The 72089-nt window shown below is 45.2% G+C and overlaps 1 long non-coding RNA gene across 1 annotated transcript; it reads left to right on the top strand.

The window, feature by feature from the left end:
* Positions 1-27663: 27663 nt before the first annotated feature.
* LOC132406469 (uncharacterized) lies at positions 27664-37948 on the top strand. Its single transcript, XR_009516170.1, has 3 exons — positions 27664-28733; positions 29700-32666; positions 32752-37948. It is a non-coding gene; the product is annotated as an uncharacterized LOC132406469 (long non-coding RNA).
* Positions 37949-72089: the final 34141 nt, after the last annotated feature.

The raw sequence follows: 72089 nt of genomic DNA, 5'->3' as shown, positions 1-72089 counted from the left end.
ATCTAAAACACTCTTAGATGTCTACAGGTGTACTATGGAGAGCATTCTAACAGGCTACATTGCCGATTGGTATGGGGTGGGGAGAGGGCTACTGAATACACCTATTAAAGCCACCTCCCTTGTGCGTGCTTTTATTTAATTGATATGTAGTTGTGCAGAGGCTACAAATTTCTTAATGAATACAAACTTGAAGGTCAGCGGATATCACCAACCGCACCAGCAGTTATGAGATGACAGAATTCAGAGGAAGGGAGAAAGACAGCAAGAGGAACGAGTTTAGCAGTACGGAGAAGGCTGTCACGGATGCTAACGTGTGAGTAATAGTATGCAGTATACAGTGAGTGACGTATAACTAACAAAGTTAAAGAGAAAATAATGTGGTGATGTGAATGTTGACAAAATTGATAGTGGCAATGAGGACTGGAAATCATATAACAAGAGGGTTGAACTATTTTGTAACATGAACAACGTGGATGAGAAAAAGAAAGCGTCCACACTTCTTAGCTTAATGGGACATACAGGCTCTTACACAACTTAGTAACTCTTGAAAAGCCAGCAAGCAAGATGCTCAATGAAATTGTTGCAATTTTACAAAATCACTTGAACCCTAAACTGCTAGTAAGAGCTGAGAAATAAAGGAACCAAGTCAAAGGATGAAAGCATCTCTGAATACATTACAGAGCTGCACAAACTTTCCTAATACTGTGACTTTAGAGATGCACTTCCTGATGCATTAAGGGACAGGCTTGCATGTGGCACGCATAGTCAAAGCACTCAAAAGAGGCTACCGTCAGAAAGAGACCTAACCTTAGAACGGGCATTGAGCATTATAATATCATTAGAGACTGTAGAAAAGGCTGTGTCGGAACTACAGAAAATGAGTTTAGAATGCAAAACACACAGAAGGTCCCTGAGTGGTGCAAAAAGCCAAAAATGGTATCGATGTGGCAAATCCTCCCATGATGCAAATTACTGTTGGTTCAAAGAAAAAGTTTGCAGAATGTGTGGCAGACAAAGTCACATAGAGAAATCTTGCAAAGCAGACAAAAAGCACAGCTAAAGAGAAAAACCAAACAGTGAAGAGTTTCAAACACAACACCAAGCAAATGCATAAATGACTAAATGTGAAATCAGACAACACAGAGTCTGACAAAGGTGAGCTGCCATGCATAACATTACTGAAGCAGATCGCAAAATCATATGGATTGCAATAGATGCGCCTGCTGTAAAGTTGAAAATGGAGCTGGTTCATAGAACCATAGAATGTTACAGCACAGTACAGGCCCCTCAGCCCTCTATGTTGTGCCGACCCATATAATCCTTAAAAAAAAGTACTAAGACCACACTACCCCATAACCCTCTATTTTTCTTTCATCCATGTGCCTGTCCAAGAGGCTCTTAAATACCCCTAATGTTTTAGCCTCCACCACCATCCCTGGCAAGTCATTCCAGGCACTCACAACCCTCTGTGTAAAAAACTTACCCCTGATTTCTCCCCTAAACTTCCCTCCCTTAATTTTGTACATATGCCCTCTGGTGTTTGCTATTGATGCCCTAGGAAACAGGTACTGACTATCCACCCTATCTATGCCATAATCTTGTAGACCTCTATCAAGTCCCCTCTCATTCCTCTATGCTCCAAAGAGAAAAGTCCCAACTCTGCTAACCTTGCTTCATATGACTTGTTCTCCAAACCAGGCAACATCCTGGTAAATCTCTCTATAGCTTCCACATCCTTCCTATAATGAGGTGACCAGAATTGAACACAATACTCTAAGTGCGGTCTCACCAGAGATTTGTAGAGTTGCAACATGACCTCTCTACTCTTGAACTCAATCCCCCTATTAATGAAGCCTAGCATCCCATAGGCCAGGGGTCGGCAACCCGCGGCTCCGGAGCCGCATGAGCCTCTTTCATCTCTGTGCTGCGGCTCCCTGTGGCTTTGGAAAATAAATGATATTTAATTAAAATGTATTTTACGTTAGTTTGTTAGGTTTTGAAATGTAATTCTAAATTTGAAGATTATGGTGATCTTGTACAATTTAAATAAAACGTTGTGGCAACCCATTTCCTGGCACATCCGAACCGGCTCACAATTAGCCACCGTTCCGGCTAAGGGAGATAACCTATGGGGGGTTGTGAGTATGTGTCTTTTGGAGCATCTGCACCCACGGGAGGGGGAGCAGGTTGAGAGAGGCTTAAAAGCAAGGCTGTGTAGTTCAAATAAAGTTATCTTTGACTGCAGTTTACCGACTCCGTGTCATTATTTTAGCGTGTTTTTTATTGCTATCAATATACGTCACCACTGCCAATGCCTGACACCCGCCAGTGCGCGATTTCTTTTAATTTTTTGATTCAAGGTAGGCTAACGATGGAGTAACCTTCAACCCAACGTCTTTTTTTTGGAGTTCAAAATGTTTTTGTTGCATGCAGAAATGTAATTTCGTTTTCTCTGCAGGAGTTCATCGATTTCATAAATGCAGCACATTATAGTTTGTTTATACATAGCATAAAGGCAAAACAAAACGTTGTATGCAGTGTTATTTCATTTTACATGTCAAACGGATTTTGTGGCTCCCAGTGTTTTCTTTTCTGTGGGAAACGGGTCCATATGGCTCTTTCAGTGGTAAAGGTTGCCGACCCCTGTCATAGGCTTTCTTAACTACCCTATCAACCAGTGCAGCAACCTTGAGGGATGTATGGATTTGAACCCCAAGCTCCCTTTGTTCATCCACACTCTTAAGTAACTGACCATTAATCCTGTACACAGTCTTCTGGTTTGTCGTTCCAAAATGCATCACCTCACACTTGTCCGGATTGAACTCCATCTGCCATTTTTCTGCCCAACTCTGCAGCCTGTCTATATCCTCTTGTAACCTTCAACAACCTGCAGCTCCATCCACAACTCCTCCAATCTTCGTGTCATCTGCAAACTTACTCACCCATCCTTCCGCCTCTACATCCAGGTCATTTATAAAAATCACAAATAGCAGGGGTCCCAGAACAGATCCCTGCAGCACTCCACTAGTCACCAACCTCCAGGCAGAATACTTTCCTTCCACAACTACCCTCTGCTTTCTTCCTTTAACCAATTTTTTATCCAAACAGCCAAGGTTCCACTTATCCCATGCCTCACGACTTTCTGGATGAGTCTCTCATGAGGGACCTTGTCAAAGTCCCTCAAAGAGTACAGAGTCAGCTTCTGTCTATAATTTCAGAGGCTGACTACAACAGACTGTTTAGTAAGCTACCATTAGAAAAGACCTCAGTGATGCTAAAGACCTACACAGACAGCAAAGTGTCTCCCAAAGACAAACTGAAAGTAAATGTGATGTACAGAGGCCAAACACAGCAGCTGGAGCTTTATGTATTGACCAGTGGAGGGCCAGCACTGATCAGGCATGAATGGTCGAGAAAAATCCAACTTCACTGGCACTCAATCAAAGTTCTCAGTGCGTCATCTACAGACAACAGCAGACCAAACAGTAGCACTAACCAAAGACTGGCACAGCTGCTTAATGCTGATGAGAAGGTGTTTGAGAAGGGTACTGGTAAACTCAAAGGCATGAAGGCCAGAATGAATTGAATGAAATAGCAACACCAAGATTCCATAAAGCGTATCCAGTGCCTTACGCACTATGTCCTAAAGTGGATGCTAAACTTCAGAGTTTGGAGGCATCTAGCTTTCTCTCCAAGGCTGAGGATTGGACCGTGCCCATTGTCCCAGTGACTTAGAAAGTTAAGAGTGGAGCCATTTGCATATGCGGGACTTCAAAGTGAGCATCAACCTGCTACTGCATACTGTGCAGTATCCCCTGCTACAGATAGAAAACATACTTGCATCTTCAGCAGGCAGGGAGAGGTTTTCAAAGATTGAGTTGTCACAAGTTTATCTGAAAATGGAGACTGAGGAGTCAAGCGGAATTTTCTTACAATCAATGCTCATAAGGGACTATTCCAGTATGATCATCTCGTCCTTGGCATTGCATCAGCTCCGGCACTCTGTCAAAGTGCAAAGTGCTCCAAGACATCTCAGGAACACAATGTTACCTTGATGACATCATTGAGACTAGCAAGAATGAAGAAGAGCACCTCCAGAGCCTTGGTAAAGTGCTTACCAGGCTGAGTGAGTATGGTCTGCGCCCAAAGGGAGAGAAATTTGAGTTTTTCAAGAATGAGATCTCACATTGTGGACATGTCATTGACGAGCAGGGCTTACATAAGTCACAAGAGAGGATTGAAGCAGTGCTATAGGCACCCAAACCGGAAAATGTGTCACAAATCAGGCCATACTTGGGCCTTGTAAAGTACCAGCTCTGGTTGCTCTCTAATCTTGCTACAGTGCTGCATCCACGGAATGCAGTTACAGACAAGAGCAAAGTGGGAATGGTCAGAAAGATGTGAAAAAGCATTCAAGGAAACAAAGAGACTAATAACGTCCAATGAATTGCTCGCCCATTATGACCCATGTCTGCCCATTAGTCTGGCATGTGAACCCTTATGGCATTTGTACTGTTTTGTCACACATTGTGAATGATGGATCTGAACACCCGATTGATTTTGCTTCAAGATCACTGATGAGTGCAGAACGCAACTATGTACAGATCGACCGAGAGGCCCTTAGTCTAGTATGGGGAATAAAGAAGTTCCGCCACTACCTCTATGGACAAAGATTTACGCTAGTGACAGACCACCAGCCCCTTGGGTCCATTTTCAGTCTTGGGAGAGGAATCCCAGTGATGGTTGCTACCCTGTTGCTACTTCGGGCACTTTTCCTAGGAGCCCACTCTTATAACATAGAGTCCGAGGGTACCAAACGACACAGCAATGCTGATGGCTTGTCACGTCTTCCACTGCTGGCAACTGAAGAAGAGAAGTCTTCATACTGTGACCCAGCAGAAGTGATCCACACCGCACTGGTGGATCAGTTACTGGTAACAAATTCTGAAATACAAAGAGAAACAAGGAATGACCCAATGTTGTCAAAAGTCTATGACATCACCATGCAACATTGGCCAGCTCATAGTAACCCTACGTTTCCAGAGTTCTCAGTGAGATGAGACCAACTGTCGGTCTGTCAAAGAATGCTGATGTGTGGATCTCGTGTTGTGGTTCCCTCCAAGCTCCACACCAAAGTGTTAGAAAATCTGCATGAAGGACACCTGGGTACAACCAAGATGAAGAGGCTCGCCTGGAGCTATGTGTGGAGGCTTGAAGACTTGACCTAATGCTGTTTGGGATGCCACAAGGTTTAAAATGCTCTCCCACAGGCACTGTTATGCCTGTGAGAGTGGCCATCTACACCATGGCAAAGAGTGCATATTGATTTTTGCTGGGCTGTTCATGGCCTCTGTGTTTCTGATTGCCGTGGATGCTCATTTGAAGTGGCCGGATGTCATACCAATGAAGCCAAACACCTCAGAAAAGACTGTTTCTGCTCTGAGGGCTACCTTCTGAGAACTGGCTTACCAGAACAAATTGTGAATACGTGTCAGAAGAGTTCAGAGTATTCACAAAGAAAAATGGCATCAGACATTTCAGGTCAGCTCCTCGCCACCCAGCAATGAATAGGTTAGCTGAAAGGTTTATCCTGTTGCAAAGATGTGGCTAAGGATGAACCCAAGTGTAGGACACAGGCGCGGAGACAGAGTCGGGAGGCACTAGCACCGTAGCGAGCGTGGAATAGGTGTCCAGGAGAATCTTTACTTGGAGACCAGGTTCACGTAGAGAATCCAGGAAATGATATGGAACTTAGAACTGACAGTCCTAAAGAACCATGAAATGAGGTTACTCATATAAGTTGACCAACGAACTGGCAGCTCCCTGTTGTGATTCCAGGGTTTTTATCCTGCATTTACTGATAGATGGCAGGTGTGTGTAATTAGTGGAACTGGAAATGATAGGAAATTAGACGAGGGGATTAAAGCCCAATTACTGAGGTAATAGCAAGGTGGGGCATTGCCCGATGGGATCATGACATATCCAAACATTCAAGAAGTCCATTAACACTGTGGACAAGGAGAACATTTCTCTATAACACAAGGTGAACAACTTCCTTTTTGTGTAGTGAAAGTCTGTCCATACGACGACAAATCAAACGCCTGCAATGCTGTTCATGAGCAGGAATTTGAGGTCCCGCATAGAATTCCTGAAACCAGACCTACCGAGGGAAGTGCAGAATGAACAGTTCAACCTGTTGCCAAGTGAATCAGCAAGGAGTTTGAAGGCTGAGCAGGAAGTCCTAGCATGTCGTTATCAAGAAGACAAGAGGACACCTGATAGGATATCTACAAGAACTGGATCACTGACATACACTGCAGTTGTTGGAGATCAGACATGGAGATGTCATGTGGATCAGATACTGGATACTCAGCTAAAGAATACATCTGAGTTGACTGCATCTGACAAGATGGACACGTAACAGTCACCGGACTTACCTCTTAGTGATGATCATGTCACTAACAGCAATGTGACACCTACAACAGAGAAGATTGTGTAACATGCTGTAGGGTTTCACTGATAGCGTACTGGTTTCTCTGTAGCAGCAATGTTTGGGCTATGACTAGAGATAATGGGGTTAGGAATGCTGTTGTTCTTTCTTGTGAGCTGGAAGAGAGATTTTTGTGGTCTTTTGGCCAGAGAGAGATGAGGAGAGAAGACATGAATGGAGAGAGTTGATAGACCACCGGACTTGGAGCGAGGGTCCGAAGGGCAGTGACGATTGGAGGAGGTCGATGTTGGACGAATGGCCATATTTGTGAGCTCCAACATTGTGCAACAGACTATTTAATAAGATTGGGCCCTTTTTCCATTTTTTTTTGTTTCTTTACTAACCATATAGTCAAAGTAAGAATTATAAGGCTTAATCGTTTAATCGCATATTGTGTATTGTTTGTTATTTTGGGGTACTGATTTGTAACAGGGGACGCATCACACAGCATCCATCCAAACAAGATTTCTTAAGTTTGGCCAGGCCTGGGGCTATCACCCCCTATATTAAGCCGCTGGCCGAAGCGAGAGTTACAATTGTGGGGGCTCATCTGGGATTGATTCTGTTGGTTGCGGTGTGATTACACTGAGCAATGAACCAATGGGGCAGATATTTGTACTCCAGATGAATTGTTAATTCCACTGTTAAGTACTGTTGAAGTTGTGATTGTGGGAGGAGGTTTGATAAATGGCGGGCGCAGCTCTCGTTTTAATGCGGACCAGCACTGAGGTAACGGTAGCTGGGGACGGATTCCCCAAGGGGATGAACAATGCTGAGGGCTGCTGGCAGGAGGTGTCATGCCAGAAGGAGAGTGAGCCCCTGGGTACCTCAGCAGGGAGAGTCATTGGGAAAACCTAGAGGAGACCCAGTGAGGGAACGGCCTGGTGTCTCTGGGGGAACATGAACCCCCAAAAGTGAAAGGCTCAATTCCTGAAGGCTTAGTGGGTCCATGCTCCAGTGTGTTACTACGAATAGAGGGTATTTATGCTAAAGCCATACTCAGCACTGGGTCACAGGTCACGTTACTGTACCGTTCGTTTTACAACTGGTATCTGAAGCATTTACTACTGACACCATTCAGGGCACTGGAGATCTGGGGGCTTAGTGCTGGTGATTATCCATACAGCAGTCATTTGTCAGTGAAGCTGGAGTTCTCGGAGGCCGATGTGGGAGTGTCTGAGGTCCTTGATACATTGGTGCTGGTTTGTCCGGACCCTGTTGAGAAGGGTGGTGTTTTAATTCTGGTGGGGACCAACACCCCTCTTGTGAAGAGGCTCATGGGGGCCTGCAAGGAGAAGGCGGGTGAGGGCTTTCTGGGAACATTGCCCGTGCACCCGGGGTTTTGAGCAGCTTTTGAGGAAGTGCGTGACAGCATTGGGCCGGATTCCGAATTTAAATGAGGGACTGTGTGGTTCTTAGTGGAGGGTCCGGAAGACCACGAGGGGGAGTTGGGATTTCCTGCTGGTGTACTGGTGAGGCCGGAATTGCAGAAGCTCTCGATTGAACAGGAACTCAGGATGGCAGTGATTGTCAGGAACACTATGAAGATGGAGGTCACCTTCAAGCGGGGGATGTCCCTGGCGCATTTGTTCCCGGTGACGGTAATGCCTAGTGTCCCTGTGAGACAAGCTTGGGAAAAACTACTGGAAAAGGGGTAAGTTGACCGCTGAAGAAGAAAGGGAAGGTACGGATGTGTGTGGACTATAGGACTCTGAACAGGTGCAGCATCCCTGACCACTATACTGTCTTGTGGATTGAAGGCGTGCTGGCCTGCCTGAGTGGTTTAGTGTGCTGTTCTTGAGGAGTAGATATTACCAGATCCCCATGAGTGAGGCTGACAAAGAGAAAATGGTATTTTTATGTCCCCTGGGATTTTTCCAGTTCAAAAGGATGCCCCAGGAGCTCCTGTAACCTTCCAGCAGGTCTTGGAGAAGATGGTGGGGGATATGAACTTGCTTGAGGTATTGGTGTATCTGGATGACCTCATAGTGCTTGGATCCACCTTGGAAGAACATGAAGCGAGGCTGCTGAAGGTGCTGGGCCGCCTGAAAGCTAAAGGGTTAAAACTTTCCCTGGTCAAGTGCCAGTTCAGCCAAGCGTCTGTTAGCTATGTTGGGCACATAGTCTCACGAGATGGGAGAGCTACAGACCCAGCTATGATTGAGGCGGTGACCACCTGGCCAAGACTCCAGACTGTGAGTGCACGGTGCTCGTTCCTCGGGTTCTGTAGTTACTATCGGAGGTTTGTGAAGGGCTGTGTGAAAGTGAGTCACCCGTTGAATCAGCTTCTGTGTGGTTACCCTCCCTTGGGGAAGAAAGGGAGGGGGGAGAAAGGACAGGAGGGTGGAGAGTATCTTAGCCCCTCGGAGCCCTTTGGACCGAGGTGGGGTGCAAGATGTGAGGAGGCCTTTCAGTCACTGAAGAAGCTGCTGAGCCGAGAGGGTTTGGGGGTGTCCTGTATCAGGATCAGGGCACCGGGTTGACTACCTCTATGGGACCAAGTTTGAGGTGAGGACAGACAACAACCCCCTAACTTATATCCTGACCTCGGCGATACTGGGTGCCACAGGGGAAATGGCTGCTGCTCAGCGAGATGATCTGGGCATTGGTACTACTTGGGCGGTGGTCGAAAAGGGAGACAGGCGGAGAGGACGAAATCACCCCCAGACCAACCCCGGCGTTGGTTCTGCCCGAGAAGTATCGGAGGATGGCGTTGAAGTCACTACATGATGATCCTGGACATTTGGAGTGGAAAAGACCTATGGATTGCTCAGAGATCGGTTTTACTGGCTCTGAGTGCAGTCGGAGGTCAAAGAATACTGCAAGTCATGCATTCGATACATATGACGGAAGACACTGCCTACATGGGCAGCTCTTTTGTCAGAGTGTTGGGCCTCTGGACCTGGTGTGTGTGGATTTTCGGTCAATAGCACCTGATGCCTGCAACACGGCGAATGTCTTACTCATCACGGACCACTACACCAGATACGCTCAGGCTTTTCCTACCAAGGACCAGAAGGGATCTACGGTGCCAAAGGTGTTATGGGAGAAATATTTCATTTATTATGGCCTTCCCAGCCGAATACATAGTGATCAGGAACAGGATTTCGAGAGCAGACTCATCTGTGAGTTACTGGGCATGCTTGGAGTCGAGAAGTCGAGGACCACGCCCTATCACCCACAGGGTGATCCCCAGCCAGGAAAGTTTAACCGGATCTTGCTAGACATGCTCGGGACCCTGGAAATCAGCAAGAAGAGCAGGTGGAGTCAACATATTGGGCATCTGGTTCACTGTTAAAACTGTACGCAAAATTAAGCTACTGGGTACTCACCATACTATCTGATGTTTGGGCGCAAGGTGAGGTTGCCCATTGACCTTTGTTTTGGGACTGATGGGGGTGACTTACCTCTGAAGATTTATCTGAAGTATGTGTCTGACATGTGAAGACAGTTGAAAAGGGCATATGTATTTATGAAGTTTCAGAAAGGATAGGGAGGGAGGCAAAAGAGTTGGGGGCATGGCCATGTTGATCAGAGATAGTGTCACGGCTGCAGAAAAGGAGGAAGTCATGGAGGGGTTATTTACAGCGTCTCTATGGGTGAAAGTTAAGAACAGGAAGGTGTCAATAACTCTACTGGGTGTTTTTTATAACCACCCAATAGTAACAGGGACATTGAGGCACAGATAGGGAGACAAATTCTGGAAAGGAGTAGTAATAACAGGGTTGTTGTGGTGGGAGATATTAATTTCCCAAATATTGATTGGCATCTCCGTAGAGTGAGGGGTTCAGATGGGGTAGAGTTTGTCAGGTGTTCAGGAAGGTTTCTTGACACAATATATAGATAAGCCTACAAGAGGAGAGGCTGTACTTTATCTGGTATTGGGAAATGAACTTGGTCAGGTGTCAGGTCTCTCAGTGGGAGAGCGTTTTAGAGATAGTGGTCACAGTTCTATCTCCTTTACCACAGCACTGGAGAGCGATAGGAACAAACAAGTTAGGGAAACATTTAATTGGAGTAAGGAGAAATATGAGGCTATCAGGCAGGAACTTGAAAGCATAAACTGGAAACAGATGTTCTCAGGGAAACATACCGAAGAAATGTGGCAAATGTTCAGGGGATATTTGTGTGGGGTTCTGAGTAAGTACATTCCAATGAGACAGGGAAAGGATGGTAGGGTACAAGATCCGGGGTGCACAAAGGCTGTTGAAAATCTAGTCAAGAAGAGAAGAAGAGCTTACGAAATGTTCAAAAAACTAGGTAATGATATGAATCTAGAAGATTATAAGGCTAGCAGGAAGGAGCTTAAGAATTAAATTAGGAGAGCCGGAAGGGGCCATGAGAAGGCATTGGCACACAGGATTAAGAAAAACCCCAAGGCATTCTACAAGTATGTGACGATCAAGAGGATAAGACATGAGAGAATAGAACCAATTAAATATGACAGTGGAAAAGTGTGTATGGAACCGGAGGAAATTGTGGAGTTATTTACTGAATACTTCAGTATTCACTATGGAAAAGGATCTTGGAGATTGTAGGGATGACTTGCAGTGGACTGAAAAGCTCAAGAACATAGATATTAAGGAAGAGGGTTTGCTGGAGCTTTTGGAAATCATCAAGTTGGATAAGTCACCGGGACTGGACGGGATGTATCCCAGGCTACTGCAGGAAACAAGGGAGGAGATTGCTGAGCCTCTGACAATGATCTTTGCATCACTGATTAGGACAGGAGAGGTTCCAGAGGATTGGAGGTTGCAAATGTTGTTCCCTTGCTCAAGAAAGGGAGTAGGGATAGCCCAGGAAATGATAGGCCAGTGAGTCTTACTTCAGTGGTTGGTAAGTTGATGGAAAAGGTCCTGAGAAGCAGGATTTATGAACATTTGGAGAGGCATAATATGATTAGGAATAGTCAGCATGACTTTGTCAAAGGCAGCTCATGCTTTATGAACCTGATACAATTTGTTGAAGATGTGACTAAGCACATTGATGAAGGTAGAACCGTAGATATAGTGTATATGGATTTCAGCAAGGCATTTGAGAAGCTACCCCATGCAAGTCTCATTCAGAAAGTAAGGAGGCATGCGATTCAGAGGGACATTGCTTTGTGGATCCAGAACTGGCAGACAGTGGTTGTAGATGGGTCATATTCTGCATGGAGGTCAGTGACGAGTGGTGTGCCTCAAGGATCTGTTCTGGGACTCCTACTCTTTGTGATTTTTATAAATGGCCTGGACGAGGAAGTGGAGGGATAGGTTTGTAAATTTGCAGATGACACAAAGGTTGGGGGTGTTGTGGACAGTGTGGAGGGCTGTCAGAGTTTACAACGGGACATTGATAGAATCCAAAACTGGGCTGAGAAGTGGCAGATGGAGTTCAACCCAGATAAATGTGAGGTGGTTCGTTTTGGTAGGTCAAATATGATGACAGAATATAGTATTAATGGTAAGACTCTTGGCAGTGTGGAGGATCAGAGGTTATCTTGGGGTCCAAGTCCATAGGACACTCAAAGCTGCTATGCTGCTACTTGTGGTTAAGAAGGCATATGGTGCATTGGCCTTCATCAACCGTGGGATTGAGTGTAGGAGCCGAGAGGTAATGTTGCAGCTATATAGGACCCTGGTCAGACCCCACTTGGAGCACTGTGCTCAGTTCTGGTTGCCTCACTACAGGAAGGACGTGGAAACCATAGAAAGGGTGCAGAGGAGATTTACATGGATGTTGCCTGGATTAGGGAGCATGCCTATTAGAATAGGTTGAGTGAACTTGGCCTTTTCTCCTTGGTGCAACGTAGTATGAGAGGTGACTTGATAGCGGTCACCTCGCATTGATCATGTGGAGAGTCAGAGACTTTTTCCCAAGCTGAAATGGTAGCGTGAGAGGGTACAGTTTTAAGCTGCTTGGAACTAGGTACAGAGGAAATGTCAGGGTAAGTGTGTTACGCAGACAGTGGTGAGTGCATGGAATGGACTCCTGGCAGCTGTGGTGGAGGCAGAAACGACAGGGTCTTTTAAGAGACTCCTGGTTGGCTGCATGGAGCTTAGAAAAATAGAGGGCTATGGGTAAAACCTAGCTAGTTCTAAGGTAGGGCATGTTTGGCACAGCTCTGTGGGCTGAAGGGCCTGTATTGTGCTGTATGTTTCCTATGTTTCTATGAATTAGTTGGAGTCGCGGCTGCCCAGCAGAATCAAGAGAATAAGTGAAGGTACAATCAAAAGGGGAAGTTCTCCCAACTCCTGCCAGGAGACAGTCCTCATAAGGAACTTGGGGCCACCTGGAAAGCATAAATTGGCTGACCGCTGGGTGGCTACACCCTATGTGGTGGAGAGTCAGGTGCCAAACCTACCAGTTTTCTGGGTGAAACCAGAGGATGGGAATGGGCTTGTTAAGATTCTCTATCAGAACCACCTTTTGCCCTGGGTCAAGAGGTGCAGGTAGACCCAGAGCCCATCTTGGAGCCTACACCTCATAAGAGGACTCTTTGGAAACATGGGGGGACTACTGGGCCCCCAACAGGTGAGGTTAGGCCGGACCCCACCCCTGAGAGGGATACAGATTCAGAGGATGAGGACCTGGATGTGTGGTATACGCTGCCTTTCGCTAACTCCCCATTGATTGAGGAAGAGAGTCCTGGGCTTTCTCCCATTGCGACAGTTGAAGTGGGGGGGGGGGGGCTATCTGTGGGCAGCCACAGGACTCTGAAGGGAAGGAAGCGAGGTTTGGTCACGGAACAGAGGATTTCGAGTTGCAGGTGGGCACAAGTGATAGATCGGGGGGGGGGGGCCTCGCCAGGTAAATCAGAATTATCCCCAGTGGTGTCGGAACCTGAAGGTGCGGAGGTCTCAGCGAATTAGGAGACTGCTGGATAGATTGGCCTATGTAGCACCAGGGGAACAGAATGTGACCCCTACCGTGCTGGGGAGCTATGTCACTGCCTTTTACACCTGGACTGGGCTTTGTGTTTTGCAGGGAGGGTTGGCGAATTATCTCAACGTCATGAGGACATGACTAAATTTGGTGGGGGGAGAGTGTAACATGCTGTAGGGTTTCACTGCTCTGTAACATGCTGTAAGGGTTCACTGGTAATGTAATGGTTTCTCTGCAGCAGCAATGTTTGGGCTATGAGTAGAGATAACGGAGTTAGGAATGCTGTTGTTCTTTCTTTTGAGCTGGAAGAGAGATTTTCACGGGCTTTTGCCGGAGAGAGATGAGGAGAGAAGACACGAATGGAGAGAGTCGGTAGACCACTGGACAGGGGGGACTTGGAGCGAGGGTCCGAAGGGCAGAGACAATCGGAGGAGGTCGATGTTGGACGAATGGCTGTATTTGTGAGCTCCAACATTGCGCAACAGACTGTTTAATAAGATTGGGCCTTTTTTTCCTTTTTTCATTTCTTTACTAACCATATAATCAAAGTAATAATTATAAAGCTTAATTGTTTAATCGCATATTGTGTACTGTTTGTTATTTTGGGGTACTGATTTGTAATGGGGACACATTGCGCAGTGTCCACCCAAACGAGATTTCCTAAGTTTGGCCCGGCCGGGGGCTACCACCCCCTGTATTAAGCAGCTGGCCAAAGCAGAAGTTACACTTGTCTTAGACAAGGCTCCTGCCAGACCTGGTACTCCACAAGTCCAAAGGTGCTGTTCTGAAAGAAACAGAGTGCCCCCCACAAGACTGGATTTTTAGTCTACTGTTGTTAGCTATGGACTGTTCTGGTGAAAGCATGTTTACTTGCACGTAGGCCGTTACAAGGGAATTGAATGTTTTTTTCTATATATACAGTTTTATGTTACATTAATCTAAAGGTGGAGGAAGTGTAATGTGTGGATCTATTTCTTTTAGTGCAATGACTCCCCTTAGCATTGACTATTGACTAGATATGTGCATTGTTCTGTTGTCTACGCATGCGATTTGATCGGCTCTCTCCCTCGCTCTCTCTGCAACGTGAATACACCAGTTAAAGCCACCTCCACGTGCTTGCCTTTATTTAATTGATATGTAGTTGTTCAGACACAACACTATGGACTCATTTCAAAGACTCTTCATCTTATATTCTCCACATTTACTTATTTATAATTTCTTTTTGTATTTGCACAGTTTTGTTGTCTTCTGTACTGTGGTTCTTTTGGTTGGTGTGTTCTTTCATTGATTCTGTTATGGTTATTATTCTGTGGATTTATTGAGTATGCCCACAAGACGATGAATCTCAGGGTTGTATATGGTGACATGTATGCACTTTGGTAATAAATTGCTTTTGAACATTGATTTTGTGGAAAATGAATTCACAAAATGCACCAGAGATAGTTTATTCGATCAGTATATTGGGGAACTAGTGAAGGACAGATCCAGTATTATACAATGAAAAAGGATTAATTAATAATCTCGTAGTTAAGTGGCCTTTAGGGAAGAGTGACAATAATATGAAAGGATTTTATATAAAAATTGAAATCCATTTAATTCAATCTAAAGCAATGTTTTAAATTGAAACCAAACAAAGAGCATGAGCTAGCTATGGTAACTGAGAAATGACATTAGAATGAATGACAATAAACAAACAATAAATAGCATCTAAACAATTAATGTATAGTTTACAACAGATATAAACAAGAAAAAATATGCAGACACTGAAAATCCAAGCAACACACACAAAATGCTGGAGAAACTCAGCAGGCCAGGCAGCGTCTGTGGAAGAGAGTACAGCTGATGTTTCGAGCCGAGACCCTTCAGCCCGAAACGTCGACTATACTCTTTACCATGCTGCCTGGCCTGCTGAGTTCCCCCAGCACTTGGTGTGCGTTGGTTGCAACAGATACATATCACTCTAAGGCATAAATGCAGAACAGGTGGTGCAATGGTGGAGACCAAGAAGAACAAGAGAAGGTTTGTAATGTTGCTCAAGTCTGGAAATATTTCAGGATTTTGAAAAGCAGGACTGAGAACTTGAAGATGAAATGGAAGAAAAACACCTAAGAATGGATTACCAGGATTCCTTACAGATTCCTTACAGATTGAATTAGATTGGGGTGGGGTTTAGGAAATAGCAGAGAAATTAGGCAAATGTATTTTGTTTCTCTGCACAATAAAAAGAAGTTAAAAGAATGTAAGGGAAGTCAACACAAGAAGTATCATAGGAAAGGTAGATGATAGTGTTGAAGATGAGGAAGATGGTTTACAAACAGAGGCAATGTGTAGTGAGGAGAGGCTGTTGATTGCAGTCAACAGGATGACTTACAACATAGAAGGTGGACAACGTTCTGACAACAGGACTGAAGGTGTTACATTTGAATGTGCTCCACATATGGAATAAAGTTGATGAACTTGCAGCACAGTTGCAGATTGGTAGATATGATGTTGTGGGCATCACTGAGCCATGGCTGAAAGAAAATGATAGCTGGGAGCTTAATGTCCAATGATATCCATGGTATTGAAAGGACAAGCAGAAAGGCAAAGGGGCGAAATTGCTCTGTTGGGAAGAAATGAAATCAAATCATTAGAAAGAGGTGGCATAGGGTTGGAAGGTGTTGAATCATTGTGGGCTGAGCTAATGAACTGCAAGGGTAAAAAGATCTTAACAGGAGTTGTATACAGATTTCCAAACAGTACATACAACATAGAACATAGAAATCTACAGCACATTACAGGCCCTTTGGTCCACAATGTTGTGCTGACCATATAACATACTCTAGAGACTGCCTAGAATTTCCCTAGTGCATAGCCCTCTATTTTTCTAAGCTCCTTGTACCTGTCTAAGAGGCTCTTAAAAGACCCTATTGTATCTGATTCCACCACCACTGCCGGCAGTGCATTCCATGCTCCCACCACCCTCTGTCTGAAAAACTTATCCCCAACATCCCCTCAGTACCTATTTCCAAGCATCTTAGTACTATGCCCCCTTGCGTTAGCCATTTCAGCTCTGGGAAAAAGCCTTTGGCTATCCACACGATCAATTCCCCTCATCATCTTATACACCCCTATCAAGTCACCCCTCATCCTCCATCACTGCAAGGAGAAAAGACCAAGTACACTCAACCTATTCTCATAAGGTACACCCTCCAATCCAGGCAACATGCTTGTAAATCCCCTCTGCACTCTCTTGTTAGCCATGGTTGTGTCATCCTGCCTTTAGAATAATCCACATCCTTCCTGCAGTGATTTGACCAGAACTGAACACAGTACTCCAAGTGGGGTCTGACCAAGGGGTTATATAGCTGTAACATTACCTCATGGTTCTTGAACTCAATCCCATGGCTGATGAATGCCAACACACCATACACTGTCAACCTGCGCAGCAGCTTTGAGTGTCCTATTGACATGGACCCCAAGATCTCTCAGATCCTCCACACTGCTAAGTGTCTTATCATTTATATTATCTTCTGCCTTCAAATTGCACCTACCAAAATGAACCACTTCACACTTATCTGGGTTGAAGTCCATCTGCCACTTCTCAGCCCAGTCCTGCAGTAGTAAGAATGTGATCTACAAATTATAATGGGAGATAGAAAATGCAAAAGGGCAATTTTTACAATAGTCATGGGAGATTTCAATATGCAGGTAGATTGGGAAAATTGGGTTGGCGCTGCAGTCCAGGAAGAGGAATTTCCAGATGGTTTTTTAGAGCAGCTCATGGTTGAGCCCACAAGGATGATCAGCTATTCCGGATTGGGTGTAGTGCAATGATCCAGAATTGATTAGAGAGCTTAAGGTAATAGAACCCTTAGGGGCCAGTGATCGTAATACGATCAAATTCACCCTGAAATTTGAGAAGGAGAAGCTAAAGTCAGATATATTGGTATTACAGTGGAATAAATAGAATTACTGAGGCATGAATGAGGAGTTGGCCACAATTGATTGGAAAAGAACACTGATAGGGAAGACAGCAGACCAGCTATGGCTGGAATTTCTGGAAGCAATTTGAAGGCACGTAATATATACATCCCAAAGAGGAAGAATTATTCTAAAGGCAGGATGACACAACCATGGCTAACAAGAGAAATCAAAGCCAACATAAAAGCCAAAGAGAGGGCATATAATAGAGTAAATAATAATGGGAAGTTAGAGGATTGGGAAGCTTTTAAAAACCAACAGGAGACAATTACAGAAGTCAATAGGAAGGTAAAGATGGAATATGAAAGTAAGCTAGTGAGGATATCAAAAGTTTCTTCAGGTACATAAAGTGTAAAAGAGATGCCAGAGTGGATATGGGACCACTGAAAAATGATGCTGAAGAGGTAGTAATGGGGGACAATGAAATGACGACTGCACTGAATAAGTATTTTCCATCAGTCTTCACTAGCAGTATGCTAAAAGTTCCAGGTGTCAGGAGTTATGGAGTGTGTGAAGTTACCATTCCTAGAGAGAAGGTCCTTGGTAAAGTGAAAGGTGGATAAGTCACCTGGACCAGATAGTGCAACCCCCAGGTTTTTGACAGAGGTGGCTGAAGAGGTCATGGAGGCATTAGTAATGATCATTCAAGAATCACTAGATTCTGGAATGGATCTGGAAGACTGGAGAATTGTAAATATCAGATTCAGATTCAGTTTATTGTCATTTAGAAACCACAAATGCAATGCGGTTAAAAAATGAGACAACGTTCCTCCAGAATGATATCACAAAAGCATATGACAAAACAGACTACACCAGAAAATCCACATAATGTTTGGCAGTCCCCAAGCCAGAGTCCGGAGAGGCTGCTGCGTACTAATATCGCGCTACCATCCCCGGAAAGGAGCTCCAATCCCACCAGACAAAACAAGACCAAAAACTAAAGCTACAAGACCTGCACAAAACCACGTAGTTACAACAGTGCAAACAATAGCATAATTGATAAAAAAAAAACAGACCCTGGGCACAGTAAAAATAGTCCAAAGATGTTAAAAGACTATAAGTTCAAAATAGTCCAAAGATGTTAAAAGAATATAAGTTCAAAAGTTTCCACAAGTCCTCAGGGTCCCGATAGAGTCGTCATCCCACACAGGCGGCAGAAGGGAATACCCCCGCTATGGACTTCCATGGTGCCGCCCGACTCAGCCTCGCAGACACAGCACACAGTGATAGCGCTCTGACCGCAGCGGACTCTGAGACCGTCGAACCTCCGAGCTTCCGACCATCCCCTCCGGCACAGCTTCTCTGAGCATATTAAGACGCCCTCACCAATGCAACCCCGAGGACTGGGGGCCTGTTCTTCCCAGCAGAGACCCGGACCTCACAGCAGCAGCAGCAACGAAGTAGGTCTTCCTGGAGATTTCCAGAAGTTCGTCCGTGCTTCCACATCTGTTTTGTATCCGATTATGATTGCACACGGCAACCCACTTCACAAATAACAGATAATCAGCTCTGGAGTGGCTGCTGCAAGCTGAGTCGCGCCGCCATCTTGGAATATCATTTCACTCTTCAAGGAGGGAGAGAGACAGAAGAAAGGAAAGTATAAGCCAGTTAGTCTGACCTCAATGGTTGGGAAGATGTTGGAGAAAATTATTAAGGATGAGAGCTCAGGGTACTTGGAGGCACACAAAAAATATGTTTTAATCAGCATGGTTTCAAGAGAAAACCTTGCCTGACAAATCTGTTGGAATTCCCTGGAGAAATAACAAACAGGATAGACAAAATATAATCAGTTGATATTGTGTACTTGCATTTTCAGAAGGCCTTTGACAAGGTGCCACACATGAGGCTGCTTAACAAGCGTGTGGTACTACTGGAAGAGTTCCAGCTCTTGATGACCAGAGCTCTATAACAATGGTCATTGTTGTGACCATTCTTTTTCTGTTATATGTCAATGGTTTGAAAGATGGAATGGAGTAGCAGATAGTTTTGAGGAAGCAGAGAGGCTACAGAAGGACTTAAACAGATTAGGAGAATGGACAAAGAATTGGCAGATGGAATACAGTGTCAGGAACTGTATGGTCATGCACTTTGATAGAAGAAATGAAAGAATTGACTATTTTCTAAATCGAGAAAAAAATACAAAAAATGGAAGTGCAAAAGGACTTGTGAGTCCTTGTGCAGGATTACCTAAAAGTTGTATGTTGAGTCTGTGGTGAGGAAGGCAAATGCAATTTTAGCTTTCATTTCAAGAGGACTATAATACAAAAGCAAGGATGTAGTGTTGATACTTTATAAAGCGCTATTGAGGCCTCACTTGGAGTATTGTGAACAATTTTGGGCCCCTTATCTTAGAAAGGATGTGCTGAAACTGGAGAGGGTTCAAGAAGGTTCACGAAAGTTATTCCAGGATTGAATGGCTTGTCATGTGAAGAGTATTTGATGGTTCTGGGCTTGTATTCACTGGAATTGAGAAGAATGAGGGGTGACCTCTTTGAAACCTATTGAAGTGATGAAAGGCCTTAATTGAGTGGATGTGGAGAAGACATTTCTTATGGTGGGAGAGTCTAAGACCAGAGGGGCATCCTTTTAGAATGGCAGTGAGGAGAAATTTCTTTAGCCAGAGTGTGATGAATCCATGGAATGCTTTGCCACTGGCAGCTGTGCAGGCCATGCCTTTATTTAAGGCAGAAGTTGATAGATTCTTGATGGGTCAGGGCATGAAGGGATACAGGAAGAAAGCAAGAGATTGGGACTGAGAGGAACATTGGATCAGCCGTGATGAAATGGCAGAGCAGATTCTATTGGCCAAATAGTCTACTTCTGTCTCTACGTCTTATGGTCTTAACATTAATAAAAGGAAGAATGACTGGGATTTCAAGCTGATAAACTCCCAGGTTTTTAAAAGTGGAGTAAATGGATGCCATAATTAAAAATTCTGGAGTTTTTGGAACAAATCCCACACATTCGAAGGTAGCAAACACAACCCTAGTCATGAAAAAAATGGGACGAGGACTTGAGACATGAGCTGAAAGTTCTCAGCCAGAAACATTGACTCTTTAGTCCTTTCCATAGATGCTGTTTGACCTTCAAAGTTTCTCCAGCCTTTTGGGTGTTTTACTTTGGATTTCTTGCATCTGCAGAATCTCTTGTGTTTATGAGAAACTATAGATCAATTGGCCTGATGGAAAAAAGCTGGAATCCAGGTCAAGGTGAGGTACTGAGAAAATGGCGACTGGGCAGATGCAACATGACTTCATGAAAGGGGAATCATGCTTGTTAATCACTTGTTAATTTTTTTAAATTTATTTTGAAACCAACAAATAAATAAGAGGGAACCTGTGGATGAGGTGTATCTAGTCCTTCAGAAGACCTCTTGCCACATAAGAGGTTGTTAGAATTACAGAACACGAAAAAGGGGTAAAAACTCATTGTGAACTAAGGATGTATAAAGGGACTGAAAATGGGGATTAGTGTAGTGTAATGGGTCATTTTGGGGTTGGGGATCTGTGACTAGTGGGTGGAGCAGAATTTTCTGCTCGGACCCCAGGCTTTCTCAATCTATAACTCTGCCTGTGGGCAGACTTGGATACAACAGTGTGCAGTGAGGCTTCAGGACCACTTAGATGGGTTCATTCAATGGGCGAAGACTTGGCAGGTGAAATGAAATGTGGGAAGCTGTGACATCCACACAAAATGCCGGAGGAACTCAGCAGGATGGGCAGCGTCAATGGGAAAAAATACGGTTGACGTTTCGGGCCAAGACCCTTCAACAGGTCTGGAGGAAAAAAGACGAGGAGTAGACTTTGTGTGTGTGTGTGTTGCTTGGATTTCTCTTGTTTTCGAAGCAAAAGGTAAAGAAGCAGGCTATTTTTTAAAAGGAGGGTTTTAAGGGGTTAGACGTTTCATTCGCATGAATCACTGAATGTTAACATGCGGGTACATCTCGCAATCTGGAGCTCAAGAATCCTGTTGGCTTTCATTGCAGGGGAATTGAGTACAAGGATAACATTGTCTTAATGCCCTTGCTGTGACCATGCCTGGAACAATGCACGCAGGTCTAGTCCCTCAACCAAGGGAAATATACAGTACATATATCTCTGGAAGTGTGAGTGCAACTCAGATTCAGCAGATTGATTCCTAGAACAGACAGTTTGTTTTCTGGGGAGAGATTACTCTTATTCATTCAACAGATTCCCTCCGCCATCAGATTTCTGAATGGACAGTCAGCCCTTGAGCACTACCTCAATATTTCTTTTCCTTCTTTTTTTACGAATAGCATACTCACTGGGGTTTATAAGAATGAAGGGAGAGTCTCATTGAGAACCATCAAATATGAAAGGCCTCATCAGAGTGGGTAGGGAGAGCATAATTCCTATAGTGGGGGAGTCTAGGACCAGAGGGCATAGCCTCAGAATAGAAGACATCCCTTTATAACAGAAATGAAGCTGAATTTCTTAGACAGAGGCTGGAGAATCTGTGGAATTCTTTGCCACAAACAGGTCAACTAATTGGGTATATTTATAGCAGAAGTCTATTGGTTCCTGATTAGTCAGGCTGAGCCAATGTTTGTCTTCAATATGAGAACGTCAGAAACAGGAAGAGGAATGGCCATCTTGGCCTCAAGCCTTTCCACAGTGGCTGATCTTTTATCTTAGTGCTATTTACCTGAGCTGTCTCCATATCCCTGGTGTCTCTTACTATCTAGAAATCTGTCTATCATCACAGTGGCTGTACACCTCTGATCCACACCTGTGACTTCTGAATCAGGTCTCTTGAACCAAGGGAACACTCTAACCCAGGGGCTCTCAACCCTTTTTTATGCCATGAGCCAACACCATTAAGCAAGGGGTCCACGGAACCCAGGTTGGGAACCCTTGATCTAAGCCTTCCCAAATTGTTTTATGGAGTCATAGTATTAGAAAAGTACGGCTCATAAACAGGCCCTTTGACCCATCTAGTCCATGCTAAAACCATTTAAACTGCCTAGTCCCAAGGACTTGCACCAGGCCTGTAGCCCTCCATACCCCTGTCAACTACGTAACTATCCAAACTTCACTTAAACATTGAAATTGAGCTTGCATGCACCACTTCTGCTGGCAGTTCATTCTTCACTCTCACAAACCTCTGAGTGAAGAAGTTTCCCCTCATGTTCCCCTTCAACTTTTCACCTTCCACCCTTAACCCATGATCTCTGGTTGTAGTCCCATCCAACCTCGGCGGGAAAAGCTTGCTTGCATTTACCCTCTCTATACCTTTCATAATTTTGTTTACTCTTCTGATTCTTTATTTTTTTCAGTAAACATGTTCCTTGGAATGTGCTTTACGAAGGGTGATTGATAAGTTTGTGGCCTAAGGTAGAAGGAGTCAATTTTAGAAAACCTGGCACATTTACTTATCAATGTAGTCCCCTCCTACATTTACACACTTAGTCCAGCGGTCGTGGGGCATACGGATCTTGGACCTCCAGAAAGTGTCAACCGCAGGTGTGATTGATAAGTTCGTGGCCTAAGGCAGAAGGAGATGAGTTATACAGCTCTCGTTACATGCACACGCAGGTCAACTCTTTGAGTGATTATGCAGAAAATTTGAAGTTAATAATTCATCTCCTTCTACGTTAGCGCATGAGTTATTAACCTCAAACTTTCTGCATAATCACTCAAAGAGTTAACCTGCATGTGCATGTAACGAGAGCTGTATAACTAATTTCCACCTACCGTAGGCCACAAAATTATCAATCACCCATCTGTGGACACTTCCTGGAGGTCCAAGATCTGTATGCTCCATGACTGCTGGACTAAGTGTGTAAATGTAGGAGGGGGCTATGTCAAGAGATAAATGAGCTAGGTTTTCTAAAATTGACTCCTTCTACCTTAGGCCATGAACTTATCAATCACCCCTCGCATATTATTCATGTATTGATTCATGAGACGTGGGCATTGCTGGTGTTTATGGCCATTCCTTCCTTCTTCACATCCAAGGGCTAGTCAAGCCTCAGCCTTTTCTTTGTGGCAGTCCTCATGTTGCACGGAATCAACATGTTGCATTACTGTCAGGGAGAATATCACTCTCGGTGAAGCTAATATAACAAAGCTTCTCTGAAGCAGAAGTTCCAACTGGGATTGACTGACTTTAGGCAGCGGGGAGGTCAAACTCCCCAAGGATCTAAAAACTAATATTTAATTCTTTTATAAACTTGGTAGCACAAGCAAGCTGGAGTTTGTTCCCTTTGCCTAATTGCCCTCGACAAAATGGTGGTGCGTCGTCTTCTTGAAAAGCTGTTGCCCTTCTGGGGAAGCTGTTCCTTTACTGTGATCTTGGGCGGTGGGAGGGGGGGTGTTGAAGTTGCAGGATTTAGACCCGGCAGGAGTGGAGGGTAGACACAGTGTTTTTAAGTTAGGGCAATGTGTGCTTTGGAAGGAATTGTCCATGTAGTGGCATTCCCTTGTAAGAACCTAAGACAGTTTGAACAGCAGTAGGCCACTCGGCCCCTCAAGCCTGCTGCATATTCCTCGTGATCACGGATTCCTCTTCTGCCCCAGCTCCCCATGGCTCTCTCATGTAATGTCACAATATATCTGCTTCCTCTGTAAGTACGCCCAGTGATCAGCTCTTCACTGCCCCGTTGCCCATTGAACTAAACAGATGAAGCCAGGGGTTTGGATGTCAGACAAGCCAGATGCCAGTGGTGAGGGAGAGATGTTTCAGGGGGTGTAATGGATAACTGTCAAAGGTGTGGTCCTAACCCCAGTGCATGGTGCCAAAGTTGTAGACTGAGCCTCCGCTAATCCGTTCAAGTGGAGAATATTTAACGGATGCTTGACCTGTGTTGTGTGAGTAGCGGAGAAACTTCGAAGGGGAGCTAGATAAAAATAATGTTGCTGAATATTCCCCTTCTGGAGATAGAAAAGCCAAAATCATGTACACAGGTACACGTTTGTATAGGGGGGATGAATAAACTTATCTGCAGAAACATCACAGGCGCATAGCATCAAATGCAGAACACTCACAAGGCAAGCATAAATTAAATACAATTTTCAGAACAAAGCACACTTAGAACAATAAAAACAAAGTCCACTGTAACACATACAAAGCGCTGGAGGAATTTAGCAGGCCAGGCAGCATCTATGGAAAAGAGTGAACAGTTGACACTTTGGGCCGAGACCCTTCTTCAGGACCGGAAAGGAAGAGGACAAGTCAGAGTAAGGAGGTGGGGGGAGCGGAGGAAGAAGCACAAGGTGATAGTTGAAACCGGGAGAGGGAGAGGAGGTGTAGTTGATAAAGGGCTGGAGATAGCAGAGGGCAGAATACCATGGAAGAAAGGGAAGAAGCAGGAGTACAAGAGGGAGATGATGGGTAGGTAAGCTGAGAGAGAAAGGAAAACAGGAGTGGGAAATGGCGAAGGAGGTGGGGGAGGGGGCAATTACCAGAAGTTTGAGAAGCCGATGTTCAAGCCATCAGGTTGACGGCTGCCCAGACGGACTATAAGGTCTTGCTCCTCCAACCCGAGTGTGGCCTCATTGCAGCAGTAGGGGAGGCCATGGACTGACCTGTTGGAATGGGAATGGGAAGTAGAACTGAAACGGGTAGCCATCGGGAGATCCCGCTTTTTGTTGTGGACGCAGTGAAGGTGCTCGGTGAAGTGGTCTCCCAATCTGTGTTGGGTCTCACCAACATACAGGAGCCCACCCTGGGAGCTCGGGTATGCTAGATGATCTCAACATTGTGCTGCAAAGTGTTGCAGTACTGAGATAGTGATTAAGGTTGTTCCAACTGGCTCATGAACCAAATAGTCGTAGTTGTGCTTGCTATAGTAGCGCAGCGGCCATTATTACAGCTTGGCCATCAGAATGTGGAGTTCATTAAGAAAAGTTGAACATCCTTCCAGCAGTGCATAGCTTTCCTCTGAGCACTCCAGTTTCTTCCCACAGTCCAAAGAGATTTTGGTCAGTAGGTTACTCGGTCATTGTAAATTGTCCTATGGTTAGACTGGGGTTAAATAGGTGGGTTTCTGGCAGTGAGGCTCATTTGAACCGAAGAGCCTGTTCTGTGCTGCCTCTCTAAATAAATAAAACAGTAAGTTTCTAGTTACCCGTGAACCTGGTGGGGTAGGAGTTCAGACTTCTGTCCAATGTGAGGTTTTGAAGCAGTGGCTCAAGTAGATTCCACCGATGGTGCAGTGATTTGAGTCCTCTACTTCACACCCCACACTTCCCGTTTCTACCTCCTAACCCAGATCCACAAACCTAAACCTGCCTGTCCAGGTAGACCGATTGTCTCAGCTTGCTCCTGCCCCACTGAACTCATTTCTGCATACCTTGACACTGTCTTCTCCCCCCTTGTTCAATCTCTTCCCACCTATGTTCGGGACACTTCTCATGCTTTGAATTTTTTCAATGATTTTAAGTTCCCTGGCCCCCACCATCTTATTTTCACCATGGACGTTCAGTCCCTAGACACCTCCATCCCCCACCGAGATGGTCTCGAAGCTCTTCGCTTTTTTTTGGATTCCAGACCTAACCAATTCCCCTCCACCACCACTCTGCTCCGTCTAGTGGAATTAGTTCTTACTCTCAATAATTTCTCCTTTGGCTCCTCCCACTTCCTCCAAACCAAGGGTGTAGCCATGGGCACCCGCATGGGTCCCAGTTATGCCTGCCTTTTTGTTGGCTTTGTGGAACAGTCCATGTTCCAAGTCTATACGGGTATCCGTCCCCCTCTTTTCCTTCGCTACATCGACGACTGCATTGGTGCTGCCTCCTGCACGCATGCTGAGCTCGTCGACTTCATTAACTTTGCCTCCAACTTTCACCCTGTCCTCAAATTTACCTGGTCCATTTCCGACACCTCCCTCCCCTTTCTTGATCTTTCTGTCTCCATCTCTGGAGACGGCCTATCTACTGATATCTACTATAAACCTACAGACTCTCACAGCTACCTGGACTATTTCTCTTCCCACCCTGTCTCTTGCAAAAATGCTATCCCCTTCTCACAATTCCTCCGTCTCCGCCACATCTGCTCTCAGGATGAGGCTTTTCATTCCAGGACGAAGGAGATGTCTTCCTTTTTTAAACAAAGGGGCTTCCCTTCTTCCACCATCAACTCTGTTCTCAAATGCATCTCTCACATTTCCCGCACATCTGCCCTCACCCCATCCACCCGCCACCCCACTCGGGATAGGGTTCCCCTTGCCCTTACCTACCACCCCACCAGCCTCCAGGTCCAACGTATAATTCTCTGTAACTTCCGCCACCTCCAACGGGATCCCACTACCAAACACATTTCCCCCCCCCTCTGCTTTTCGCAGGGATCGCTCCCTACGCGACTCCCTTGTCCACTCGTCCCCCCCCCTCATCCCTTACCACCGATCTCCCTCCTGGCACATATCCTTGCAAGCGGAACAAGTGCTACACCTGCCCTTACACTTCCTCCCTCACCACCATTCAGGGCCCCAGACAGTCCTTCCAGGTGAGGCGACACTTCACCTGTGAGTCGGCTGGTGTGGTATACTGCATCCGGTGCTCCCGATGTGGCCTTTTATATATTGGCGAGACCTGATGCAGACTGGGAGACCGTTTCGCTGAACACCTACGCTCGGTCCGTCAGAAAAAGCAGGATCTCCCAGTGGCCACACATTTTAATTCCACGTCCCATTCCCATTCTGATATGTCTATCCATGGCCTCCTCTATTGTCAAAATGAATCCAAACTCAGGTTGGAGGAACAACACCTTATATACCGGCTGGGTAGCCTTCAACCTGATGGCATGAACGTTGACTTCTCAAACTTCAGTTAATGCCCCTCCTCCCCTTCTTACCCCATCTCTGACATATTTAGTTGTTTGCCTGTTCTCCATCTCCCTCTGGTGCTCCCCCCCCCCCTTTCTTTCTCCTGAGGCCTCCTGTCCCATGATCCTTTCCCTTCTCCAGCTCTGTATCACTTTCGCCAATCACCTTTCCAGCTCTTAGCTTCATCCCACCCCCTCCAGTCTTCTATCATTTCGCATTTCCCCCTCCCCCCACTACTTTCAAATCTCTTAGTACCTTTCCTTCCAGTTAGTCCTGACGAAGGGTCTCGGCCTGAAACGTTGACAGCGCTTCTCCCTATAGATGCTGCCTGGCCTGCTGTGTTCCACCAGCATTTTGTGTGTGTTGTTGAGTCCTCTACTCTCTTCTTACAATATTGAATTTGAATTGCTGTATCAGAGAATGATGCAACTAGTCAGGATATTTTCGACAGTACATTGAAGAAGTTAGGGTTAAGGTTACAATAATGAGAGCCAGGATTTATTGACTTCACACTTTAAAAACATGTGCAAAGTACGGCTGCAGAATTTGAATGGATGAATTGTTTGTTTCTGAGCAACTGCAACCCCTCCTGTGCCATCCGTCTATTTCTTTGATAATCGTGTTAAGGAGAGGCACAGGCGCTGGCTGCCTCTGGTGTGGTGCCTTTCGGACGTCAGCCAAAACCCAAACCCGCAGGTGGTCTGGGCTGCGTCATTTGGTGAACGCAGACAAAACGCTGGAGGAACTCAACAGAAGAGGCAGCATCTACTGAGGGAAATGGACGGTCAGTGTCGCGGGCCAAGACCCTTCACTGAAATGTCAGTTATTCATTTCCATCCAGAGGTTCTGCCTGTCCAGCTGAGTTCCTCCAGCACCTTGTGTGTGTTGTGTCAGATATCGAGAATCTGCAGTCTCCTTTGTGCCTGCTTCAATTGGTGATGGAAAAGATTTTTTTTCACAATTGTCAGTGAACATGTCCTCTTCCACCCTCCTTTGTGTGATCTGACTCCATCTATTGAAACGTCTCCCCCTGATTATCATTGACTTCAGTTTTACTTGGGCTACTTGATACCAAATGCAGCAATAGATATGAAGATAATGACCATGTTAAGCCAGTTTAAATCTGTAGAGTGTGACATTTAATTAGACAGTCTGGCTTTATTTCCACCCAGTACTTTGCCCCGCAGGTTTTAAAGTAGAGATGGATTTTTACAAAGCCATGTTCAATTAAAGGTTTTCCTCTTGAAAGAGCAAAATCATTATTTTAATTGTCATAATCTGAAAAGAAAAATACAATCAGATGGTCTTAGTACATTCTGAATATTAAGACTAAGGAGGCAACTACCTAATTGGGAATGATTCTCTCATTACAAGGTGGGAGCTTATGGCGTGAAGCTCCTGGTTCACTGGGTGCATGCAGGTTCAGTACCAGTCTGAGGCAACAGGGGGCACTCTTGCCTAGTGGCTCTGCGGAGAGTGAGTGGGTTGGAACAGCAGTTCTGTCTTCAGTCTCTATCTCAGCGGAAGGGAGCCGGCAGACAGAATTAGCAGATCTCCCAAGCCCACACGCACCGGCGTGGGGACAGGGGCTCGAGGTCTCCACCGTGTCCCGTCAAACGTAGCAAGGCGAAGGTAACCAAAGTGCCCCGTTTCTCTACCTGTGGTGATGCAGCCTGTTATGAAGTAAACAGCTGATGTTTACACTGGAGGAACCAGCGGTCACATCATTAAGTTAGCTGATGATACGACAGTGGTGGGGCTCATCACCAACAACGATGAGATGGTCTACAGGGTGAAAGTCGAAGAGTTTGAGGCTCAGGGCCAGACAAATAACCTTTTTCTTAATGTCAACAAGGAGATGGTTATCAAGAGGACTCATACCAATCACCCTGCCCCCACCCCCACCTTTACGTTGGCAGCACAGCTGTGAAAACTGTGAGCGGTTTCAAACACTGGGGGGTGGGGGGGGGGGGTGTACATCTTGCATGGCTTCTCCAGGGCACATCCAGCACAATCAGGAAAGCTCAGCAGCGACTCGACTTTCTGAGGAGGCTGAAGAGAGCCGGGCTTTGCACACCCGTACTCTCGTTGTCCTGCAGATGAGCAGCAGAGGGCATCCTGACAAGCTGCATCAGAGCCTGCAATACAGCAGCTGGTAAGGCTCTGCAACGGGTAGTCAGTGTATTACTGGCACCTCCCTACCCACCATCAAGGACCTAAAGGTGTTAGAAAAGGGCCGGGAGCTTCACGAAGAACCCCACCCACCCTGCTCACAGATTGTTTGCCTCACTCCCATCAGGGAGGAGACGACATAGCTTCCACACCAGGAGCACCACGCTCAAAAACAGTCTAAGCCTGATCGACACCTCCACCCACGAATCCACAACTACTTTATTAATTCCCCATCAGCCACCTTATGCACAGCCCAGCGCCTTTATGCACATGCAATCAGTCTATGTGTATTAACGATCTTATGTTTTAAATTTGTTACGTGTGTTTTTTTGTTATTATCGTCAAGTTCTTTTACCTTTTGTGTTATCTTTATGCTGCATCAGTTTTTGAATAACAATTATTTTGTTCCCCTTACACTGTGTACAGGAAATGACATTAAACGATCGTGAATCTTGAACTCAGTGGATCGGGCTGCACCTGTGGCAGGCAGGAAGAGGGCAGTTGCTGCCTCGGGCCGAGACTCTTCCGGACAGATCAGATGAAAGGTCTCCACCACTGCATCCTGACCTGCTGAGCTCCTCCAGCTTTCTGCAGGCTGCTGTCCCCTGTGCGTTCAAAAACTGTTTGCAATCTCAGCGGCCTAAGCCGGGCTCAACTGTGCCTCGTTGAAATCATCTTCGGAATATTAGCTTTGCGTCAAACATGGGGCCGTGGAATAAAAGCCTCTATCCCTTTGCCCTGCTGTTTGGGAAGGGTATTGATACTGAGCGAGAGGTTTACCAGGATGCTGCCTGGATTAGAGAGCACGTTGTATCAGAAACGCTTGAGTGAGCTCGGGCTCTCTCTTTGGAGCGAAGGAGGTTAAGAGCTGTATAAGATGCTAAGAGCTCGCGAGAGTAGACAGTGCCTTTCTCCCACATTGGAAATGGCTAATATGAGAAGGCAGAATTATATCGTGATTGGAGATATGTGTAGAGGAGATGTCAAAAGGTGTTTTTCTTCACACAGACAGTGATGAGTGCATGGAATGTACGGCAGGGGTGGCGATAGAGCCAGATACATTAGGGGCATGTGAGAGTCCCTTAGATAGGCACATGGATGATAGAAAAATTGAGTTAATGTAGTAAGATTAATCTTGGTTATATTAAAGATTGACACAAGGTTGTGGCCTGCACTGTGCTGTACTAAGTTGTAAGGCCACCAAGGAAATCCTCGTCAGAAGAGAATGGCGGCGCCATATCACAATACCAAATGATGGCTCAGGTTGGAACGCAAGAGAACATAACGTCCAAACTGGGAAGCCGAGCAGGAGCTGGCAGAGACAGTATGCCATAGGTACAGGTTGGCTCCCTTGAATCCGTCATTCAGTGATCCAGCCCCACCGCTGGTTCAGAGGTGATTTTCGCCAGCCTAATTTCAGATTCCCCGCCTCGCCACGCCAACCCATTGCCACGGTTTTGGCGATGTCATCTGTGGAATCAGCTGTTGGCAGGGTCTTCACGAGAAGCAAGCCGCTCCTCTGCTTTAACCTTCATTTAGTTTTGTAACCTGTACTTATCTGGCCCTGGTGATGTCTGCATTGAATAACGGAAGCACTTCTTGTGGTGCAAAGCGCAAACACCGTTCCTTATCTGTACAAGATAAGGTGATCTATACAAGATAACTTCTCTTGCTTTTCATTTGTCTCTTTTTAAAAATTTGTCATCCAACCTGCACTATTTATAGAGTGTTTTAAAGGTAGGGAGAGGCGCTCATGAAATGAGTTAGAGGTGCCTATTTAATCCTAACCTATCTGCTGCACAGGGCCCAATCACTCTGGGTTGTGGTGGTCCTCCTGAGGAAGCCGAGCGAGGGGCAGACGTGCTTTGGGCATCAGCTGGTGCAGCAAGGAGAGCCACCCTCTCCCCGGGACAACGCCCTTAACTCCTGGTGGAGTCCATTGGGGCGCCGCCATGACGGGCTTTTTGCACCGATCTTTTTGGAGACGCTCGTCAGGTGGCATTTCTGTAGCATTTGTTTCCAGCTTTTGTCTACGAGGCTGAGTTCAGCCCGGATGGAAGGGAGCAAGGGAGCCGGCTGGATTCAAACTCGGGACCGTTCACCCCGGCGTCCAGCGCTGACGCCACTACGCCCCCAGCCGGCCCAGGGTGCGAGGGTTGGCGGGTTAATTAGTCGGTATAAATTGTGCCTAGTGCGTAGGTGGAAGAAAAATCTGGGGAGACTGGATGAGAATGTGGGGAGTGTAAAAAGTGTGGAGCAGCATCCAGCAACAAGAGCCCCCACCATCCAGACCGGGGGTCGGCAACCTGCGGCTCCCGAGCCATTTGTGGCTCTTTCACCTCTGTGCTGCGGCTCCCTGTGGCTTTGGGAAATAATTGGTCAGTATTTAATTAAAATGTATTTTATGTTAGTTTGTTAGCTTTTGAAATGTAATTATGGTGATCTTGTACATTTCCTGCCACATCCGAAACGGCTCACAATTAGCCGGCATTCCGGCTAAGGGAGATAGCCTACGGGGGTTTGTGAGTACGCGTCTTTTGCAGCATCTGCGTCCATGGGGGCTGGGTTGAGGGAGGCTTAAAAGCAAGGCTGTTTAGTTCGAATAAAGCTATCTTTGACTGCAGTTTACTGACACCGCTACAACGTGTTTTTATCGCTGGCTGTCCAGACGGAAGGTGCTGAAACGCTTTGTCGCGTGTCTGGAAGAAGTGAAAACTTTCCTGGGCAGCAAAGGGCTCACCTTTCCTGAGCTGGAACAGCCAGAGTGGCTGGAAAAGCTACACTTCATGGTAGACATGACAGCGCACCTGAACACGCTGAACACAGCTCTTCAGGGGAAAGGACGTACAGCCCTGCACATGTTGGAGGATGTTTTGGCATTCGAGCGCAAGTTGACAGTGCTTGCCAGAGATTTACAGAAAGGCACTTTGTCTCACTTCCCCAATTTGAGAGAGGTCAAACAAGGTCACGACATGATAATTTCGGAGTATTTACATTCTGCAATCATCGCAATGCAAACATCGTTTGGGAAACGCTTCTGTGAGTTCAGAGAGGAAAAAAACACATTATCCTTCCCGGTCACTCCCTTAAGCATCGATCCTTCCCTACTGAATACGACTGCATTGGCAGGTGTGAGTCAACCTGATCTTGAGATGGAACTGGCCGACATAGCCGACAAAGACATATGGGTGTCCAAGTTTAGACGCTTGACAGCAGACCTTGAAGATGTTGCCCGTCAGAAGGCCGTTCTTGCTCAGAAACACAAATGGAGTGATATTGAAAACCTCACAGATGACAGCTTGCGATCCTGTGTAAAGATGAAGGTGACATCATACAGCCCTGATGTGCAGACGCTGTGCGCTGAGGTCCAGGAGCAGAAATCCCATTAACCAAGTATGATAAATATTTTAATTGCCTATTATTTTACTTATATTCATATTTTTTCATAGTTCAGTGAAATAGTCCTTTCATTTTTCAGGATGACAGCTGGCTGACGTTATTTTTGGTTTGCTGCTGGCGGAAAATTTAAGTTCGGCGTTTTTCATAAATACAAGAAGGTCTCAAATAGACATTGAATATTTTACTTAAAAGTAACTTTCAACCCAACGTCTTTTTTTCGGAGTTCAAAATGTTTTTGTTGCATGCAGAAATGTAATTTCGTTTTCTCTGCAGGAGTTCATCAATTTCATAAATGCAACACATTATAGTTTGTTTATACATAGCATAAAGGCAAAAAAAAACGTTGTATGCAGTGTTATTTCATTTTAAATGTCAAACGGGTTTTGCGGCTCCCAGTGTTTTCTTTTCTGTGGGAAACGGGTCCAAGTGGCTCTTTCAGTGGTAAAGGTTGCTGACCCCTGATCCAGACCATGCTCACTTCTCACTGCTGCCATCAGGAAGGAGGTGCAGAAACCTCAAATCCCACACCACCAGGTTCAGAAACAGTGAAACACTACAACCATCAGGCTCTGAAACAGGTGTGGATAACTTCAGTCACCAGCACCGTGACCTGATTCAATAACCTACAGACTCGCTGTCAAGGAATCTTTACAACCCATGTTCTCAGTATTAACTTTTTTTTTATTTCCACAATTTGTCTTCTTTTGCACGTTGGATGTTTGTCAGTTTTGGGGAGAAAAAAGCACTTTTATGTTTCTCTGTGAATACCTGCAAGAAAATGAAACTCAAAGTGGAATATGGTAACATATATGTACTTTAATAATACATTTACTTTGAACTTCGCAATGGGATTAGTGTAGGATCGGCATAAATGTGTGGTTAATGGACAGTGAGGACTTGGTAGGCCAAAGAGCCTTTCTGTGACGTATCCCTCCGTGGCTATAACTGGAGGGAGTAGGTTTGAGGAGAATAATTTGGTGAAGCGAGGGGCATCTTTTTCGCACAGATGGTGGTGGGTTTGTGAAGCAAACTACCAGAGGACGTGGTAGAGGAGGGTAAAATTACAATGTTTCAGCAGGTACATGGAAAGGAAATGTTTAAAGGTATATCGGGATCAAATGCAGGCAAATGGTAGGTAGCTGAGGTAGGCAACTTGGTTGGCACTGACGAGTTGGGTTGAAGGGCCTTTTTTCCATGCTGTATTAGTCTATGACTCTGTAAACATTCAGCTCTGTGAGCTTCGTCACCAAGGTAGCCAACCTGGGGAATATATATGCACCTTTAACCACAAAGTTCCTGCTAAAATTACAACTGATTTATCTGGCCTTTTATTGCAATGTTCCTACCTGTGTATTAATAATACGTTGAAATTTCCGCCATAATGGCACTCGAGAAGTGCCATCACACCAGGGATGGGCTGCTTAACGAATGCCAAAGGCGACCCGGGTAGGTCACTAAACGTATCTTGGCATTAATGCTCCATCGTCAGTAGAGTAGACCAGAATCTGTGTTAGAGATCAGGAAAGGGTTAATAGCTATGGCTCATGTGTTGTGAACCTTGCGATTGGTTGCTCAAACCTAAAACAGCGTTCTGTTGCATTTGCCTCAGTCTGTTCCCCCCCCCCACCCGCCCGAGACTGCTTCCTGCGTAAAGGAAAAGAGATTCACAACGCTGACAAACTACTTCCTCGCCGCAAATTAGTGTCAAATGACAGAATTTCACAAGTAATATCGCTGACAGTGATTCAGCGCACAAAAGCAAATAAAAAAAACCCCACCTTGAACACAATCACCCAGGACTGATTTGCAGTTGAGATTTGAGTTGTAATCAATGGGAAATTGAATTTGTTTTGTGTGAGATCTCTTGCCTGGCTCAGGACAAGGTGTACACTATTTTACCTGAAATAAATTTCTGTCTGCATTGATTTTATCATTTAATTAAATTGGATCACTACTAAAATTAATTGCGTTTATTAAATTACATTGCAATTTTCGTGGATAGCTGTAGAGACCAGCCAGTCAGCTACAAGCTAAATATATATTTCCAGACTTATTACTTTGCACAAAAACATGGGATTAATTAAAATCGATATTCAGAATTTTATTCTCTAGATTTTCAAATTACTCATGGTTGGCAAAATTAGCTTGTTCTTGGTTACTTCCCACATAAGTCACTGAGCAAAACATTGATTTAATGGCTCAATTACAAACTCACAACCCAACCTTGCATCTGACCTTCTGCCCCTACAGCCAAACTATTGACATCATTTTACATTGTTCTCATTGCGTACAGAGCCAAAGACTACGACAGCACAAAAATCAGGCCCTTCAGCCCATCTAATGAGCGCCAGCTCGCTCTGCCTAGTCGCATCTACCTCCTTCATCCATGTATCTTGGTGGCACGGTAGCGTAGTGACTAGCACAACGCTTTACAGTACAGGCAACCCGGGTTCCATTCCTGCTGCTGTCTGCAAGGAGTTTGTACGTCCTCCTCGTGACTGTACGGGATTCCTCCAGGTGTTCCAGTTTCCTACCATCCGAAGTCAGACTGGTTGGTAGCTTAAATGGCCATTGAAAATTGTCCTGTGATTAGGCTGGGATTAAATCAGCGGGGTGCTGGGCAGAGCAGCTCGAAGGTCAAGAAGGATCTGTTCTGTGCTGAATCTCAATAAATAAAAATCTTCCCTCGACTGTTGTAATTGAACCTGCATCCACATCTGCTGGCTGCTTGTTCCACACTCGCACCATCCTCTTCAGTGAAGGAAATTCTCCTTAAATATTGCACCTTTCACCCTAAACATATCACCTCCAGTTGTAGACTCACTAAGTGGAGAATCCCTGCATGTATTTACCATATCTGGACCCTTCTGATTTTGTAAAAGATCTCCATTCATTTTCTTACGTTCCAGTTAATAAAGTCCAAACCCATTTGTCCTTTCCCTATAACTCAGGTCCTCAAGTCTCGATAACACCCTTGCAAATTTTCTCTTCACCCTTTCAAGCTTATTGATATTTTTTTCTGTGGGTGGGTGACCAGAACTGCAATACTACTTTCATATGCCACAGAAAGGGGCAACTCAGCCCATGAGTCTCTGTCACAGAAGATCCATCAGTCCCACTAACCCCCCTCAATTCCCTTCTCTCTCTCTCATGCCCATGAACTCTCTAACTGGATCGTCCTCCTACCCACCTACATCCAAGTCAACTTACAACAGCGAATTAGCGCACCAGCCAGCAGCTCTTTAGCGGTGTAGGAAGAAACTGGAGCACTTGGTGGCCAGAGGGAGAGCGTGCAAACTCCACACAGACAGCACACCACAGGGAGAGCATGCAAACGCCGCACAGCAGAAAGGTCAGAACAGAATTGAAATGACCAGAAGTTACAAAATAAATAAATAACGCAAAAGAGGAACACAAGGTGGTGCTCAAGAGGGAGGAACTGCTCAGAAATCTAATGGCAGAAGGGAAGAAGCTGATCTTAAAATGTTGGGTCACGTCCTCCCTGATGGTAGTAATGTGAAAGGACACGTCCTGATGGTGAGGGTCCTTAATAATGGATGTCGTCCTCCTGATCTTCTCGAGAAGATGTTCTTGAAGATGGAGAGGTTTGTGCCCGAGCTGGAGCTGGCAGAGTCCACAGCTCACCGCCGCCTCTTTCCATCCTGCACACTGGACCATACCAGTGTTGATATGAGTCGGAATTCTCCCCACTGTGTATCAGTAGAAATCTACATGAATCTTTGCTGACATATCAAATCTCCTCAAACTGCTAAGGAAGTGGAGCCAAAGGCCAAATTTCTTCATGACTCCATCAATGTGTTGGGCCCCGGATAGATCTTCCGTGATTTTGACACCAAGTAACCTTTCTCCTGTTGACCCCTCGAAGAAGACTGGTGTGCGTTCTTCTGACCTGTCCTTCCTGAAGCCCACGGTTACCGCCAGGAGTGAGCTAGATCAGCTGGTGGAATGATGTCACAACAACAACAACCTCTCACTCAGCCTCAAGACTAAGCTTCCGATTGAGGTCTTCAGGAAGGGGAAGTCGGGAGAACTCGTACGTTGATCCTACTCCCAACAATTCCCCTCAAATTCTATCACACATCTACACACTCGGGGAAATAAACAGTGGCCAACTAACCTCCTAGCCCCTATGTCTTTGGGATGTGGGAGAAAACTGGAGAACGCAGGGAAAACTGCCACAGTCACAGGGAGAACGTGCAAACTCCACACAGACAACACCATGGTCAAGATTGAACCTGTGTCTCTGACACTGAGGTTCCACTAGGACTCTGCACTGGGACTATCATGATAGACAGAGATTTGGGGATTTCTCAACACAGGGGGATTTCAATCCATGGACACCCCTTCCTCAGAGGGTGCCCATTTGTTTAGAGCCTTTGAGGACGAAGCGGAGTGCCTCAGTGGATTGGAGAGTGCAGGAAGGAATGGGGATGTGGTGGGAGATCAGTTGTGACAGAAGAACATGCAAAACCCCCTGTTCACACCAAAGCTCTGCTTTCTCCCAATGTGTTGACAAAGGTTTCTCCTTTGGAAGTGATCATTGAACTTATTCTACATTAGAAGATATTATACAACATTTTATCTCAGTACTGAACATGACTGCAACCTGCAACTACAGCCTATGACACTTCTGATTCCGACCTCAGTTCTGTTGGAAGCTTCTTTTTAAATTACAAGGCTTAACCACTCTTTGACTCCCTACAAAGGAGAACTCTACTGTTCAGCTGCCGTGCAACTTGACAAAGTTTTTCCCAAACCTCCTTAGTTTGTAATCCAAAAATATCATCGGGGTATTGTCCCCACCTCCCTAACTCAACACATCTATCAGAAAAGTTGTATATGGAGAGCCCCCAGCATTGTCAAAAGCCCCTCCCATCCTTCCCAGAATCTCTTTGCCCTCCTATCGTCATGCTGAAGGTACCATTGCCACCAGAACCATCGGGGTTCTTCTCCCAAGTTGTTAAACTTCTTAACACCCCGATGCTACTCAGCATGTACGTGCACCATGAATGAATGCCCTGTGCCCACCATGCCCAACTCATAGACGCACTGGTCACTTCTCATCTTTTATTGCTGCTGTCTCACAGATTTATAGAACTGCTATTATTATTATAATAGTGTCAGTAACATTACACTGTCTTACGCAAGTCCTCGCACTTTATGCCAACCTGCTAGCCTTCGGGCCCTGCCACTCAGGGACTTGTTTTGTGAGTGTATGTGCTGGGTCGTAACTTCTGTACATGCGCTGTGTGTGGCTACCCCAGAGGAACATTGTTTCATGTGTATGGTTGAATGACAATAAATTGGAATTCGAAAAACTTTATCTTTTTTTTAAACTTTTTTTATTGCATTTTTAAATGATTACAAAGTATGAAAAAAACAATGTATATAACCCATACCCCCTCCCCTTAACCCCTCCCCCCTGAAAATTTGATTGACATGGCCTTCTCTTATGAACTTACCACTTTCATCCTGCTTGACTGTTACAAGACCGTGAATGGTTGCCACTCAGCCATAAAGAACAGCACAGATGCTGTGATGAGGGAGATAGTTTATCGTCATTCTCAGAGGTAGTTTCAGAGTTTTTACTCCAGTGACGTTTACCGTCGCTGCCACACCAAAGCCACATCGTTACTAACATGATGCCTGGTAACTTTTGCTGATATTGTCATTTGGCAGGGGTCCTGGAGAACAGCTAGTGTTTGACTAACTGAATACTTAAGCAATTTTGTTCAGCTTACATCCCTGTAGCTTCCTGAGGTAGGAATTTCAGCCAGTGTTGGTTGTCTGTGAATTATGCACTCTTGCTGAGGGTATCTGAGTTCAGTGTTTAATGGCAAGATGGTATCTCTCAGTTTATGCTTTGTGTCTGACTTTACAGCTTCCAGATTCTGAATGTTCAGTCACCAACACCCTTCCTCTTATTCTATGCCCCCTACCATAGGTGACAACATCTAATGTCCGATGTGTGTCTCCCAACAGGGAGTGAAAGTAGACAGGGAGGAACGGCTTATAGGAGAGCTCTCGGTATTAAGTGTGAAATTTATGCATTTATAGTGTTGGTACTGTAACAATGATATTTTATTTACACTCAGTACAAGAGTTGAACCCAGTGTGGTCTTTCTGTCCACTTGAACCAGTCTGGGTGTTGTCCTCTGACCTCACTCATTCACAAGGTGTTTTTACCCACAGAACTGCCACTCTATGGATTTTTTTTTTTGTCTTTCACATGATTCACTCTGGAGACAAGTTGTGCATAAAAATCCCAGGAGATCGGCAATTTCTGAGATACTCAAACCACCCCATCTGGCACCAACAAGCATTTCATGGTCAAAGTCACTTAGATCAGATTTCTTCCCTATTCTGATGTTTGGTTTGAACAACCAAACCTCTTAACCATGTCTGCATACTTTTTTGCATTAAGTTACTGCCATGTGCTTGGCTGATTAGATACTTGCATTTATGAGCAGGTGTACAAATGTAGCTAATAAATTGGCCATTGAGTGTACTTCAAAGTCCAAAGTAATATTTATCAACAGAGTACGTGCATGTCACCCACATACAACCCTGAGATTCTTTATCCTTTGGGCATACTTAGCAAATCTATAGATCAGTAACTGTAAACAGAATCACTGAAAACAAACTGTGCAAATGCAAATATAAATAAATAGCAATAAATAATGAGTGCATGAAATAACAAAATAAAAGGTCCTTTAAGTGAGACCATGGGTTGTGGGAACATCTCAATAGCCGAGTGTGGTTATCCCCTTTTGCTGAAGAACCTGATGGTTAAGGGATGGTAACTCTTCCTGAACCTGGTGGTGCGAGTCCTGTGGTGGATTTAATACATTTCATGTCCTTAAAAATCCCACTGGGAGTCACAGGCTGTGAACTGGTTTGAAATGAAACCACGTGGATATTCAGCAGGTAGTGTGAACCTTAGGATGAGTCACAACATTTTTGACCCTATGCGGCTGAGGTTGGAGCACTGGCCTGGCTCCAGTCGACAGCCTCCAGAGTCAGTAACCTCTTTCTACTTAGAACTCAAAAGGACAATGATGCCTTAGTTTAATGACAGCGTCACTGATCTTCTGGCTAGGATGCGCTGCACATTAATATTTAATAAATTTGATTCAGGGTCAGAGATGAAGTTTTAAAGCTCAAAGTACATTTATTATCAAAGTTAAATTAAATAAGAAATGCAAAAATAGAAATAAAAAAGTAGTGAGGTAGTGTTCATGGGTTCAATGTCCATTCGGAAATCAGATGGCAGAGGGGAAGAAGCTGTTCCTGAATCATTGAGTGTGTGCCTTCAGGCTCCTGTACCACCTTCCTTATGGCAACAATGAGACCATAACATGTCCTGGTTGCTGGGGGTCCTGACTAATGGATCTGTCTTTTTGAAGCATCTCTCCTTGAAGATGTCCAGAATACTACACAGGCTGGTGCCCATGATGGAACTGAGTAAGCTTACAACTCTTAGCAGGTTACTTTGATCATTTCTATCCATATATGCTACCTAATCCGATGAGTTCCTCCAGTATCTTGTATGCGTTGACCTCTTGATCATGTTGATTTTACAGTTTAGTCCTCCTCCATGTTGTCAGTCCAACTGGAGTTGACATCTGACTCCTGCGCTATCTTGTTCTGCCGTTGGGTGTCCATAAGGGACAATAGTAAGTACTGGCAGAATCTTGACACTTGGTGTTCGAGCCTGTATTGAACCACAGAGTCACACGGCATGGGAACAGATCTTTTGGCCCACCATGTCTGCAGTGATCATCAAGTAGTTTTCCGTTCTCATCCTATTTGGTTTATAACAAAGGATCAAAGGTTCATTTTATTATCGAAGTACCTGTCTCGAGTACAACTCCGCGATTTGTCTTTTCCAGCGAACCATGAAACACAACAAAACCATGGAAGTCACAGAAAGAAAAGTCATCAACCCTCACCGGCATAACAAAGGAAACAAAAACTCACAACCCGTCTCTCCCTCGCACAAAGCCTGATACATCACCCAGCAGAAAACAGAAGCTAGACCATCGAACCCCAACCCCCCAACACCTCCCTCACAATGTTCTGTGCCCTGATGATTAAGAAGCTCAGCCAGGTGCTTCTTAAATGCTGCAGAAGTCTCTGCCTTCTCCACCTCCTCAGGCAGTGCATTCCACACTGCTGGACTCCTCAGTGAAAAGTTCTTCCTTGTTTCACTCTGAACCACTTCTAACTCATCATAAACTTCTTCTCTCCAGTCTTCAACACATCTGTCACAGGGAAAACCTCCTTAATATCCTTGTCCATTAGATCCCTTCAGCCGCCCCTGCTCCAGGAAAACAAATCTGGCTTAAAAAGAGCAACCCACATAAAACGCTGGAGGAACTCAGCAGGTCAGATAATATCTATGGAGAGGACTAAGCAGTCGATATCTCAGCCCAAAATGGCATCTATTCATTCCTCTCCGTGGATGCTGACTGACCTGCTGAGTTCCTCCAGCATTTTATGTGTGTTGCTCTTGATTACCGGCATGTGCAGAATCTCTTGTGTTTAATCAGAATCTGGGTTTATTATCACTGGCATACGTTATGAAATTTGTTGTCTTTGTGGCGGCAGCAGAATGCAATAGATAATATTAGAAATAAAAAATGTGAATTACAGTAAGGAAGATGTTCCTGAATTGTGTGTGCATTCAGGCTGCTGTACCCCTGAGGTACATGACAACAAGGCTGACTTGGGTGGAGGGGGTCCTTAATGATGGACATCGCCTTTTTGAGGCATTGCTCTTTGAAGGTGTCCTGGGTACCGTGGAGGCTAGTCCCCATGATGGAGCCGACTGAGTTTACAACTCCCTGTGGCTTACTTTAATCTTGTGCAGTAGCCACCCCCCTCACCCCCATCCTCATTCCAAACAGATGATGCAGCCAGTTAGAATGCTCTCCACGATACATCTGTAGAAATTTGTGAGTGACTTTGGTGACGTACCAAAACCCCTCAGGCTCCTAATGAAATAAAGCCACTGTCCTGCCTTCCTTGTAGCTGCTGCTTATGTTTATGCCAAACGTCTCCAGTCTCTTCAGATGTCTGAGACATTCCATCCTGTGCAACATCCCTCTGAGTCTCCTCTGCACCTCTTCATGTCTGTGCTCAGGTGTGATGACCAGAACTGCACAGAATACTCCAGCTGAGGTCTAACCAAATTTTTGTCATGTTATATCAAGACTTTCCTGCTCTTTCAATCTACACTCAATCCAATGAAGGCAAGCATCCCATTGGGCTCCTTTTCCAACCTATTTCCAGCCTTTTCCTTTGCCGCCTTCAGGAATCTTTGCTCCTGTACACAACTGTATTCTCTATCTTCAAAGTCCAGCTAGCAAGAAAAGTAATTCTGAATATTATTCTCCCAGGTATTTCAGTCACTAATACCACTTCCAGCTTGCTTGGTACCATAGAATAATAAAATCATGGATAGCTACAACATGGAAACAGGCCTTTCAGCCCAATGAGTCAGTGCATTCAGTCATCCATTTATCCCAGTCCTACCTTCTCCCATTTTGAATAATTCTTCTCACTTTCACATCATCACCTTCTCCCAGATGCCATCCTCACCCACCGACTAGTGGCAATTAGCAGAGGCAAATTAACCCAGCAAACTGCACACCTTTGGGATTGGGAACAAACTGGAGCACCTGAGATATCGTTGCTGGGAGAACATGCAAGCTCCACACAGACAGTATCGGAGGTACATGGAGCTTGGGAAAAATAGAGGGCCATGTGGTAAGGAAATGCTAGGCAGTTTCTAGAGTAGGTTACATGGTTGACACAACATTGTGGGCCGAAGGGCCTGTAATGTGCCGTAGATTTCTATGTTCTATGTTCTATATGCTGTATGACACACTGAGTTCTTCCAGCTGATTGTTTCCTGCTTGGGAGCTTGGATTGCCTTCCTCAAAACAAGCGAATAAAGACCTCAATATTCAGCAGTGCTGAGTTTAAAGCTTCTGAATTTACTGGGAGTTCTTCACTAGTAAGTGTGACTTACAGATTCACAGAAACTGTCCCTAAAGTTGTGAGTGAGACCTTCCCATCGCTTGATGGCATCAAATTGTCTCCATAGAACTTTGACAAGTTTTTTTTGTTATTGTACACTTGCTGTCAAGAGGCAGGCGATCTCAGGAAAAGCGGAGTTGTAGCACACCACACCCAGAATGCTGGAGGAACACGGTGGGCCATTTGGCCTGCTGAGTTTCTCCGGCATTTTGTGTGTGTTACTTGGATTGCCAGCATCTGCAAGTTTTCTCTTGGTTTTTATAGCATACCAGTCTTTTTAACTCATGAGCGTTTATAGATCCAACTCATAATAAGGTCATCAGACCACAAAACATAGGGGCAGAATTGAGCCATCTGGCTCACTGAGTCAGCTCTGCCATTCTCTCTCAATCTTCTCCCTATAACCATTGATACCCCTTACTGTTCAAAGCCCCTTCACACTCTGCTTTAAATATTCTCAATGACTTGGCCTCCACAGCCATCCATAGCAATGAATTCCACAGATCCATCCACCTCTGGCCAAAGAGATTCCTCTTTATCTTTGTTCTCAAGAGATGTCCTTGTCCTCTGAGACTGTGCCCTCTGGTCCTAGGCATCCCCCACCATAGGAAACATCCTCTCTACCCCCAGTCTGTCTACCTCTTTCTTAGGTTCATTGATAGGTTTCAATAAGACTCCCCCTCCAGTGAGTACTGGCCTAGAGCCATCAAATGCTCCTTGTACATTAACCCTTTCATTCCTGTGAATGAATTCCATTTCATGTGAATCTTCTCTGGACCCTCATAAGTGAATGGGTTCAGATGAAGCTGGAGTATCATGCGCTTTAGAATGTAACAGATAACCGTGAAGATTAGCAACTCAGAGACTGAATTCATGTATCAAGGGTGCCACAGTGGCGCAGCGGCTGGCGTGACGCTATTACAGCTCGGGGCATCGGACTTCAGAGTTCGATTCCGGCATCCTCTGTAAGCAAGTTTGTACGTTCCTTCCCGCGTGTGAGTGAGCATCCTCCCACAGTCCAAAGAAGTACTGGTAAGTAGGCTAATTGGTCACTGTAAATTCCCCCGTGACTAGGCGAGGGTTAAATTGACGGGTTGCTGTGCAGTGCGGTTTGAAGTGCTGGAGTACTCTGTGGCTAAATAAGTAACAATATAGTGGCTATTGTGGGCAAGGCCCTTTCACAATGAATGCTGTTTCCTGCAGGAATAATGTTAGACACCGGTCACATGTTGGAAGAAAGAAATAGGAAAACTCTTGCATTCTGCAGCAACATCGGACGGACAAGTGTTGTATTGTCAGGTAATTACTTTTGAAGGCTATTCTCTGTTGAAGTGCTGGGCACAAGGTTACAATGCACAAAGAAAGTACGAATGTTGTAATGTGAAACCGAGCCGAGTTTATTGTCATATGCACCCGTGCATGTTTGAGTGCAAACAGCTCTATTCCTGCAGGTAATGGCTTTCATTGTTCCAGGGCCTTTGTCCACACTGGCCCCTATCATAATTGAATTCAATCTCTGAGTTGCCAATCCTCACAGTTATTATTACTTCTAAATAGCACAATACTTAGAACTTCAGCTTTCATTTGAACTTTTTTTAATTTATCTTGATGCTGGAAATTGGGAGCAAGGTTCTATTTAAGGATGAGTATGTAATTACCAACAATGTAAACACAAGAGATTCTGTAGATGCTGGAAATCTTGAGCAATGCTCTCAAAACGTTGGAGGAATTCAGTAAATCAGGCAGCAAACTATGGGCTGGCCTCGACTAGACAGCTGAGGTTTTTGGTCAAAACCCTTCTGGACTGCAGAGGAAGGAGACAGAGGCCAGAATAAGAAGGTGGCGGAGGGGAGAGAGTGATAGGTGATGGGTGAAAACAGATAAGGGGGAAGGAGGGTGGATGAAGTAAAAAGCTGGGAGGTTATAGGTGGAAGAGGTAAAGGACTGCAGAAGAAGAAACCTAACAGGAGAGGACAGAGGATGATGGAAGACAGGGAAGGAGGAGGGGAATTGAAGGGAGATGATGAGTAGTGAGGGGAAGGGGTGAGAGGGCAAGCAGAATGAGGAATGGAAAAGTGAGAGCGGGGGAGGGGGGAAGTTACTAGGGGTTAAAGGATTTGATGTTCATGCTACCAGATTGGAGGCTACCCAGGCGGAACAGAAAGATTGCTCCTCGAGCCTGAGTGTGGTCTCATTGTGGCAGCAGAGGAGAACGTGGACAGACGTGTCCGAATGGGAATGGTTGTAATGTCTGCCTTGGTAGCATCCTTGAGCCATGAAAGGTCACTCCAAGCTCTTTGTTCTTCAGATTTTGTGCTCCTAGATTTATATGGCCCTTCAGCCCGTCGGGCCTGTGCCAACCATCATCAATCATCCATTTACACAAATCCTACATGGATCCCTTTTTATTCTCCCCATATTCCCATCAATTCCCCCCAGTCTCTACCCCTCACCTACAGTGATCAATTATCCAACAAGCCATTCTTCATCAGAACACGGGATGAAACTGGAGCACTCAGGGAAAACGGATAAACTTCACCAAGAATCAGACTCGGATTCAAAATCAGAATCAGGTGTATAATCACTGACAGACGCCCAGTGGCCACTTTATCTGAACGCCTGCTCAATGCAAATGTCTAATCAGCCATTTGTGTGGCAGCAACTCCATGCATAAAAGCATGCAGACCTGGTCAAGAAATCTAGTCAAGAAGTTAGACCAAACATTAGAATAGGCACGAAATGTGGTCTAAATTACTTTGACTGTGAAATGATTGTTGGTGCAAGAATCTGAGAACCTGTTGATATCCTGGAAAGTTCATGCTTAACAGTCTCTGGAGCTTACAGAGAATGGTGCAAAGAGAACATTTTAAAAAAAGCCAGTGAGTGGCAGTTCTGTGGGCAAAAAAAAACACCTTGTTAATGAAGGAGGTCAGAGGAGAATGGCCAGGCTGGTTCAGGTTGACAGGACATGGAGAGTAACACATTACAGCAGTGGTGTGCAGAAGAGCATCTCTGAATGCAGAACGCTTTGATGGATGAGCTGCAGCAGCAGAAGACCAAGAAGATACGTTGAATGGCCAGGTCATTAGGTACCTCCTGGCCACTGACTGTGTGTTGTGGAGTTTGCTGCTTTGCGGCGGCAGTTCAGTGCAAGGTATGAAAATTACTATAAGCCACAAAATAACTAACTAAATAATAAATAAGAAGTAAATAAATAACTAAATAAATAAAAAAGTAAATAGATAAATAAATAAATGATTAAATAAATAGTGGAAAAGGCATAAAATGAGGCCGAGTTCGTGGGTTTATGGCCTGTTGAGTGGGGGAGAAGAAGCTGTTTCTAATACACTGAGTGTGGGTCTTCAAGCGTCTATACCCTTTATCTGATTGTAGTCACGTGAAGGCACATGAGGATCTTTAATAATTGATGCTACTGCTTGAATCACCACCTCCTGAGCATGTCCTAGATTGCAGGGGCACCACAAGGGTGTGTGCTTAGGTCACTCGTGACCTTGTGGGTGGACACAGCTGAAACACCATCTGTTTCACCGAAGACATTACCGTTGATGGCAGAATCATGAACAGTGATGGGGAGGCCGGACTGACTGGCTGGTTGAGCGGTGCTGCAGCAACAATCTTCCCCTCAACGTCAGCAAGGCCTGGGAACTGATTGTTCAGGAAAGGGGAAGTCAGTAGAAGAGACACCAGTCCTCACCGAGGGGTTGGGGATGGATTGCGTGCGCAGTTTCAAGTTCCAGGGTGTCACTATCCCAGAGGATCTATCCTTATCCCAACACACAGATGCAATCATGATGAAGGCACACCAGAAGCTCTACTTCACTAGGAGTTTGAGGAGATTTGGTATCTTACCAGAGGCTCTGCAGTTGGACAGGGGAGAGCATTGTGACGAGCTTCGTTAGAGCCTGGGAGGGAGGCTCCATTCACAAGAGACTGCCTGTTCTGTGGGGCGGCAGCTTGACGAGATGTCCCAGTGGATTGGTGAAGGGGAAGTCGCAGTCCTCGCGCCATTAACGTGGGTGCAATCACGCTGATGGTGCTTTGGGATCCGGGCAGTGAGGTGAAGGATGCTCCTGTGTGCCTATCTCTGCTCCATCTCTTCCTGCGGCCTTCCCACCATGTGCAGCAGAACCGCTTCACCGGGCTCTGAGAAGTGATGCTCAGCACGGGGGTCTCCTGTCCACATTCTACCGGTGGGTCCCGAAAGTCACTGTCGAGTATTCCCAATCCCACTCTTTCCTGGTTCTCCGCTTCTGCTCCTGCCTGAGGGATGGGAATTATCTGAGTATCCCGACGGAGGTGTCTGTGATGTTGGCTGTGGCGGTTTCATTTTCTGAGGATGACAACCCCTAGATGCAGATGACTGGACCAAGTGGTTCCTTCTTTTTATGTCAAAGTCCAACACATTGAAAGAGGTGGCAAAGATGATTCAAGTTTAAGCTTCACACACAAAATGCTGGTGGAACGCAGCAGGCCAGGCAGCATCTATAGGGAGAAGCACTGTCGACGTTTTGGGCCGAGACCCTTCGTCAGGACTAACCGAAAGGAAAGCTAGTAAGAGATTTGAAAGTAGTGGGGGGAAGGGGAAATGTGAAATGATAGGAGAAGACCGGAGGGGGTGGGATGAAGCTAAGAGCTGGAAAGGTGATTGACAAAAGTGATACGGAGCTGGAGAAGGGAAAGGATCATGGGATGGGGGACTTCGGGAGAAAGAAAGGGGGAGGGGAGCACCAGAGGGAGATGGAGAACAGGCAGAGTGATGGGCAGAGAGAGAGAAAAAAAACAAACAACTAAATATGTCAGGGATGGGGGTAAGAAGGGGAGAAGGGACATTAATGGAAGTTAGAGAACTCAATGTTCCTGCCATCAGGTTGGAGGCTACCCAGCCGGTATATAAGGTGTTGTTCCTCCAACCTGAGTGTGGCTTCATCTTGACAGTAGAGGAGGCCATGGATAGACATATCAGAATGGGAATGGGACTTGGAATTAAAATGTGTGGCCATTGGGAGATCCTGCTTTTTCTGGCGGACCGAGCGTAGGTTTTTCCCTCCCCCTTTCACTCTCCTGAGGCCTCCCGTCCCATGATTCTTTCCCTTCTCCGGCTCTGTATCACTTTCACCAATCACCTTTCCGGCTCTCAGCTTCATCCCATCCCCTCCGGTCTTCTCCTATCATTTCGCATTTCCCCCTCCCCCCACTACTTTCAAATCTCTTAGTATCTTTCCTTTCAGTTAGTCCCGATGAAGGGTCTCGGCCCAAAACGTTGTCAGTGCTTCTCCCTATAGATGCTGCCTGGCCTGCTGTGTTCCACCAGCATTTTGTGTGTGTTATTGTTTGAATTTCCAGCATCTGCAGATTTCCTCGTGTTTGCTCAAGGTTACGCTTCCTGGCTTTGGTAACTCATTTCATCCGATTGGATTGCAACGTCAGAGGGAAGCCAATGGTGCAATATATTCCTGTGAGATAAACATTGGTCAAACCAGATAAGGAGACTCCACTTCTATTAAGGAGGAACTAGGGAACTGTTTTGCACTGAAAACACTTGGTATCTTAAACTGGCTGCCAGAGGAGTTAGACACACCCGCTGAAGTTAAGAGGCATTTAAACTGGCACTTCAAGGTGCAAGTGTAAGGTAATGTGATCAGTGAAAACGTACAGAATTCACAACCACCAACATTGAGTTGGGGTTCAGTTTAAAAGGCTGGTCTGAGGTGACAATGTCATTCAGTGAAGTTGGGTTACTGCGCTTTGTGTTCAAGTTTTGGAGTAATTTAAATGAGTTGTCACGTTTTCCCTTAAACATAAAACAGCTCACGTTTTATTTGTAAAAACCTACACAAGGATATGATCCTAATATGGACGTGAGGGTTTGAGGGGCTGTACAATTCTACGACTATGAAATAACTCTAGCAAATAAAATGATTTGCATATTCCTCTTGTGATTTGTGGTTGCCATTACTGAAACCATTTTTTAAATTACCTTCTGACTAATTGCAAAAATCCATCAGGGTGCTAGTATCGGCATAACTGCCTGAATGGCCTCCTCTTGAGCTGTAAGTTCCTATCAAGGAGACTAGTGGGCTTCACTTGCCGGCTGCCCCCAGTGCATTTTTGGGTGTGTTTGCTGTTAATGCAAATGACGCATTTCACTGAATGTTTCTATGTACAAGTGTTAAGTAAGTATAAATCTAGTCAAGTGCAAAGAGACTGATGTCTCCACCCATAGATGTCCTTGTTTTCCAAAGAGATCCCCCCCCCCCCGCAACCCACAATGGAAGGTGTGAAAAAGACCCAAGGATGCTAAGGAAATTGGGGGATATGTGTTTAATGCAAGAATGTGTAACTGAGTGCAGATCAGACAAGAGTTTGTTGAAAAGCAGAGCAGGCACAAGGGATGAAAGGGTCCATTCTTGCTTCTATTTTTATACAACACATTGCAGTACTGAGGAGGTGCTAATTTGGTGAAGGAACCAGGTTTTGAATATTTATTTCTCCTTCTGGTGAACAGATTTCCAACCCCCACTTCGTCTATTCCCCACTCTGTCCTTTCACTTCTTCTCACCTGCCTATTACTTTCCATTGGGTGCCCCCCCTTTCCCTTTCTCCTATTGTTAGCTCTCCCCTCCTATCAGGTTCCTTCTTCTCCAGCCCTTGACCTTTCCCACCCACCTGGCTTCACCCATCACCTTCCAGCCAGCCTCCTCCCCCCCTCCCCACCTTTTTATTCAGGCATATTTCCCCTTCCTTCTCAGTCTTGAAGAAGAGTCTCAGTTCAAGAATGTTTACTCTTTTTTTCCATGGAGGCTGCCTGGCCTGATGAGTTCCTCCAGCATTTTGTGTGTGGTTTTTGATACAGCTTATAACCAAAGCCATCAGAACTGAAGACTTCCCAGCGAATGTTTGTCAACATCCCACTGCAATTTATTGAAGCACTCAATGCTCACCGCTTCCTTGCATCAGAGAAAATGGGTATCCTTCAAGTGTTTTTCATTGGTTGCAGTCAACTGAGGTGCTTTGGCATCATGAAGGCAGTTAATAAACTCAGGACTTTCTTTCTTAACTTTTGTACGGATATCATTCACCCGGGATGACTGGAATGAAAGTGCTTTGCATGCAGATAATTTAATAATGTTTATGGAAAAGTGTACTGAACCCAATCCCCTAATGCTCCCAAAAACCAGGAAGGATTATTTATTACAATCGTTGAAATATTAATTGGAGAAAATCAGAATTTTTCCATTAAATAAATTATGCAGACAGCAGTTAGCTGCAAATCTCTCTCTGCAGTGAGCTGCAGGAAATATTAAATATTTAGGTGTTAAGCTTTCACAGGAGCTGAACGGGTAATGAGAATTAACAGATTCCTGACTCAGGTATGACTCTGCTGTTGAGGTCAGTGTCAGTTATGGCTCGGTGTGTAACTCTCACAGCTCCGAGGCAGAGGAAAGCCACCATTCCTGTTCAGAGACTTGGGCTGACGCTGCAGAGCTGAGGCAGGGCTACACTGTCAGAGGTGCTGCCTTTCATGTCAGATCTGTCTGACACACATGGGAAAACTCTCAACTTCCTGATTAAAATGAACTAATCAAAAATTGGTTTCTCCAAGTGATTATATCCACTATCCACTCCACCGTACTTTGCAAAAGTCTAGTGACGTGCAAAGATTTGGGCACCTGGTCAAAATTCCTGTTACTGTGAATAGCTAAGTGAGTAAAAGATGACCTGATTTCCAAAAGGCATAAAGATAAAGGTGATACATTTCTTTAATATTTTAAGGAAGATTACATTTCTATTTCCATCTTTTACAGTTTCAAAATAACAAAAAAGGAAAAGGACCTGATGCAAAAGTTTGGGCACCCTGCATGGTCAGTACTCAGTAACACCCCCTTTGGCAAGTATCACAGCTTGTAAACGCTTTCTGTAGCCAGCTTTCAATTCTTGTTTGGGGCATTTTCGCCCATTCTTCCTTGCAAAAGGCTTCTAGTTCTGTGAGATTCTTGGGCTGTCTTGCATGCACTGCTCTTTTGAGGTCTATCCACAGATTTTCAATGATATTTAGGTCGGGGGACTATGAGGGCCATGGCATTCTGCCCTCTATCAGCGAAATGTTCCCCATGCCACTGGCTGCAACACAAGCCCAAAGCATGATCGATTCACCCCCCGGGCTTAACAGTTGGAGAGGTGTTCTTTTCATGAAATTCGGCACCTTTTTTTCTCCAAACATGCCTTTGCTCATTGCAGCCAAAAAGTTCTATTTTAACTTCATCAGTCCACAGGACTTGTTCCTGAAATGCATCAGGCTTGTTCAGATATTCCTTTGCAAACCTCTGATATTGAATTTTGCAGTGAGGATGCAGGAAAGGTTTTCTTCTGATGACTCTTCCATGAACGTCATATTTGTGCAGGTGTCGCTGCACAGTAGAACAGTGCATTACCATTCTAGAGTCTGCTAAATCTTCCTGAAGATCTTTTGGAGTCAAACGAGGGTTTTGATTTGCCTTTCTAGCAATCCTATGAGCAGCTCTCTCAGAAAGTTTTCTTGGTCTTCCAGACCTCAACTTGACCTCCACCGTTCCTGCTAACTGCCATTTCTTAATTACATTACATTACGGCTACCTGAAAACGCTTTGCCAACTTCTTATAGCCTTCTCCTGTTTTGTGGGCATCATTTATTTTAATTTTCAAAGTGCTAGGCAGCTGCTTAGAGAAGTCCATGGCTGCTGATTGTTGGGACAAAGTTTGAGGAGTCAGGGTATTTATAAAGCTTTGAAATTTGCATCACCTGGCCTTTCCTAACGATGATTGTGAACAAGCCTTAGCCCTAACAAACTAATGAAGGTCTGAGACCTCAGTAAAAGTTATCTGAAAGCTCAAATCTCTTGGGGTGCCCAAACTTTTGCATGGTGCTCCTTTCCTTTTTTTTCACTCTAAAATTGTACAAAACAAAAATAATACACTAATCTTGCTTAAAATGTTGAAAAGAATGTTTCATCTTTAACTCTATGACTTTTGGAGATCAATTCATCTTCTACTCACTTAACTATTCACAGTAACAGAAATATTGACCAGGGGGTGCCTGAACTTTTGCATGCCACTGTATAGCTAGCGGGCCTAAGGCTTTTGCACAGTACTGTATTCGTCAACGTGGAGCAAAAAGCAGGTTTTTAAACCTGGCAGGAGCAATGGTAAGTGTGGAGATCTGCAGGAGGGATGTGGGACAGATAGCAGAGAAGACGTGCCATGGTCAGGGAGTGGCCCAAGTGCAGACACACCCAGTCCTGAGACTCCAAGGAAGGTCATTTGATTCCAAACAAATAGTTTATTGATCATTTCAGAATGTTTCTCTGTTGCTTCCTGCTCCCTCCCCTCTCCCTTCCCTTTTTCCCAACCATGATACCCCTCTCCCTGCCCACTTCCCACTATACATGCCTATGAATTTTGCACAGTACTGCATGTCTTAAGATGTTATGGAATGGTTGCCATTAACTTCAAACAGCTGTTTGTTTAACTGTTATTATAGCCTTCTTCCAACCAAATGTTATTCACCCTTTGAGCTGGTGAAGAAATTCAGAGAAACAAAAGGTGCGAATGTAGTACGTGGCGAGTCCGATTCATTGGCAAGACTGGCGGGAGGGGAAACCGTGTGGCCTCGGCTGTTGCTTGGATGCCACAGGGTAGCCGGTTGCAGACCCCCCCCTCCCCCGGGAGGGAGACTCCAGAGCCAGTGGGAGAGAGTTCGTGCTGGGCAGACCCCTCGGCAGTGCTGCCCTCTAGTCTTTGCTCGGGGGGGGAGACAAGCTGGATTGCGTTGGTCTGTGGTTGAATGATGAGATCTGCTGTGTCCTTGTTCTTGCAGAAATATGGCTCCAGGACAGCATTTTATGTGTTGTACGTGGCTGTCAGTAATGTATTTTCCACCTCGACCCCGGAGGAACATTGTTTTGTTTGGCTGTATTCATATGTATGCTTGAGAGACAATTAAACTTGAAATTGAATTTGATAACGGCAGCAGTGGTAGGTAAGCAATTCACCATGAGAACCTGCTCCCCTGCTCAATCCAGCCTTCTATCACAATATCACATTCCACTTCTCCACCTAATTCACTTGATGTAGAAAATTAACTTACAATGGTCCAGAAGGAGGCTATTTGGCCCTTTGGATTCACGTTGTCTCCGAGAAACACATTCCATTACCCTTCTCCTGACTTCTCTGAAACTCTGAGACGTTTATTCTCCCACACACGTGCCCAACAACACTACCTCGATCCTTCTGTCCCTCACTTACAGTGGCCAATTAACCCACCGACATGTCTTTGGGATACTGGGGGGAACCAAGTTCACTCACAGAGAGGATGTGTAAACTGCACAGACATCACCCGAGGTCGGAATTGAAGCTGAGGTACTAGATCTGTGGGGGAGTGGCACTGACCCCTGAACTTCAGAGCTGCCCCTGTTTTCTTCTTAAGAGTATTGAAGAGATAACCTCCACAGGTTTCTGTGGCCGGGCTCCTCAGACTTTTCTTCGTCTCAGTCTCTGCGCCTGTAACCTGGATCCTGTCTCACTGATCTTCACCCGCTGTTGCTGGAGGGAGGAAGCTCTCAGACAGGGTAGAAACTCATTCGGAGCTGCAAAGGCTGAACATGCAACTCAAAAGAACGTGCGCTTGGAAAACAGTGGTTACGAAACTCAGCTCTCTCCCATCAGAAGAAATGGATCTCGGAAACAGAATAAAATGTGCAAATCTTAGACGTAGAGTCCCATGGCACCGAAGCAAGCCCACGGGCCCACCCAGACTGCACGGACCACCAAACACCGTATTTACTAATCCCTTTTGATTCTTTCTACATTTCCATGTACAATGGTGCTGGTGAAGCACAGCGACAACTTGCTGACAGGAAGAAAAACTATAAATTACTTTAATAATCACGCTCCCTTTTCTCAGAATCGATCACTGTGATCAATAGCCTGTAACTTTACCTTTCGGAGTCGAGCTTTTGAGCTGCCTGTTGGACGGCACTTTTGCGGTGTGAATGGAAGTCTCGATGGTTGTGGCGTGGCAGGTATGGGCCCAATCGAGATGAAGGGGCCTGGGCCCGAGAGCGGGGAATGAGCCTATACTTGGCCATTGCTGGAACAGGCATGGAGATGATTCAGTGCGGCAGAACCAGGGCAAGGTGAGCGGAGGGAAGGCAGATTCAATACGGCGGGGCCTGGGCCCGAGAGCGGGAAATGACACACTATTTGACCAACCTAAGCACCAGGCCAGATTGGAGACAGGCAGGCTGAATTGAGGCGGCAGGACTCGGGCCTGAAAATCGAAGAAAGTGACAGAGCCTGGGTCCAAGAGTGAGGAGCGACCTGAGATTTGGCCGACTTAAGCGCCGGGCCAAATTGAAAAAGTCAGGATGTCAGGACAGAAAGACAGTGGCAGGCCTGTGTTCACTCATCTCTGTGCTGAACTGAGGCTGTGGCCTGCAGCTGAATGGCACCTAGATTGGCTGCATTGATGCCTAGCTTTGTGTCTGTGGACTCACTTGCAGGAGCTTCAGTTCGGAAAGTTATTTGCTTTCTTTTATTGTTTACACGATTTGTTTTCTTTCTCTCTGCACATTGTTTGACGGTCCCCTTTTTTTAAGGGTGCTACAATTGAAATTTGAACTGTCCCCTCTTCGATCATTCACCTACACTCTGTGGGCAAGTTGCATGGCATGGGTGCTGCGGTAGTGGTTAGCACAATGCTTTACAGTACCCGTGACCCAGGTTCGAACCCCGCAGTTGCCCGTAAGGAGTTTGTACATTCTCTCTGTCACTGCATGGGTTTCCGAAGGCATACTGGTTGGTCTTTGTAACCTGTCCGGTGATTAGGCTAGAATCAAATCAAGGGTTGCTCGTGGCACGATTCAAAGGGCTGGAATGGCCTCTCTGCACTGTATCTCAATACAATAAAATTTACAGCTGCCTACCAAAAGAGTTCTGGGATACAGGAGGAAGCCACTGTCGTCAGAGGGATAACGGGCAAACTCCACACGGACAGCACTCGATCAAACTCAGGTCACTGGAGCTGGGAGCCAGCAGCCTTACCCGCCGTGCAACGCTGATGCCCCTACGAGATCGTGTGGGGCAAGAATGGCCTTCATGCGATGAATTTCTTCGCATTGGGAAAATGAAGCCAGTTCAGCTCCCGTTGGAGGCTACCTAAGACTGAATTTGATTTCATGCAACACTCCCCTGGTGCAGCAGGAGGGAAAGAGATAACGACATATTATCCAAGCACAAATAGTACAGATTGCTCCTCATTTCTTCGTGCTAATTATACGTTATTTTAATTTTTACAGAGTTAGATCATTTGTTGCTTTCTGTACTTCGTTTGCCTGATATTAGATAGTGTGAGATGCAATATGAATCACCAGTCTAGGAAGATTGGACTACCTGGTCTTGGAAAATCACAACGCAAAATGTGGCAGCCTTTTGCATGTAAGCTGGCTGATCAAGGTTAAGCACAATCTGTGTTTGTCCATGGCTAAGCACACTTCCAATGCCACAGCCAAGTTTGCTGATGCCGCCACAGCAGTAGGGCAAATCCAAGGTGGCGGCGTGTCAACATATAGGAGGGAGAATCAAAATCTGGCTGAGTGGCGCCACAACAATAGCCTCCCACTCAATGTCAGCCAGACCAAGGAGCTGATTGTAGACTTTAGCAGAAGGAAACCCGAGGTCTATGAGCCAGTCCTCATCGGAGGAGAGGGTCAGCAGTTTTAAATTCCTCGTTGTTATCATGTTAGAGGATCTGCCCTGAGCCCAACACTCGAGTGCAATTGTGAACAAAGTAGGGCAAGGCCTCCACTTCCTTAGAAGCTCGAAAAGGTTCGGCATGTCACCTAGGTTTGACGCAGTTCTATAGATGTGTGGTGGAGGGTGTACTGACTGGTTGAATCACAGCCTGGGATGGTAACACCAATGTCGCCTAATGGAAAATCCTACAAAAAGTTATGGATCTGGCCCGGTGCATCACAGGTAAGGTCCTCCCCACCTCCGGGCAAATCTATTTGGAAAGTTGCTGCAATAAAGCAGCATCAATCATCAGAGACCTCCATGACACAGACCACACTCACCCATGATCCAGACCCCCATGACCCAGACCACACTCTCTTCTCACTGCTGGCATCAGGAAGAAGGTACGGGACCCATCGTCAGGTTCAGGAACAGTTACGACATCTCAACTACTGTATAAGGCTCGTGAGCCAAAAGGGATAACTTCACTTGCCCCGTCACGGAAATGTCCCCACAACCTGTAGACTCACTTTCAAGGACTCTTCATCTCACGTTTTTTTTTATATTTGTTGCTTATGTATTTATTATTATTATTTCTTTCTTAATAAAATTACTTGAACCTTTGAAGGTGAGGACAGTCTACTTGTGTGCAAGAGCTTCAGCAGCCTGGGATCTAGACTGTGGAGTTTGCATGTTTTCCTTGTGAACGTGTGGGTTTCCCTCAGGCAAGACCGATGCCACAGGCAGCCCATAGACCTGCCGGATGGGTAATCGGTCACTGTTAATTGCCCTTTAAGTATAGGTGGGTGAATCAGAGAGCAGCTGATGGGCATATGAGAGATGGCGGGTAACAGAAAAATAAGCAGGAGAACAGAGCACAGAACATTGTACGTTAGGTATTTAATAAAGTGGCCACTGAGTGTATCCTTCGGATCTGCTGCCGTTGTAGACTATCAAGGTTTGTTGTGTTTTGCATTCAGACTTGTACCTTTATACCACTGTTCTGAGGCCCTCCACTGGTCAGGGCCAACCTTGGGTGTGGGGTCCCAGCTGTCGATATGATACACAAGCCAATACGTAGTATTGGGCCGTACGATATGGGAAGCAATCTGTTGCTCACATCGCTCCCTCTCTCCACGTTACTCCCTCTCTCCATCACGTTACTCCCTCTCTCCATCATGTTACTCCCTCTCCTCATCACATTACTCCCTCTCCCCATCACGTTACTCCCTCTCTCCATCACGTTACTCCCTCTCTCCATCACGTTACTCCCTCTCCCCATCACGTTACTCCCTCTCCCCATCACGTTACTCCCTCTCTCCATCACGTTACTCCCTCTCCCCATCACGTTACTCCCTCTCTCCATCACGTTACTCCCTCTCTCCATCACGTTACTCCCTCTCCCTATCACGTTACTCCCTCTCCCCATCACGTTACTCCCTCTCTCCATCACGTTACTCCCTCTCTCCATCATGTTACTCCCTCTCTCCATGCAGCTGATGCATGCAAAGGAACAGCAGACACAGCAGACTATTTGCATCAGCAGCATTGCAGGAGGTGCCAGTCAGCATTCAGTTCAGTGTTGGACTGCCTTAGGAACTCCAGCTCCAGATCCTTCCCTGGGGGTTTACTCCCAAAGCCTTCCCAATGTGTGGGCAAGGCTGTGGAAGTTTGAGATCCAAGTTTTCCTTCTCCTAGATCAGCTGCCAACCATGGCTGATGAGTCCCATCTTCTTGAAGCAACAGGTTTTAAGGCGCCAGTAACCCACTTTTGCCCCTTCTCCTGGCTTCTTCCACTAGGCTTAGTGGGTAAGCTTCATGTGAAAGCCAGGAGCTGAACTTGGTTATTAGAGGCAATTTGAGACACACAATATTGGGAGTATTTAAAAGGTAATGGAGCTTATCCCCAGACCACCCCGCTATGACAAGCCTAAGGAATTACCGTTGTTGTAACATGGGGCTATTTGAGTTACTGTTGCCTTCGTATCAGCTTAATGCAGTCTGGCCATTCTCTCTGCCCTCCCTCATTTACAAGGTGCTTTTGCCCACAGAACTGCTGTTCACTAGATGTTTTTTACACCATTCACTGTAAACTGTAAAGACTGTTGTGCAAGAAATTTCCAGAAGATCAGCATTTTCTGAGATTCTCAAATCACCCCGTCTGACACCTATTATCATTTCACGGTCAAAGACACTTAGGTCACATTTCCTCCCCGTTCTGATGTTTGGTCTCCACAACAGCTGAACCCCCGATCATGTCTGCATGATTTTATGCATTGAGTTGCTGCCACATGATTGGCTGATTAGCTATTTGCATTAATGAGCAGGTGTCTAGATGCACTTAATGAAGTGGCTACTGAGTTTTGAACAGTGCAGTACGCAGTACAGGCCTTTTCACGCAAGATGCCATGTCAAATTTTTAACTTACTCTAGGATCAGTCTAACCCTTTCCTCTTACATAGCCCTCCATTTTTCTACCATCCATGCACCTACCCCTAATAAGTCATCCTCCATGTTAGGGCATTCCACACATGCCCTGTGTAAAGTACCTACCTCTTTTGATTCCCCTAAACTTTTCCCCAATCGCCTTAAAATTATGCCTCCTGGTATTAGGCATTTCCACTCTGGGAAAAGCCTCTGGTTATTCTCTCGATCTATCCTCTGAACATCTTGCATACTTCTGTCACGTCACCTCTCAGCCTCCAAAGAGAAAAACCCTAGTTTACTCAACTTATCCTCATAAGATAGGCTCACCAAGCCAGGCAGCAGCCTGATCAATTTCCTCTGCACCCTCTCTAAGACTTCTACATTCTTCCAATGATGAGGCAACAAAAACTGAGCACAATAGAGTGGAGCGGGTGGGAATGATCTGACATCTGGTACGGGGCAAATAAGTCAAATGACATCTTCCTATGTCGTAAGAAAATACAGCGAATACATGGTTCATCTTTGAGTGCTACACCTGACACAACAGACATGGGTCAGACTTGACGTCACTGGACTTGACTCTGATCACCTCTAGAGTTGAACAGGTCACTGAAAAACACTGCAGAGAGTTGTCAACGTTCAGCTCCATCATGGACACCAGCCTCCATAGTATCCAGGGCATCTTCAAGGAGCGATGCCTCAAAAAGGCGGCGTCCATCATTAAGGCTCCCCTCACCCAAGGCATGCCCTCTTCTCATTGCTACCAACAAGGAGGAGGTACAGAAGGCTGAAGGCACACGTTCAACGATTCAGGAACAGCTTCTTCCCCTCTGCCATCCGATATCTGAATGGACATCGAACCCATAAACACTGCATGACTGCTTTTTAATTTTTATTTTTGCACTACTAATTTAATTTAACTATTTTATATCTATTTACTGTAATTCAGTGTTTTCTTTCTATTAATATGCATTGCATCATACTGCTGCTACAAAGACAACAAATTTCACAACTTATGCCGGTGATATGAAACCTGATTCTGGCGAATTTTCAGATAAATCTAAACACTCCATAGGTTGGTTAAAGGCAGCTAGATTATACTAAATTAGATTGATTTGATAGTTGGTGTCAGATCTTTCAAGAGTTCTTAAATAGGAAATAGACTGACAGAATAAAAGTAATTGCACAAAGTGCTCTCCCCTCAACTATAAACAGTGGATGTTGAAGAAGAAACAATCCTGTCAGAGCTCTGCGGGGTGAAAGGATGACCAATTTTTATTGGAAAAACAAAAGATAATTTTAGTTGTCATTGAAGGCAATAGGTTGATAAATGAGGTTAATATTAAAGGTTGCTTGATGGCTAACAGTGATATGTTGGGTTGAAGGGCCTGTTTCTGTCTCTATGACTATGACGATGATGGATCTGTAATTCTAAATTTGAGGCTGCTTGTTAACGTGCTGTGATTTGTGTACAAGCGTGCTCAGCTTCCTCTGCATAACAATGACTTTCAGTCTCTCGCCATTTTCTATTTCTGTCCTACCAGAGTGGATGACCGCACATAAAATGGGATTCTGCAGATGCTGGAAATCCAGAGTAACAAGCGCAAAATGCTGGAGAAACTCAGCAGTTCAGGCACCATCTCTGGAAAGGAATAAAGAATCAATGTTTAGGTCCTGATGATGTCTCGGCCCGAAATGTTAACTCTTTATTCCTTCGCATAGATACCGCCCGGCGTCTGAGTTCCTCTGTCATTTTCTGTGTGTTACACTGGATGACCACACATTTTCCCATGATATATTCCACCTGTGATGTTCTTGCCCACTGATCCTGACTATATCCCCTTGAGGCCTCCTCACATTCTTCTCGCAACAGGCATGGACACGCAAACTTACATCAGGGGCAAACATGGGTCCATTACTTGGGGTCAAGTTCAGATCAGTAGCACAGACTGTGAGTAGCCGAAATCACAACATTTCTCAGCATTACAGCCACAAAATGATCCTGTCTTCCCTACAACTGGCAGAAATGTTACACCTGCCCATTCACTTCCTCCCTCACCTCTATTTAGTCTTTCTAGGTGAGGCAACACTTCACCCGCCAATCTGTCGGGGTTGTCTACTGTAACCAGGTCTCCTCCTCGTTGCTGAGATTTGATGTAGATTTAGGGACCACTTGTCGATCATCTCTACTCCATCTGTAAAACACAGGAGTTCCTGGTGGCCAACCATTTAAATTCCAATCCCCATTCCCATTCCAACATGTCAATCCATGGCCTCCTCTACTGCCACAGTGAGTTCACTGTCAGGGTGTGGAGAAGCACCTCATATCTCATCTGGGTAGTCTCTAACCTGGTGGCAAGAACATTGATTTTCCCTCCCCATTCCCTCTTCTATTCCACACTCAAGCCTCTAACCTTTTTTTCTCACCTGCCTATCACCTCCCTTCGGTGTTCCTCCCTCCCTCCCTTTCTCCCATGGTCCACTCTACTCTCTTGTCAGATTCTTTCTTATCTAGCACTTTGTCTTTTCCACCTATCACCTCCCAGATTCTTAATCTATCCCCCCCCCCACTTTCCCCACCCACCAGGTTTCACCTATCACCTTCGAGCTTGTCCTCCTTCTCTTCCACCCTCCCCACCTTCTTATTCTGACATCTTCCCCCCTTCTTTCCAGTCCTGATGAAGGGGGACTTGGCCCAAAATATTGACTGTTTATCCATTTCCACAGATGCCACCTGACCTGCCGAGTTCCTCCTGCATTTTGTATTGTTTTAGATTTTCAGCATCTGCAGAAACCTTTGCATTTATGATCTGCTTATTTCTGCTCTTCGTGTGCCTATGATGGATGAAGGATTGAACTGGCAATGGATAATGAAATGGCAAGCCACGTGAAATTTCAGTACAGAGTCATTGTTAATGAGCTAAATAGATACTCTATTAGTTTCAATTTTCTCTACGTTAACCATTCCTGGGCCAAGCCGATATTCTTATGCAGTCTAATTTTGTTTATTAATCTCTTCTATGGCACCTCATCAAACATCCTCTGAAAATTCTAATATACCACATCCATCCTGCTTGCTACAACCTCAACAATAACTCTTAACAAATTTGCCAAAACTAGCGGATGCACCAAGATTGGCAATAGGGGTGGATGCTGGTTCAATTTCAATATTGAAGAGAAATTGGGATAGGTATGTGGGTGGGAGGGTTATGGAGGGCTACGGTCTGGATGCAGGCTGCTGGGACTAGGTAGATTAATAGTTGGCACAGACTAGATGGGCCAAATGGTATTTTTCTGTGCTGTAGTGCTTTATGACTCTACAACTCTACGATTTCCCTTTCTTGAATCTAGGTTGATCTTCCCAATCCTATTTTTATTTACTTACGGCTCTATTTATTTATTTATTGTGATACAGTATGGAGTAGGCCATTTCAGCCCTTCAGGCTGAAAGGACTGAAACCCGATCCTAGCCTAATCATGGGACAATTTACGACAACCTATTAACCTACCAACTGTTAGGTCTTTGGATTATGGGAGGAAACCGGAGCTCCCAGAGGAAACGTACGTGGACACCTGGAGAATGCACAGTCAGCAGCGGGAATTGAACCCAGTTCCCCGATATTGTAAAGTATGGCACTGGCCACTTGGCAACTGTGCCGCCCCCATCAATCCAGAATAATAGGTTCCAGCCTTTTCCCCACTAAGACATCACTCTTACTTGTTTCCCGTTTTCCCTTGCCCTCCTTTCTTAAATAATGGGGTTATGTTTGTGACGACACCCGTAGAGAGGAAATGAGGTGTCCTACACCTACAAAACAATAACGTTGCATCTCCAGGGCATCGTATACAAGGAGATTTGTCCTTTGCATTTAGTTCAGTCTGTTCCTTTAAACCAGATTCATTTTACATTTGGTTCGATTAAACATTGGGACCACATTTGGAGTGAGTGACATGCCGAATGTGAAAATCGAGTCACTTCCGCGACGTAAGTGCATGCTGCTTACAGTTCCATTATTCTGTTGCCAGAGCTATTCCAGAGAGACTGCCTGCCCCTTGGCCCTGAGGAATTCAGTCCTGATGTTATCCCTCCCCTGTGACACACAACAATCTCCTCCCATCTTGTGTAATGGAATGGCCTAGTTTTCAGAAGATTCATTGTTCCTAGTTAATCAGCTTGCAGAACCGGACCTTCCCTGTCTCGTGTTTTTTTGGGACATCTAAGTATAGATCCTGGTCCCTGGTGAGCTTTATTTAGCTCTTTTCTTTATCAATTTTGTCTCTCCTTCTCGGTTATTGACTTCCGCATGATTTTATCAGAGCCTGATTCTGTTTGTTATGACTTGAACAATTCAGCTGCTAAATTTCAGCTTAATGGCACCGTGAAGCAGCTATGTCACTGCTCTTAAAACAAAACACATCCTGTAAACACACACAAGCTGCTGGAGGAACTCAGCAGGCCAGGCAGCATCTCTAGAAATGAGTAAACAGTCGATGTTTCAGGCTGAGACCCTTCATCAGGACGGGAAAGGAAGGTACAGTACTGTACTGGATATTGGTTAAAACAGGAAGGTGGTTGGGAACCTAGCGCGCATTAGCACAGTAGTATTAAGTGTTATTTGATGGTATAGACAGTGTATATAATCTGTTCCTAAAAGGTTAAGTGTTTGTTTTCAGACTCCTGTGCCTCCTCTCTGAAGGTAGTAATTAGAAGAGGGTATGTCGTTGGTGAAGGAGGTTCTTAACGATGCCAAATTTTTGAGTAATCTCCTGTTAAAGATGTCCTCAGTTCTGGGGAGGTCAATACCCATGATGGGACTGGGAGCCCTCTGCAGCTTTTTCTGATTCTGTGCAGCGACCCCCCCCCCCCCCCACCACCCCATACCTTATACTCCTCCTCCTTCCCCCACCTTCTTATTCTGGTGTCTGCCCCCTTCCTTCCTAATCCTGATGAAGGGTCTTGGCCTGAAGCATTGACTTTTCATTTCCCTCCATAGATGCTGCCTGACCTGCCATGTTCCTTCAGTAATTTGTGAGAGCTGCTCAAGAGTTTGGTCATCTGCGGAATTGCTTGGTTTGCTGAAGGAGGAAGGTTTAACCCATGGTGGTTCAGCAATGAAGCAAATGCTAATTCACCATCACACTCCCTGTCTGACCACTGCCTGTGCCCTTTGCTCTGTTACACAGGACCCAACAGAAGGTTGAAGAACAATAACTCCTGTCTCGGCATGTCAAGGCACAATATTGAATGTCCCAACTTTAAATGACTTGATCTTTCTCTCTGTATGAGAAATGGCCATTTCAGTCTGCCATCCTTTCTCCCTTTTCTGTTATTCTGTGTAGTCTGACTGTAACACATTGTGGAGACAATTAGTTGATCTTAATTGCCTTATTATTTCACCCTCTCGGAGGTACTCCCTTCACTGCCTTGTCCCACCTTCTCTCATACCTGGACTAACTCTCAGGTCCCGGGCCTGAGCACTAACTGTTTCTCACTCCAGGCATGCTGCACGACTTGCTAAGTTTTTCACCATTCTCTGCTATTCTTATTTCAGATTACCCCAGCCTGTGGTTTTTCATTTACAGATGAAATACATGTTCCTACTCAAGTTTCTGGTGCACCCTCCCCCATACAAAACAAGGCATCGCCTATTCAGATTCAGGCCCATTCACAGCCCAGACAGCTCTTGTGCACCATCGGAGACATTTAGATATTAAAAATACATCTGCTGTTTTGCAGACCAGCCTCATTAAGGACGCAAGACAATGTCAAATTGAGATATTAAAAATTTGCTGATGCTAGTACATTGTTCCACTTTTCCCACTCAGGGATCTATTTTCATAGAAAATACATCAGCATGTTCAAATGTTATTTCCAGGGTTTATACTATGGATGTGTTGGAACTTTAAGTAACTTATCTAGCAGATCACCTTTATATATTGTTATATTATTGCTTAAATGATTACCTGAAATTGCACACAACCCCTCATCTAATAACACTACTCAGAACCTGACAATGAGGAACATCTCATTGTTTATACGACATTGTGGGAGTCAAATTAAATCCTGCGTTCTATTCTTTCCATTCTGTAAATCCCTGCCCATCTATCACTGCTCATTAGACCTGTCAGTCTTAATTGAATCTTTTTTTAAACTATCTCGAATGATGCTGGGTCCTTCGTCCCACGAATTCTTCCAAATCGCTTTTACACTTTGAAAGTAGCGTAGTCTGTGAAGAGCTGCTTGTGCTGCCAGGAATGATTTATTCCTGACGATTATACTGCGAGGCTTCCTTTCTTCGTTTCTGCTCAGTCAACAATTTGCGTTGACTGGGAGGCAGACTTTCTCAGACATTTTAAAATATTCAATTAGGGAGAGCTCCTCAGTATCCAGATAAGTCTGCTACCTCGAGCTGGCTCTTGTAATGTGTCAGGATTCAAGAGGTGAAGAAAAAGATTGGAATTTAGGGAAGGGACAACTGAAACGGTGACTGCTTGCGTTTATCTGAGGTGGCACTGGGTTTGATCCTGTGTCTGTGTGGAGTTTGCAGGTTCCTGGGTGTTAATAAGCTCCTGGGCCTGAGCTGGCCTCAACACATTGGTGCAGCTATAAAGAAGGCAAGATAGTTGCCATGTCTCATTAGGAGTTTGAGGAGATTTGGTTTGTCACCTGAAACACTCAATTTCTACAGAAGTGCCATGGAGATCATTTTTATTGTTTAATATCGGGGGGGGGGGGGGGTGAAGCTAATGAAGGTGGCGCGGCCTTTTGGATCTGGTGCTACTTTAATTTCGTTTTTTAATTTAATTTTAAGGCACAATTTGGGTTTAGGGCAAGGGAGTGACTATCTACCATCGCCTGCTACAATACAGAGATCGCCCAAAAACAAACCCTCATGAAAATCTGCTGGTTAGATTGCGCGACCTCGGCTTGCTGAGGGAATCGGGCCTGAAGTCCTCAGAGTCGCCTGATGCCAGTGGCCAGAGGTGGGGACATCGTAAGCGGTGTTGCGAGGAAGCGGAACCGAGGCGAGCGGGCAGCAGTCCGTGCCGGGAAAAAAGTAAGTCCTAGCTGGCCAGCTCTCCCATCCATTCTGCTCTCCAGTGGCCATTAAATTGGACTACATCTGTGGCAACAAAATACTCGGCAGGAGTACAGAAATGGACAGAATCCCAGATGCCGCCATTCAGCTGTTTATTTATGTAACAGATTTTCCCCCAAGTCATCGGACTTACCAACCTACTGCCCTCTGCTGCGCCTATTGTCTTGTTTATTATTTATTGTAATGCCTGCACTGTTCAGTGTACTTTATGCAGTCCTGGGTAGGTCTGTAGTCTAGTGTAGTTTTTGTGTTGGTTTACATAGTTCAGTGTAGTTTTTGTATTGTTTCATGCAGCACCATGGTCCTGAAAAACGTTGTCTCATTTCTACTGTGTACTGTTCCAGCAGTTATGGACGAAATGACAATAAAAAGTGATTTGACTTGATGTATAGTGTCAAAATAAGCGGCAGTGAGTTGTTAAATCAGTCAGCCCCATCCTGAGCACTAGCCTCTGTCGTATCCAGAATACCTTCAATGAGCAATGCCTGAGAACGGTGGCATCCGTCAGTAAGGACCCCCATCACCCAGGTCAAATATTCTCATTGCTACTGTCAGGTAGGAGGTACAGAAGCCTGAAGGCACATACTCAGCGATTCAGGAACAGCTCCTTCCCCTCTGCCGTCCGATTTCTAAATTGGCATTGAACCCATGAACACTACCTCACTACCTTTTTATCTTTGCACTACTTATTGAATGTAACTATTATATATTATATACTTCCTGTAAATTTATTCTATATCTATCACGTATTACGTTGTACTGCTGCCAACAAGTTAATAGGTTTCATGTCACATGGTCGTGATGTTAAACCTGATGTGGATTCTAACCCTTGCTGGGTGCTCGAGTTTCCTCTCACATCCAACACGTGCAAGTCAGCAGGTTCAAATTTCTAAGTGTATTTATCATGAAAGTACGTATACAGTACATCTTGAGATTCGTCCGACCCACAGGCAGTCACTTGGAACCAGCCCACTCAAAGAAAAACAACAAAGCCCCTCCTCCCCATGCAAAAAAGCCCAGCAAACTGCCGCAAAAAAAGAGCGACGACGCAGAACATGAAACACAAAATCAAAAGGCGTTTTCCAGTTCAGTTCAGTACCTGCAGGCTACCCGCATTCAAAAATCATCCCAAAGCAACGGAGTGACCAGAAACAGATCAATTATAAACCTGAGAGTCCAAATTTACAACCTGCATCGATTAAACCTCGCTACAGCATTGAGGGAGAGAGGGGTCACTCTAGCGTGAGGACACTCGGGAGCAGCTAAAGAGAGGGTAATCAGCTGCTGTGAATTCCCCTTGTGAGTGGTAGATGGGGGGGGGGGGGATACTGATGGGAGTGTTGGAAAAATACGGGATTAGTGGAGGATTGGTATAAATGGGTGGCATAGCCACTGAGAACCCTTGGGACTAGAATTGAATACAATTAGATGTGGCGGAACTGGAGCTTTATAAAGCTCTAACATAACTTCCTAAGATGAACTCAGTGCTTTGACAAATAAAGGCACACATGCCATGCACCTGTTTACCACCCCATCCGCCTCTACAGTCACTTTTGTGGATTTATGTCCAATGTCCCTCTGCATATCAGTGCTGTTGAGGAGTTTTCCATTAACAAAGGACCATTCATTTACATTGATCTCCTAAAGTGCAGCACTTCACACTTGGCTGGGTTAAATTCCATTTGCCGTCTCTCTGTCCATATCTACGACTGATCTATATCCTTTGAAAATAGTCTACACTATCCACAACACTGCCAATCTGTGCACACACCAAAAGGTGAGTCTTTGAAAAGAGAACCGGCCCTGTGGAGCCACCTAATGCACCCTGTTTGGCTGCCATCATTGTGTGACTCAGAAGCTGCAAGGCATCAGGCCGCAAAGCCCTACAGAGGGCCGCCGAGGTTTCCCTCCCCACTATCTGTCATTCTTACCGGGAGCGCTGCAGATGAAGCCTCAAAGCATTGCTGAGGATTTCCACCACAGTCTCTTTGATAAGCTACCATCAGGACTAGAGCTGCCAGACTGGGTAACAGCTTCCTCCCTCAGGCTGTGAGACTAACGAAAACCTGCCACTACTGAGGTCTCAGCTCCAGGCCAGTGAGCTGTTTAGTTGTGCTGCACTGTACTACATAAACTTTGAACTAGATTTTATTAACTTATTAATGGTGACATTTTGGTTTACGTGCTGAATGTGGCTGCACCACGGTTCAGGGGAACATTGGTTGTATATACAGTACGTACAGTCAGATGACAATAATCTTTAACTTGAACTTGGTTAACCTGGGAAGGGTTACTTGTTAGGCTTCCAGTTTGCTGTTGACTGACCAACTCTGAGTGTTGTCAACCCAGGCTATGGCCGTGGTAAATTTAAGTGTCAAATATGTCAAAGTCCGAAGTAAATTTGTTATCAAAGTATACGTATGTCATTATATGTTATCCTGAAAGTCATTTTTTGCAGGCATTCACCATAAATACAAAAGAAACACAATAGAATCAATAAAAAAGTCACATAACAAAATAGCCTAACAAGTGCAAAAGACAACAAAAATAGTAACGATCAATAAATAAATAAATAAATAAATGTTGGCAAATAGCCAAGTGGCTAAAGCATTGGTCTAGTGATCTGAAGGTCGCTAGTTCGAGCCTCAGTTAAGGCAGCGAGTTGTGTGCTTGAGCAAGGCACATAACCACATTTTGCTCTGCGACGACGCCAGTGCCAAGCTGCATCGGCCCTTGCCCTTCCCGTGGACAACATCGGTGGTGTGGAGGGGGGAGACTCGCAGCATGGGCAACTGCCGGTCTCCCATACAGCCTTGCCCAGGCCTGCGCCCTGGAAACTTTCCAAGGCACATATCTATGGTCTCGCGAGACTAAAGGATGCCTGAAAGAAAATAAATAAACAATAAATATCAAGAACGTGAGATGACGAGTCCTTGATAGTGAGTCCATAGGTTGTGGGAACACGTAAGTGATGGGGTGAGTGAGATTGAGTGAAGTTATGTCCTCGGAAACTTGCATAATGCTGGGATAAATCCTACTTACAAAAATTTCTACTGGTCACAAACACTTTTACTTAGGATGTTTGCTGTAACTCTCCCCACAATGATCTTCTTACAAATGTTGGGCTTGAAGCACTGCACCATCTGACCTCTTAAATTTGTCAGATAAGTACATATATACTCATACATCACAGCCGGGTCTGTGGACAATTGATTGAATATTCAGAGGGTATTGGGTGGTATCAAATCAATGTCCAACCTATAGGGGTCAACCAAGCACAGCGTCCACATCAAGGTGAAGCTGTATCAAGCCTGTGTTCTATCCACTGCTTGCACAGGGCAGAATATTGACACGTGACAGAAAATGACCTTGCCAAGCTGTCGTCACTCCACACCACGAGCCTCCAAAAGATCCTCCGTTTTTTCTGGCCAAGAAAGATCTCCAACCACGCCTTACTCCTTCAGAGGACATGGCCACAATCATCATGAGGGATGGATTGGGAACATGATGAGGAGAGAGGCCAACTCCATCAACAAGACAACATTTCATTGGGCTCCTGAAGAGCAGAGGAAACTCAAGAGACCAAAGGCAACTTGGTGCCGTACCAGCAAGGCAAAAAGTGAGGACCCTGATCTTTACCTGGGGCACAATAGAAAAGGTGGCCAAGGAGAGACAGTGATGGAGGACCTTCATTGTTGTCATAAATGGCAGTGGTGAACTAACCATTGGGTGGTACATTAGAGTAGAGAATAGGACTTTATTGTTATTGTTGAAGAGAATAAGGTTGAGGCGCTACACCAGTCCGTGCAGAACAGGTACTTACAGTGTATGCGGTATGGCTTAATTAATAGATAAATAAGCAAATAATAAACAAATAAATTCTCAAATTTACATGCAACAAGTGTTCAAAGTTCAAAGTAAAACTTATTATCAGAGTAAACATACGTCACCACGTACAACCCTGAATTCTTTTCCCTGTGGGCATACTGTAGAACAGAGACTGTAAACAGAATCAGTGAACAACAAACTGTGCCAATGCAAATATAAAGAGATAGAAATAAAAACGCGAGCATGAAGTAACTAGATAAAGAGTCCTCAAAGTGAAACAATTGCTTGTAGGAACACAAGAAACAGAATGACTGTAGTTATCCCCTTTTGTTCAAGAGTCCAGTAGCTGAGGGTAGTATCTGTCCTTGAATTGGTGTTGTGAGTCCTGGGGGACTTGTCCCTTTTATCTGATGGCAGCAGTGAGAAAAGAGCACGGCCTGGGTGGTGAGGATCTTCGATAATGGGTGCTGCTTTTCAATGACAAATGTTAATGTCGATGTGCGCGATGGTTGGGAGTGCTTTACCCGTGATATACTGATGGACTTTGATAGCCCATGGCCCTCAAAGGCCATTGGGAGGTCAGGTTGTTGCATTATTCAGCTGCTGTTGGGAAGAAGCTGTTTTTCAGTCTAACTGTCTTGGCCAAGGTGTTTCTGTATCTCCTACCAGATGACAGGAGATTGAGCAGACAGTGTCCCGGATAGGATGGGCCTTTAATGATGCTACAAGCGTGCCGTAGGCATCAAGTGAGTGCAGATTGTCTTCGTCTGGAAGTTTTATCCCAGCGATGTGCTGAGCCGTCCTAGTCACTGGTTGGAGAGAGAGAGTACAGTCAAAGTGAGACAAAGATGGGGCTGCTGAAATCTGAAATAAAAACCACAGAAAGTGCTGGACATGTTCAGCAGGTGGTTTCAGTGAGAGAGTTTTTGCTCCATAGATGCTGCCTGACGTGTTGAACACTTCCAGCTTTTTCTGATGATGATTGTATTAGTTTCAGAATCAGAATCAGGTTTAGTATCATCAGCATATGTCATGAAATTTCTTGTATTTGCAGCAGCTGTACAATGTAATACATAATAATAGAAAAAAACTGAATTACAGTGATTATATATATATATGAAATAGTTAAATAAGTAGTGAAACAATAGAAATAAAAAAAAGAAGTGAGGTAGTGTTTGTGGGTTCAATGTCCATTCAGGAATCTGCTGGATTGAGAACAAGGCATGTCCTGGGTGATGAAGGTCCTTAATGATGGATGCTACCTTTTTGAGGCATTGCTCCTTGAAGGCGTCCTGGATATTACAGAGACTATTGTTCATGATGGAACAGGTTTCCAACTCTCTGCAGCATTTTTCAATCCGATGCAGTCCCCATACTCAGCAGTGACTCAGCCAGTTAGAATGCTCTGCACGGTACGTATGTGGACTTCTCCGTGGATTGTCACCTTGTCGTGGGGGAGAAGCTTGTGTGGTCCTGAGAGCGATGCCGTCTGGAGCTATGCTCCTAGTAGGGTCACCCATGGCGGTAAGGTCAAGGGTGAGATCCCTGACAAAGAACAATCCAACCAAGACCTCAATAGCGGAACATGGGGACAAAGTTACTTTGAACTCAACGGCCGTGAAGGCGGATGAAGGCAGCGACAAATCCATCAGCTCCAGTCATTGTGGTTTCCATGCCATTGGAATCAGTGGGTTGATTTGTGAAGTATTGTGTGCTTCTTGGAGTGCAACGTCAAGTACACGTTAAACAAATACACGCACAGGCATCTTCACTCTGTGGGCCACTTCTTCAAGTCTTTTGGCGATTGGGGGAGGGCAACGGGAGCAGGCAATGTGATGGCTGGAAGCTCCTAGGCAAGAAACGGCACAAAAACGGTGAATACTTGATTCAGTCGCTCAACTTTTGGACAGAAGCAGGAAAGTTGTTTGGCAGCAGAGTTCACGTCTGAGCAGGCCTATTTAGGATCCACTCTGCTCCTCCTGCAGTGGGAAGGAGCTAGAAAAGGTGCGCTTAAAATAGTCTGCTTCACCCCATCCTCTCTGGAGAGCCACATCCAGAGGGATCACCATCATGTGGTCGAGAAACATCGAGAAGTCAAACTATGAAATTTGGAACCTGGAATATACGGATTGTGATGGATAACCCAAACTCAGACTGACCTGAGAGGAGAACTGCCTTTGTTGCCCGGGAACTCCAAAAATTCAACTTTGACATTATTGCTCTGAGTGAGACCCGCAGAGCTGGAGAAGGGCAACTACAGGAAGAGCAAGGTCAATACACCTTTGTCTGGAAAGGACTTGATCCTGAACAACCGAGGATTCATGGAGCAGGTTTCACCATCTGAAACAGCCTACTTCAGAAGCTGACAGAGCAACCGTTGGGTATTAACGGACGTCTCATGACTCTGCGGATCCAGCTTGTCAAGAACCAACACACCACCGTCATCAGCGCCTATGCTCCAATTCTGGACGCTGAAGATGAAGTAAAAATGAACTTCTACACCCAACTTGACCACGTCCTTTCCTCTGTTCCCAACAATGACAAGATCATTCTCTTGGGAGACTTTAATGCCGGAGTCAGGAAAGATCATAGGCTCTGGACTGGAATAATAAGCAAGGAAGGAGTTGGCAAGGTCAACGCCAATGGAACACTCCTCCTCACCAAATGTGCTGAACACATCCTGGTGATTACAAACACCCTATTTCACCAGAAAAACAGGCACAAAGTCTCCTGGCAGCATCCACACTCCAAACACTAGCACCTCGTCGACTACATCATCATACGGTCTTCGGACCAACAAGATGTACTGATAACAAGAGCTGTTAATGGTGCTGACGAGTGCTGGACAGACCATCCACTCATCTTGTCCACCATAAGAATGAAGATTCGGCCCTAAAGGAAACACCAAAATCAGAACACTATTAAGAAATTTAATGTTGATATCTTTCAAGACATCAACCATATACAGAAGTTCCAGCAAAATCTTCAAGAACAACTGCCTCAACAAATCCCACCATCTGTAGAAGAGCACTGGAATCAATTGAAGAATGCTATTATCACCTCCTGCAAAGAAATAACTGGGTTCAAGAGGAGAAAACATCAGGATTGGTTCGATGATAACAACAAATTACTCCAACAACTCATCGCCAAAAAGAGAAAAGCTTTCATCACCTTACAAAATGACCAACAATTGGCTACCAAGAGGAAA

Source organism: Hypanus sabinus, chromosome 16, assembly GCF_030144855.1.
Source record: "Hypanus sabinus isolate sHypSab1 chromosome 16, sHypSab1.hap1, whole genome shotgun sequence".
Classification (NCBI taxonomy): Eukaryota; Metazoa; Chordata; class Chondrichthyes; order Myliobatiformes; family Dasyatidae; genus Hypanus; species Hypanus sabinus.
Note: the sequence above shows the minus strand (reverse complement) of the source record. Positions and strands in the feature narration are given on the sequence as shown.